This window comes from Staurois parvus, unplaced genomic scaffold, assembly GCF_062004578.1.
Source record: "Staurois parvus isolate SC_StPar_1 unplaced genomic scaffold, SC_StPar_1.0 ptg000249l, whole genome shotgun sequence".
NCBI classification, from domain to species: domain Eukaryota; kingdom Metazoa; phylum Chordata; class Amphibia; order Anura; family Ranidae; genus Staurois; species Staurois parvus.
This window is the reverse complement of record NW_028318045.1, coordinates 7,495,377-7,550,917: the sequence shown is the minus strand read 5'-3', so window position 1 is coordinate 7,550,917 and position 55,541 is coordinate 7,495,377. Positions and strand designations below refer to the sequence as shown.

Here is a 55,541-nt window from a genome sequence, read left to right as displayed (position 1 = left end):
CATTATGGGCAGAGGAGGAGTGCGGAGGGTACGATGACAAGCATTATGGGCAGAGGAGGAGTGCGGAGGGTACGATGACAAGCATTATGGGCAGAGGAGGAGTGCGGAGGGTACGATGACAAGCATTATGGGCAGAGGAGGAGTGCGGGGGGTACGATGACAAGCATTATGGGCAGAGGAGGAGTGCGGGGGGAACGATGACAAGCATTATGGGCAGAGGAGGAGTGCGGAGGGTACGATGACAAGCATTATGGGCAGAGGAGGAGTGCGGAGGGTACGATGACAAGCATTATGGGCAGAGGAGGAGTGCGGAGGGTACGATGACAAGCATTATGGGCAGAGGAGGAGTGCGGAGGGTACGATGACAAGCATTATGGGCAGAGGAGGAGTGCGGAGGGTACGATGACAAGCATTATGGGCAGAGGAGGAGTGCGGGGGGAACGATGAAAAGCATTATGGGCAGAGGAGTGCGGAGGGTACGATGACAAGCATTATGGGCAGAGGAGGAGTGCGGAGGGTACGATGACAAGCATTATGGGCAGAGGAGGAGTGCGGGGGGAACGATGACAAGCATTATGGGCAGTGAAGGAGTGCGGAGGGTACGATGACAAGCATTATGGGCAGAGGAGGAGTGCGGAGAGTACGATGACAAGCATTATGGGCAGAGGAGGAGTGCAGAGGGTACAATGACAAGCATTATGGGCAGTGGAGGAGTGCGGAGGGTACGATGACAAGCATTATGGGCAGAGCAGGAGTGCAGAGGGTATGATGGTGGGTCTACTGCCTGCAGAAGAGGAGTTTGGAAGGATGTATGTGCAGGAGAGAAGTGTGGATGGTATGATGGGGTGAAGCATGTGTGGCAATATTACAAGGGACAGAATGTGGAAGAGAGGGATGCAGAAAGTATGATGGTGGACAGTATGTGTAGGGAATGAGTATGGAGGGTGTGACAGTGGGAAGTATGTGCAGGAGAGAATGACAGTAGGTAGAATTTGTGGGAGAAGAGTGTAGAGGGTACGACAGTAGGATATACAGTATATACAGGAAAGGAGTGTGAAGGGTATGACAATGGGAAGTATTTGCAGGAAAGGAGTGTGGAGGGTATAACAGTGAAACGATTTTGTGGGAGAAGAGTGTGGAGAGTATAACTGTGAGAAATATGTGCAGGAAAGGAGTGTGCAAGGTATGACAGTGGGAAGTGTTTGCATGAGAGCAGTATGAAAGGTAAGACAGCAAGATGTATGTGTGGGAGAGGAGTGTGGGAGGTATGACAATGAGAAATATTTGTGGGAGAGGAGTGTTGAGGGTATGACAATGAGAAGTATTTGTGGGAGAGGAGTGTGGAGGGTATGACAGTGGGAAGTATGTGCGAGAGAGGAGAGCGGAGGGTATGACAATGAGAAGTATGTGTGGGAGAGGAGTGTGGAGGGTATGACAATGAGAAGTATTTGTGGGAGAGGAGTGTGGAGGGTATGACAGTGGGAAGTATGTGTGGGAGAGGAGAGCGGAGGGTATGACAATGAGAAGTATGTGTGGGAGAGGAGTGTGGAGGGTATGACAATGAGAAGTATGTGTGGGGGAGGAGAGCGGAGGGTATGACAATGAGAAGTATGTGTGGGAGAGGAGTGTGGAGGGTATGACAATGAGAAGTATTTGTGGGAGAGGAGAGCGGAGGGTATGACAATGAGAAGTATGTGTGGGAGAGGAGTGTGGAGGGTATGACAATGAGAAGTATTTGTGGGAGAGGAGTGTGGAGGGTATGACAATGAGAGGTAACTGCAGGAGAGGAGTATGAAGGGTTTGACAGTAAAAAGTATTTGTAGGAGAGAAATGTGGAGGGTATGACAATGGGAAGTAAGTGCGGAGGGTATGACAACGGGCACTATTTGCTGGAGAGGAATGTGGAGGGTATGACAGTGGGAAGTATGTGTGGGAGAGGAGAGCGGAGGGTATGACAATGAGAAGTATGTGTGGGAGAGGAGAGCGGAGGGTATGACAATGAGAAGTATACACGATTAAAAAATTGACCGATGTCATCTGACGACCGAGAGGCGTTCATTCGTTGGTCGAAATCATGGCCCACAATAACCAATCTAAAAAAATTGTTCGTTGGGCAATACGTAGTGTTGACGTCTTCCGTACAAGTGGAAGTGATGCAGTGTGCGTGTGACCTTGTAGCCACGCCCTTCCAGTCAGAACAAGCGATTGTATATATACACGACAATTAACAGCAATGAGCATAATATAGTTTATTACATTACCTATATACATAAATAGTGATACATAAAAATATAATTCTGGTTTCATTATCTCATTAGGCCAATCTACTTTTAACATTTGGATTTTTCGTTCGTGTTTACGAAGATTCCTTGGACATAAACATACGGGTCATCTTCTGTTTCCGCTCATGCATGATAGCGATTGATAGATTTTTTTCATACGACCGTCATACCACCGCATAGAAAATCGGTCGTTCGTATGCAAAACAACAACATTTTTCATTGTTGTTCAACCGGATTTTTTCATTCACAATATCGTTATTGATTAAAACATTCTGCTCATCAACGAAGAGAAAATCGTTCTATCAGAGGTTCTGCAAAATTTTTTGGATGATTTTCTTATCGTGTGTACGGGGCATTAGGGCTTTGTTAGATCTGATTGATAAACAAAAAACAGGTGATTCTGCCAAAAAATCAACTGAGCTTGTACCTTCCTGTGTGCTCTCTGTCTGTGGTGCGTGTTATCAGTTAGCATTGTCCTCAGCTCACTCTGTGGACTACAGAACACCTCCCCCTGTGTTATGAATTAAAACAGAGGGAAAGGTGTTCTGTCATCCTAATCCATTTGCTTTCCTAGAGTGACATCGCTCCTTTTCCATGGGTACAGTATAATGAGTTAGCATTGTCACCATAGGACAGAAGTGTATTACTGGCAGGATCACAGGTGAAAGTAAAGGGAAAAAACCAAATACAGATCCAGAGACTGGTAAGCAGCGATATCTTTCAGTTGTTTTCTTTAGTATAGATACACTGTTTATGTTGCTTCCATGTTTAGTATGGTGTGATGACCTTCTTGGCTGGTACATGGTACACAGAACGTGATCGCCACCTCTTGGCTAGAAGCTGTAAGTTCCTGCTGTCATTCCAAGTGATGACACCTGGTGAAACATCAAGCTGTAATGACAATGATACCTTAAAAAAAACAATATCAGCGCAAGCATATGATTCATGAAGATCCATGAAGAAATGGTAAACAATAATTACTAGATAACTTATTGTTCATGCCGAGATCATCATACAGACAGAAAAATGCATAATGTTATAGTCATTATTTACATGAATGCCACAGTGATAAATCTCATAAGTGACACAGTGGTATCTCCATGTGTTTCAAAGAAATGAAGCCAACTCAGCACAGCAGACACACAAAAGCTGTTTTTAAACCTTCTGTATGCCATTATGCACATGTCCAACTGCTGTGTGTAAATTTGTCAACTGTCAGCTCTCAGATGGTAGCGATTGAGTTGCTGTACAGTCACTTGATCGCTTCCACACACCCCAGCAACAGCCAGTCCCTACATGTGTGCCCCAACTATGCCCCTACTATGAAGTCTCATTAAAGAGAACTGGACATAAAAAAAATTGAACTTTTATGTCCCCTATGTGAAGTAAAGTGAAAATAACCAGTTTCTGACTTCTTGTTCTGGTGAGAAAAAAAATGAGGTGATGATCACATTATGTAGACCTGTGGTCTCCAAACTGTGGCCCAGGGACCAAATGTGGCCCTTTGCTTGTCTTTATCCGGCCCTTGGGGCACTATTCTATCCACTGACGCCAACAATGGGGCAGAATTTCTGTCACTGACACCAACAGTGGATCAGTATTTCTTACACTGATACCATTGAAAGGGCACAATTCCTCCCACTGACACCAACAATGAGGCACAATTCCTCCCACTGACACCAAAGAAAGCACACAATTCCTCCCACTGACACCAACAATGAGGCACTATTCCTCCCACTAACACCAAAGAAAGGGCACAATTCCTCCCACTGACACCAATGACAGGGCACTAATCCTCCCACTGACACCGATGATGGGGCACTATTCCTCCCACTGACACCAATGATAGGGCACTAGTCCTCCCACTGAGAACAATGATGGGGCACTATTCCTCCCACTGACACCAAAGAAAGGGCACAATTCCTCCCACTGAAACCAAGGACAGGGCACTATTCCTCCCACTGACACCAACGAGGAGGCACTATTCCTCCCACTGACACCAATGACCAGGGCACTATTCCTCCCACTGACACCAATGATGGGGCACTATTCCTCCCACTGACACCAATGATGGGGCACTATTCCTCCCACTGACACCAATGATGGGGCACTATTCCTCCCACTGACACCAATGATGGGGCACTATTCCTCCCACTGACACCAATGATGGGGCACTATTCCTCCCACTGACACCAATGATGGGGCACTAGTCCTCCCACTGAGAACTACTGTGGGGCACTAGTCCTCCCACTGAGAACAACTGTGGGGCACTAGTCCTCCCACTGACAAAGATATGGCATTGTTTACACCCACTGGATGCCAGGACATTTTCTATTCCCACTGACCCTAGTCTGGCCTCCCTAAATTCTCAAGGATAGTAAACTGGCCCTTTATTTAGAAAGACTGGAGACCCCTGATGTATATACAAGCCAAGAATACCATCACACTGTCAACACCATGTTTGCTGCTTACCAGTCCTTAGATGTGGTGACTCCTTTAAATTTCTTTATTCAGGCTCTTTTTTTTTTCATTTTACCAGGTGATCCTGCCAGTAACACACTTCCTGTCCTAGGGTGACACACTTCCATCCTGCGGGGATCGTCGGCTTTCTTTACAACTTACCTTTTCGTGGTGTGGGTCCGGTGTCACCCCGTGAGGTCGGTGTCACCCGGAGCAGAGCGCACCCCCCACACCTGCCTCGGGACGCAACTGATTGTGCTTAATATTGCTACTACAACTGTAACTTTTATCTAAAGCAATTGTCCTTCTAGTGCACTGACTGTGCTGACAGCTCCTCTGCTGCCTGTCATTGACTAATGCAGGCCATACATGGGTTGAATTCCAAACAAATTTTCTTTAGAAAATCTGAATTTTCGTGCATTTTGTAATCCAATGGTGCCACCATTGATTTTGAAATTCGACCAACCAAGCCTTTAATTTCACATGTTGCTACAGAAAAGAATTTTCATGGCCAAGAATTCTTTTCTTTCCAGGTCACAGCTCATGCTTGTTTCTTTTTCATTTATATTTCTCACACGATTCGCCCATCATTGATTCAAAATTCGTTCATTTTTCAAAACATTTCCAACATGCCCGTTCACTCAAATTCAATGGTTATGCAAAAATCAGCCATTGTTGTGGCCCACTAATGGTGCAAAATTCCAACAAACATTCTTAGAAATGATTTTCAAAAGAAAGAAATTCTTTCAGAATTTGACCCATGTATGGCCGGCTTTAGCTGGGGGCCCCCAGATTCATAGTTAGTGATTTATTTAGGTTTTGTGCTTCTCCAGGCAACTGTCAAGGTCCTACCTTTTCCCTGAGGTTATGTTACTCCATGTGCTGGCGTCCATCTTGGATTCTGCTGTGCATGATGGGAATCCTTTTATGCCTTCAGGTCTCTGTGGTCCATCCCCCAGAGGGGTGTGGCTGATGACATATAAGCCTGTGGCCCGCACATGCTCTTTGCACTTGTGTCTTGTGTCTTTGTGTCGCTATTACTCTGTTCTGACTCTCGTGGCTCGCCTGGTATCTGATTCGGCTTGTGACTTGACTATTCTTTGTAATCTCCTTTGATCTGACCCTCTGTTGCTGAACCCGGCTCGTGACCTGTGATTCTCGTCTGCTGTCCTGTACTGTTTTGTCCTGTTGTTGTTGACCCGGCTTGTCTGACTACTCTTTTGTCTCTTCCACCAGCTACACGCCATTGGCGGCGGCCATTACCGCAGCTGAGGTGTCTCGGGGGCCGCGACCTGGTTCCTGGCTGCGTCAAGTCCATCCCCACCATCAGGGGCCCTGGTGAAGGGCAGCCTGGGACTTAGACTCCGCACCCTGAGGGACTTCGGTCTGTGGGTAGTGGTTGTCGTCAGCCAGTGCGTTACATTGTTAGGCCTGCCTGTCCGTTCCTCGGCCCCTGCCCTGACATTACACAAGTGCCATGAACCCTGACGGTGCAGGCACGCCTTTGCTCCCAATGCTAGTCGCCAGACTCGATCAACAGGATCACCTGTTGGATCAATTCGCTCAGGCGTTGCAAACTCTGCTTGCACGCACTGCACACCTTGATCCTGGTGCTTTTAGGCCGGTAGTCACTCCGGTGGTCTCTCCCGCAGCTTCTCCGCCTATTGCGTCCACCACCTCGACGGCTGCATCAGTGGCGCCCAGAGGTATGACTGGTTCAGCCCCTCTTCCACAGCGCTTTGGGGGTGAGCCTAGTCAGTGTCGTGGGTTCCTCAACCAGGTGGGTATTTATTTTGAATTAATACCCCACGCCTTTCCGTCTGAGACGTCAAAGGTGGGGTTCCTAATTTCCCTACTCTCAGACAAGGCCTTGGCCTGGGCAAATCCCTTATGGGAGAGGAACGACCCGGTGATTCAAGATTTTTCCGGTTTTGTCGATGCCTTCCGTAGGGTATTCGACGTACCGGCTCGTTCCGCCCCGGCAGCCAAACTGCTCATGACCATGCATCAGGGTTCACGGACCGTGGCCGAGTACGCTATAGAGTTTCGTACCCTGGCGGCAGAGGTCGGTTGGAACAATGAGGCTCTGGTGGCTGCGTTTTCCCATGGTCTTTCTGACACATTGAAGGACGAGATTGCAGCTAAGGAACTGCCTGTGGTGTTGGAGGAGCTCATCTCTTTCCTGATCCTGATTGACACCAGGCTCAGGGAGAGGCCTTCACTCAGGGAACGCCTGCGGAGGCCTTCCAATTGACTGGCACCTGCGTTTTCTGTGCCACCCGTTCCTCCCTCTCCTCCCAAGCCTCCTGGGGATAGCTTGTCTGGTGGGGAACCCATGCAGCTGGGGTTTGCTCGCCTTTCCGAGGGGGAGCGGGCCGTTCGGCGTCGGGAGGGTCGCTGCCTGTACTGTGGCCTCGGTGGGCACTTTCGGCAGTCTTGTCCGGTCCGTCTGGGAAACGCTCGCACCTGAGATCATGTCGGGGACAGATCTTGGGTGGAGTTTCCTCGTCTCCGGCGTTCCGCAAGGATAAGCCACTGATCACCGTGGTCCTTTCTTGGACGGAGGGCTCGGTGACGGCCCAGGCGTTGGTAGACTCTGGGGCCGGTGGGTTTTTCTTGGACAGCTCGTTTGCTGCACAGCACTCCATTCCCCTGCAGGCTCGCGCTACCCCATTGGTTCTCGAAGCCATAGATGGCAGGCCCCTGCAGCCGCCGCAGGTTACCCACGAGACTCTGCCGATAGAGGTAGCCATTGGGGCTGTTCACAGGGAGTTGGCCTGTTTTCAGGTGATTTCTTCCCCACACTATTCGGTGGTTTTGGGGTATCCCTGGCTCCAGAGGCACAATCCAACCTTCAATTGGCAAACAGCCGAGATTCTCTCATGGTCTCCACAGTGTGGGGCCGGGTGCATCCGGGGGCCGGTTAAGGTATTGTGTGCCTCCTCAGACTCTGCGTTGCCCACCGCCTATGGGGAGTACCGGGACGTGTTTGATAAGGTACGCGCTGGTACCTTACCGCCGCATCGTCCTTACGACTGCGCCATATCCTTGCAACCCGGGGCCACTCCTCCGCGTGGCAGGGTGTACCCTCTCTCGGTTGCGGAGAATAAGGCCATGGAGGAGTACGTTGTGGATGCGCTTTCCCGGGGGCACATTCGTAAGTCTACTTCTCCAGCAGGAGCAGGTTTTTTTTTGTAAAGAAGAAAGGTGGGGAGTTGAGGCCCTGCATCGATTATAGGGGTCTCAATCTGATTACCATTAAAAATGCATATCCGATTCCTTTGATTTCTGAGTTGTTCGACCGCCTTAAGGGAGCAACAGTCTTTACCAAACTCGACCTTAGGGCGGCGTACAACCTCGTACGGATCAGACAGGGGGATGAGTGGAAGACCGCGTTTAACACCAGAACCGGGCACTACGAATACCTGGTGATGCCCTTCGGATTGTGTAATGCGCCCGCGGTTTTTCAGGAATTCATAAACGATGTCCTTTGTGATTTGTTGCAGCAGTGCGTAGTGGTTTACCTGGATGACATCTTGGTTTACTCTACCTCCATGGAGTCTCATGTCCAGGATGTCAAGCAGGTGCTGCAACGATTGCGTGAGAACGGACTCTTTTGTAAACTCGAGAAGTGCGAGTTCCATCGATCCCAAGTTGCCTTTTTGGGCTACATAATTTCCGCGGAGGGATTTTCCATGGACCCTCAGAAGGTTGCTGCGGTTCTGCAGTGGCCTCGTCCCAATGGTCTTTGGCCCATTCAGCGCTTTCTGGGTTTTGCCAACTACTATCGGAAGTTCATCAGGAACTTCTCCACATTGGCAAAGCCTCTCTCTGACCTAACCAGGAAGGGGAGTAACCCTCACGAGTGGCCATCCGAGGCCATCATAGCTTTCGAGGCTCTGAAAGCCGCCTTTGCTTCGGCTCCGATTCTTTCACATCCCAATCCTGGGTTGCCCTTCGTCCTCGAGGTTGATGCTTCCGAGACGGGAGTAGGGGCTCTCCTGTCTCCGCGTCGGTCGCCCAATGGACCCCTACTTCCCTGCGGGTTCTACTCCAGGAAGCTTTCCTCTGCAGAGTGCAACTACCAGATTGGAGATCGGGAGTTGTTGGTCATCATCCTGGCTCTCAAGGAGTGGAGGCACCTGCTCGAGGTTTCCGCGGTTCCGGTCCTCATTCTTACCGATCACAAGAACCTGACTTATCTTTCGGAGGCCAAGAGATTGACACCCCGCCAGGCCAGATGGGCTCTGTTCTTGTCACGCTTCAACTATGTGGTTTCATATTTGCCTGGTTCCAAGAATGTCAGGGCTGATGCGTTATCATGGCAATACTCTGAGTTGTCCAGGGAAGACTCTGAGCCAATCTCACTTATACCTCCAAATCAGATCCTGGCTGCCATTCGCACCAGTCTGACCTCTCCTCTTGGGGAGCAGATTTTGGCGGCTCAAACTGATGCTCCTCCCGGGAAGCCGGAGGGTAGATGTTTCATACCCGAGGGATTGCGCACCCTCCTGCTGCGTACCTACCATAACGCCAAAACTGCCGGGCATCCGGGGAAGAACCAGCTGTGTTGGGTCGTCTCTCGCTTATTCTGGTGGCCAACCCTCCGTGCCGACATTGCCTCTTATGTAGCGGCATGTTCGATCTGTGCCCAGAATAAGTCTCCACGGCATCTCCCTTTGGGTCTTCTGCAACCCATTCCCAATGGGGTGCGTCCTTGGTCACATCTAGGTATGGACTTTATTGTAGACCTCCCGGTGTCTCGGGGTCATACGGTCATCCTCATGATCGTCGATCGGTTTTCCAAGATGTGCCATTGCATTCCACTCAGGAAATTACCCACAGCGCAAGAACTGGCCACGGTCTTTTCCAGGGAGATTTTTCGTCTGCATGGGTTGCCTAAGGTGATTGTCTCGGACCGCGGGAGTCAGTTCGTGTCCAGATTCTGGCGCGCCTTCTGCTCCCAGTTGGGTATTAGTCTCTCCTTTTCTTCAGCCTACCACCCGCAGTCCAATGGGGCTGCGGAGCGTTCCAATCAGGCCTTAGAACAATTCCTTCGGTGTTATATTTCAGACCATCAGGACGATTGGGCCGATCTCCTGCCTTGGGCAGAGTTTGCCAGGAACTCGGCGGTCAACTCCTCCTCCGGGATGTCTCCTTTCATGGCCAACTATAGGTTCCAACCCGCGGTATTACCTGAGAGGTTCTCACCACAGGACATTCCGGCTGTGGAGAACCATCTTGCTGCCCTGCGTTCTTCATGGGGGCAGATCCAGAGGGCCTTGAGGGACTCAGCTCAGCGCCAGAAGTTCCAGGCTGATCGCAGACGGTTGCCCGCTCCTTCATACCAGGTCGGCGATCGTGTGTGGTTGTCTACTCGCAACCTCAATCTTCGGGTGCCCACACCCAAACTAGCTCCCCGTTTTGTCGGTCCTTTCCGCATTCTCCGCAAAGTGAATCCGGTGGCCTATGCCCTTGCCCTTCCGTCTGGGATGCGGATCTCCAATATCTTTCATGTTTCCCTGTTGAAACCTCTGATCTGCAATCGCTTCACTACCTCTCTGCCTCGGCCCCGTCCTGTCCGGGTTGACGGTCATGAGGAGTATGAGGTGAGCCGGATCCTGGACTCTCGATTGGTGCGAGGTCGATTACAGTTCCTGGTTCATTGGCGCGGTTATGGTCCCGAGGAGCGTTCCTGGGTTCCTTCCGCGGATGTCCATGCTCCTGCCCTCCTCCGCGCTTTTCATACCCGCTTTCCTCAGAAACCTTTTGTTGAGCCGCGGAGGGGCAGGGGTCCTTGAGGAGGAGGTACTGTCAAGGTCCTACCTTTTCCCTGAGGTTATGTTACTCCATGTGCTGGCGTCCATCTTGGATTCTGCTGTGCATGATGGGAATCCTTTTATGCCTTCAGGTCTCTGTGGTCCATCCCCCAGAGGGGTGTGGCTGATGACATATAAGCCTGTGGCCCGCACATGCTCTTTGCACTTGTGTCTTGTGTCTTTGTGTTGCTATTACTCTGTTCTGACTCTCGTGACTCTCCTGGTATCTGATTCGGCTTGTGACTTGACTATTCTTTGTATTCTCCCTTGATCTGACCCTCTGTTGCTGAACCTGGCTCGTGACCTGTGATTCTCGTCTGCTGTCCTGTACTGTTTTGTCCTGTTGTTGACCCGGCTTGTCTGACTACTCTTTTGTCTCTTCCACCAGCTACACGCCATTGGCGGCGGCCATTACCGCAGCTGAGGTGTCTCGGGGGCCGCGACCTGGTTCCTGGCTGCGTCAAGTCCATCCCCACCATAAGGGGCCCTGGTGAAGGGCAGCCTGGGACTTAGACTCCGCGCCCTGAGGGACTTCGGTCTGTGGGTAGTGGTTGTCGTCAGCCAGTGCGTTACATTGTTAGGCCTGCCTGTCTGTTCCTCGGCCCCTGCCCTGACAGCAACACAAAAATCGTCTGCTCCCATGGATACCGACCAACACTACCCCCTCCTTCCAACTTCCACGGAGAGAGCCTGACATTGACCCCTGCCCCCCACCTGGGAGATCCTTTGACTACCACCCCCCACCACTCATCTTCACAGCTCCAGACATCCCACGGAAAACAGAGTCGGGCTCTAAATACACCATCAAGCAGCCCACAGCCTTTCTCAGATCCCACCTGGTTCCCATGACGCACGTGTCCCTTCTTTTATCCCTTCTTCTGGCCCCCCCCCCGATAAATGCCGCCCTAGGCAAGTGCCTTGTTTGCCTTGTGGTACATACACCCCTGTTCGTACTTATGCATCTGGTTATACATACAAATTTGAATCATATCTAGGGGCAGGCGTTTTATAGTAGACAAATGATAGCTGGGAAAGCTAGTAATATTATTTAACATCACAGATCAGTGCACAAGAAGGACAGATCAACAGATAATTTCTGTACTTGCAGAAATGTACTATAAAAAAAGAAAACAAAAGCAGCCACTTCATCTAAACATAGGTAACCTACAATATGTATATAGTTTTTGTTTTTTGGGTTTGGGTACAGTCTACTTTAAGGTTTGTTGGCCCTTTAAATGGCGATGTTGCCTGGACAATAACTGGCATCAGTTCAGCGTGGGACAATGCTAGTGCCGGAGTTACTGCTTCTCATTATAATAATCACAGAAGTCTCTTTGTGCTCACCCCTCGTATAGGATGACAGTGTCAGCCTGTGAACTAAGCGCTGATATTCATTACAGCCAATGTCTAGCTAAAGAGGCATCTGGCCTGTCAGTTCGCATTCACAAACCTGTATGAACCAGAAGATTCAAATGGGACAGAAATCTGCATGAGCGGAAAAAGATTTTCATTAAAGTGGGTCTGTTACACATTGAAACAATGTATTAGTTGTTTTTTGTTTGTTTTTTTTAATCCATATTGCCATTGCCAAGAAACCAGGACTGAGAAGTCATCCCTTTTTTCCATTTATCTCCAGCTTTGAAAGTTGTATGGATTCAGGAACTCTAGAGACTGCGGACTGTTATTCTATGTGGCCTCTCCCAGAATGGGCAGTTCCCTGCTCAATCAAACTGCATTGTGTGTAATGGCTGGTTGGCGATCTGATCACACAGGAACAGTGCCACTTCTCAAACAGGCTTTGTTTTTTATAAACACCAAACTCTACTATCTTTTATATCTTCCCGACAACACCAGGACCAACTCAAAAAGGTAACTTTTCAGTTTGCGTATTTTGTGGTGAAGCCTGTGCCTTACCTGCTGTTTTCTGTTACAGCTGCCTCTCCAAGGCCTGACAACGACCACATTTATTACCTCTGTGGCAGTTACAACAAATGGGATTGCTATGACTGCCTGTTTGCCCCTGTGGAATTGCTCTACCTGTAGTCAAAGCAGCCAGATGTTGCTTCCATTGTCAAGGATCCAGGTTCAGCAGCGTTCAGGCCAGCGACATCCCACGTTGTCTGCCTACAGAAGGAGCGACTCCATAGGGGCAGACAGACATCTTTTTTTTAGTGCTAGCAATTTGTCTCTCGCCCTTCTGATTGCTGTAAATGTGCACATTTATTATTGTATTTACAAAACAATAAAAATAAACACAAAAGAGAACAATAATGGTAATATACTATACAATCTGATTGCACAATCTCCTTTAGTCCTCATGCACACTGGATGTTTTTACAGCTGCTGTTTTTGGCTTAAACCCCCCAGCATGTTATCCTATGTGTCCATGCACACAGACTAATCAAAGTTTTTTGGCAGGGATGTTTTTTGGCTGGAAAAAAAAACAGAACTAGTGGGTTTCTAGAGGAATTTTAGCTGTAAAAATGCTGAAAAACATGGAAAAATGCGGCGACCCAGTGTTTTTGGACTTTACTTGAGCAAAAAAAATTTTTGGTGGGTAAAAAAAAAAGCTAAAAACCACAAACGCAAAAAAAGCCACTAAACGCTAATTAAAAAACGCTGAAAAACATTTTTATTGTGACTTTACACAGCTAACGTTACCATCATTATTAAAATGTCCAGTGTGCATGGAGCCTTAAAGTCACCACACACATTACAATCTGTACAACCTTTTTTATCTCTACCAATGACTATGCAGTGCAAGGGCCTTCCCTTTTGGAAACAAACTGATTGGACAGTTTAGGTAGATCTTAATATTATGTGGTTCTGGTAGATCTAAGGTTGATTATACAGGGATTATATGGTCCAATTGTAACATGCATTGTGAGTCTTAGGCTGGCCATACATTAAGCAATTTTCTTCCAGTGGTTGAAGGAAAAATAATTGCTTGATTTTCCCATCAAGGCTGGTTGTCCTGAAGTTGATCGATAGAGCTGGCCAAACACTATACGATTGGGTTGTACAGTATCTATACAAGTTGCCTTGGATTTACCAAAACTCTGTAGTATGAGGACAAACCTAAACAATCAATTCAATCAAAATTTGTCTGGTTCAGTAGGAACAGGGCAAATTACCATCTATCTATGGGCGGGCTGGTTGTACTGAAGTTGATCGATAGAGCTGGCCAAACACTATACGACTGGGTTGTACAGTAGCTATAGATTTCCTTAGATTTACCAAATCTCTGAATATGAGGACAAACCTAAACAATCAATTCAATCAAAATTTGTCTGGTTCAGTAGGAACAGGGCAAATTACCGATCAACTATCGATCAACTTCAGTACAAACAGCCTGCCCATAGATGGATGGTAATTTGCCCTGTTCCTCCTAAACCAGCTGAATTTTGGTCCGTCTATGACCGGCTTTAGATCGACCAACAACTATGTCATACAAGGACCTGTTTAACTGAATACAGATTGAATTGATTGTTTAGGTTTGTCCTCATATTACAGAATTTTGGTAAATCTAAGGAAACTTGTATAAATACTGTACAACCCAGTTGTATAGTGTTTGGCCAGCTTTACAGAGAGATTTACACTCTGGGGGAGATTTACTAAAACTGGAGAGTGCAAAATCTGATGCAGCTGTGCACAGAGACCAATCAGCTTCCAAGTCTCACCCTAGGTTCACATCTGTGCGGGTGGTACCGCTGCGGATCTGCATGAAAATCAGTGCAGCTGCACCACCCGCACAGAGAAATGCGGACCTGCGGGCAGGTGCCATTAGTTCTAATAACACGCCACCCACACTGGAAAACACAACCGTACTGGGGACCGAGGTTCCCGTGCAGGCTGCGTTTTCCAAAGAAGTGCAGGGACTTCTTCCCTGTGTGTCACAGGCACGGGAGTCCATTTGATTAATGGGCTCTCGTGCCCACGCGGCCACATGTATGTGAACCGGGAGTCAGTCCTCATGCACACTTGACGTTTTTACAACTGCTGTTTTTGGCTTTTGACGTTTTTTTTCTACAGCCAGTAAACCCCCCAGCATGTTATCCTATGTGTCCATGCACACACAGAATGTAATCAACGTTTTGTGGCTGAAAAAAAAACCCAGGACTAGTGGGTTTCTAGAGGAGTTTTTTTAGCTGTAAAAACGCTCTAATGCTGAAAAACACAGCAAAACGCGGTAAAACGTCGCAAACAAGTGTTTTTGGACATTTTTTTTTTTGGGAAAAAAATTTTTAGGCCAAAGAGAAGCGGAAAAACGCGGCAAAACACCACTAAACACTAATGCAAAAACGCTAAAAAAAAGCTGAAAAACTCACATTTTTAACGTGTCTTTACACAGCTAACTTTACCAGCTTTATCAAAATGCCCCGTGTGCGTGGAGCCTCACTGTCAAAGGATAACTGAACAAGCTGAAGTTAGGAGCTGATTGGCTGCCATGCACAGCTGCACCAGATTCTGAGTTCACCAGTTTTAGTAAATCCCCCTATTTGTTTTAATACAACCAGGGACTGCATTTTTATATCCGATTCTTTTTTCTTTTACCTTTATGTTGTACACATTTTCCTAGTATTTTCAAAACAATGAAACTATTGAAAACAGTTAAAGTTAAACCCTCAAGGACAGTGAAAGGACTATTGGCAATAAAAGGAGCACTCATTTCCTTATTGCTGCCTTTGTCTTTGGACTACAAGTTCCAGAATGCATTGGTGGAGGAGGCGGAGAGGTGAGGCTGGCGTACCTGTTCATCCAGGTGACATCCAGTCCTAGGAAGGTGTGTGACAGGTGAGCAGGTCCCTGCAGGCAAGGCGAAAGGGGAGACATCAGATAAGGCTGGGAGGACTCTAGGAAAAGTTTTCAGTTGTTGGATCGCCTGATACACCTATTGTCCATTCATTGTAGAGGTAAGGATCGTATGGCCTTCTATTACTTGTAGAACTACCAATCCCAGCAGGCTAGCTGGTAAAGCATAACCTGTAATTCTTTGTTCTTATTGACTGAGTGTTCCTATAACGTCTCTTTTCACGTCTGTGGTTATTTTTCTGGTAGAGAATGTCATTTTCTCAATTTGTTTTTATTCACTCCATTTTGTTGTACCAGCTATAATGAAAATCCTTTTCAAAAGTTATGGTTCTACAGCTACTCATTGCATAAAGCACTGACCCTTTATTCAGAACCACGTCAGTCTCCCAATGGAGCTTACAATCGAATGTCCTTAAATTGTATATGTCAAAATATTTTTCTTTTTGGTTTTGTAGTAATTTCTGTTACTTATTCTTTTTACTATCTGTAATCTTCTAAGGAGATTTCCTGACAGATTTCCCAACAGTTTGACATCTCTGCAAAGCTAGGGAAATCCTCTACAACAAGTGTATCACTGAAAGATTTCCCCTCTATTTTTTTGTTCCAGTGACAACTTCAAATTTTGATTTGTCCCTGAATTTTCCTAGAGGGGACACAGGTAGCAAAATAAATTAATGAATACATAAAATAAAAGCTGATAGGGCTTCTAACTCCTCCCTACCTTATTTAAAACACTTTAGATACATTTTATTATATACAGTTGAATATATAAGCATAGACAGCCATGCCAATTTTCTAAGCATCTAATAAAGTATAGACGTTTATTTGGATTGCAGAAGGTAACCCACACACAGACACGGAAATGTATGAACTCCAGGTGTTCAACCTGACTAGCAGGCTGTTATATGTGTCCTCCTTGCTATTTTATATCCGTATTCATTAACAGCTTCAGAAGATTGTTTTGGTAGAAGGATTTGTCAAGCAAGATACAGCATAGACTGATTCCCACTTAGCAAGGGATTTGCAAATGTTTTATGTACATTTGAAAGCCCCACATCTGTGGTTTTAAACAATCCACTATGACAGTTTTGCAAAAATCTGCAACAGTATATCATGTTATTTCTTTTTTTGTTCAAGCCCAGGGTGTGCAAACACATAACAGCAAATGTGAACTAAAAAAGTGTTCGTGAACACGCTCAAAAAAGTGCGCTTAGGGTATGTCATATGGTCCCCTCCTGAAGAGGAAGAACTATTACCTGATACCCCCAGGCACAAGACTCCTAATGGGGGCAAGGCATACTCAGGTTCACCTAGTCAAAAGATCCAGGGGACCCCTCTCCTCATGATCAGCCAAAGCCAACCAATGAGTACTAGGTGAGGGACTCTACTGAAGAGAGCCCCCTTCCAAGGCAAGGGGAGGAAGGAACCTTAGGGAGCCACACATCCTCCACCTAGACTTCAGGGCAGGCCCGAAGACCCATTCCCTTGTGACAGACCCAACTGGGACAGGGGCTTTTGGAGGGGACTGTAGGCTAGCCTCTTTTTGAACTCCTCTTTCATGGTGGCTGGTATCTGTTCCTCCTCCACTTCTACTGGATATCCCAGACTTCAGGAAGCAACCCGCTGCTGCCAACCAAAGGCGACGGCCTGCCTGGCATCAAGCTTGAGTGCCTCCATCACAGAACTGCTTCCTCACCTGGGCATTGCACCCAAGGACTAGACAACACTACCTTAGGTGCAACTGTTTACTGAACAGAAATAAAGGTTTTTATACACTTCAGAAACTGGGGCAGTCCTCACATGAACAATATAAACAAATATTACACATTGGGATAAACATACCACACTGATTAGATAACAAGTTGAAGCTGACACAAGACTAATCCCATCATGTAGGAACCTCCAGGAGGACTAGCCAACAGACAGAAACAATAGGTGGCTCAATTAACTCAATTAACAATAGGACAAATACACAATGGTAAACACATAAAACCTTAATAAACAAATTACAGCAAGAGACCTCAGCATCAGGTTGTTTTGAGCTGTTTATATTAACATCTGTTTGGAGTCTCTGAGTCTAGGATGGGGGGGGGGAGCTCTCAATGCTGGTTTGGGCACACAGACCCCAATTCAGTATCCTGGTTCTTCAGTTCTCAGAGTCTGTGTGTTTCAGGGACACATGGACTTGAATCTGAAGTAAAAGGTGCACCCAGGCACACACCACCCAAAGAATAGAGCCCCGTCAGATGCCAGGTCCCATGGTCAGTAGGCAAGAGGCTAGCCTGCAGCCTCCAAAAGCCCCTGTGCCAATTGGGTCTGTCACAACCCTACAATCCAGTGAGTGATAAAAACACTCATATAAAGTGCAGTTGACACACATGGAGCGATAAATAAAAAAGGTGCCAGTGCATATTCAATGGTTAGGCTTGGGGCCTGTTGCCAGTTTGGCCCAAAAAGGTCTAATCCATGAGACAAGGTGCAGAAAAAAGCAAGAGGTGATGTGGCCTAGTGCTATTTTACATAGTGGGGTCCCAAACCTGTAGTGTTACTCTGGCATCCTTGGTTCACCACTCCCAGGGGTGCTTGACACCATGGGCTCTCTGCCTTCCCAGCCCTCAGACAAGGTAGCACAGTTTGAACCAGAATGCACTGGGCCTCTCAGAATCCTTTACACCAGAGAAGTATTCCTGACTCCCACCTTGCCCAGTGGACACTTTATTCACTTTCTGTTCTGATCTTTCATCATATCAGCATGGGTACAATACAACCTGCCATCCCAGCAAGAGGGCTAGAATGATGAAGTAACTCCCCTACTGCACACTTATAAGAAGAGATCCTCAACTTGACCTTAGCCAAAAGGCAGAGAAGTGATCATGTTATTTTTTTCATTTTTCTACCTAAAATATATTTGTAGCCAAAACATTTTTTCAAGTTTTGGATGGAGTGTGGAAGGGTTAGAACCCTGTCCATGTGCCTCATGGAACGATTCACCACTGTCACTGGGACAGGAAGCGATGGGAAATCCAAAATGTTACAGTTGTCACCAGAAGAATAAAGTGGAAATCTTTCAATGGGGGCCACTTGTTCCAATTACAACTGTTTGGTGTTTTCGTCTCACTTTGTAAAGATGTAATCTCAGTTCTTGTTATCTCCTGGTCAGGAAATGAAGAGAACTTTCCCTATCAGGACACTGAAACGTGACAGGGGTATTTAACCTCATTTGCACATATTAACCGAGGCCTTAGCTTACATTGACACCTGAGCAGAACGTATTCCTAGTCAATTGGAAGCTTTTTTTTGAGGGGGAGGGGTGGTATTAGGCAAGGATCACAGTAGCCCGCACTGTACGTTCTGGGGTGCAGGAATTGCAAGACACACGTGGCTGCCATTCATTCTGAGTGGCACCCCTAGGCATCTCAGCCCGCAGCGTGATCATAGGTGCGGGAACCACATGGTCAAAAAGACCATGTGGTTTCCTTGTGGCCGTGTTTTTAAGAATGTGCATGCAGCTTTTTTCTGCTGTTCACACAGCACAGTAGTCCATTCAAATGAATGAGCTCCCATGCCAGAGCAAACGCACACCGCACTTCCTGCACGAGTGTGAACTGAGCCTCACAAGCTTTATACAAGTGTTTTGCACATGTATCACGCACACCTTGGGTGTTTGTTTCCTTGGCAAGGGGCAGAGAGCAGTTCTGGAGGACGTGATTAGCTTTTCAGATGCAAAGACATGCACAAACACATTTTTATAGGCGGTCTATGGAGGCATTAAAAAAAAAAAAAAAAGCTTAAATACTTTTTTTGAGCATATAGTGTAGGTAGGGTGACTGACCTTATAAGTGTCAACTGTGAAAATTTGAAGGAATGGGATTCTGCATGCTGAGCATATTTGGGTGCAGGGGAGCAAGCTGAAAAATGCTCAGGTGTGTATGGGGGCTAAATCGAATTGCGTTTCCAAAAGTGCTTCAATGTTTAACAATGTTCCTATTATATTCAGTGCTTTCCCATGCACACCTGAGCATGGCGTCGTCTGAAGCTTGAAAAAGTACGAGCATTTTTTTTAGGGGAGGGGGAAGAGTCACTTGTTTTTTGCCCCTATAGACTTCAGTGGGAGCACCTGAAAGCCGAAATGTCTCGCCTTGTCTAGTAACTAGCTTTCCATTGGCTAAAAAAAACACTAATGCCTAATTGTCTGAAAATGTCTGAAACACTCATGCAACAAACACACAAAAAAAAGCTCCAAATCATCTGCAGGACGCCCATGCTCAAGCGTTAATGGGGATGTGATTTGAAGCATGATCTGAAGCTTCACCAGAAGCCCTTCAGTGCACCACACTAGGATTTCTATTATATTCAGTGGTGCCTGTTCACACCAGAGCATGGCATTGCTTGAAGCTTGTAGTTCGAAAAAGTAGCTTCTTTTGAAGGAAAATTGTGCATTTTTACCCCAACAGACTTTAAGGCAGCTCGTGAAAAAACTGTGCATTGGATGTTTTCACAACTAGTAGCTAGCTTTCCATTGGGTAAAACAAAAACACTCATGCCTAAATGCCTGAAACACTCACGCACAAACACACAAAAAAAGGTCCAAATCACTTTCAGGATGCTTATACCCACATGGAAGAAAAATATATTTGAAATATATTTAAAAAATATTCTTCCCAAATATATTGACATACATTTGAAATGCTACAATTTTGGCCATATTCAATATATTTAAAAATATATTGTAAAATATAAATAAATAAATTATATACACACTTATACACTGTATGTTGAAATGTTTTTTTTTATATATTACAAAATATATGAAACATATTTTTAAAAATATATTTTCAAATATACTGTATGTCTTTAAAAATACATTTAATCTACATGTTTGGAATGCATTTACAAATATATGTAAAAACATGTTAAAATTACTTTTTTATATGTTAAAAAACATCTGAAGAATATATTTAAAAAATATATATTTTTAAAAATATTTTTTATATATTATGTAATATACAAAAAAAGCATTTCAACATACAGTGTATGTGTGTATGTATGTATGTGTGTGTGTGTGTATATGTATATGTGTGTGTGTGTGTGTATGTGTGTGTGTGTGTGTATATATATATATATATATATAATTTTTTTTTAAATATATTTTGAAATATATTGAATATGGCCAAAATTGTAGTATTTCAAATATATGTCAATATATTTGGGAAGAATATTTTTAAAATATATTTAATGTATATTTCTTCCATGTAGGTGGTCAAGTGTGAAAGATGTTTTCAGAAATAGTAACTAGATTTCCAAAAAAAAATCACTCAAAACTGAAATGCTCACAGAAATGCCAGTACAAAGGTTAAAAAAAAAACACAAGAAAACAGCAGACACTCAGCTAAAATGAGTAAACAGGGCCTCAACCATTCCCTATTCTATCTAAAAACGAAGACAAAAAAATTACTTTAGTTGTACTTTTAGGGCTGGTTCACACCAGAATGCGATGAAAAAGGCACAGATAAAGCCATCGCATGCACATCTCAAGGGGTTGGGATGAACCAGTAGCACAGTTAGTCCTCATGCACACGGGACGTTTTTACAGCGGCTGTTTTTGGCTTTTGACTTTTTTTTCTACAGCCAGTAAACCCCCCAGCATGTTATCCTATGTGTCCATGCACACATAGACTGTAATCAACGGTTTTTGGCTGGGACATTTTTTGGCTGGAAAAAAACCCAGGACTAGTGGATTTGTAGAGGAGTTTTTTAGCTGTAAAAATGCTCTAACACTGGAAAACGCTTTGGACTTTGTTTGACCCAAAAAAACGCTAAAAAATGCAAACACTGGTAAGTTCTGTAAAATGCTGCTGCAACTGTTGGAGCACTTGTCTGTGTCACCATTTGTCTCGACCACTGTCACTGAGGATCAACAAAGCAATGACAGCAGGTGCCCTAAACGTTGCTATGAGATAATATACATTAATGTATGGGAAATTCCGCTGCTGCAGAGATTTAGTACCTGTCAGGGGCATTTACAACTGGGCATCCTCTAAATACCTGGCGAGCACTTTATATAGGTCTGATATATTGTATATTATCTTCTGCCTGTCGAAGGTTATGTTGTCCTGATGGGGACGTGAAATCAAAGTCCATGCTGGCTCTTGAAGTGTTGAGTTTGGCAATCTTCAAATGTGTGGGCTGGGGGCTTGGATTGGGTTGTCATTGGAAAAGGTCTCAATGGGCAGCCTAGACTAAAATGGCAAGGGCTTGCTTTAAATCATCGGAATTGTCGGGTGGGTGGATATGGGCCACAGGCCCAGTGTACATTTTCGAACAAACGTTTCGAAGAAATGAAGCATAACTCTGTTATCCGAGTCCGTTACCATGGAATAGAGATAACTTGTATACACCAGTTCTGTTAGGCCTCATTTGGACAGTCAGCATTTGGTAGAGCTGCAGCTTCCAGGTGTACAGGAGTTGATCCTGTGGCATCCTTAATGCCTGTACTTTTTTCTTTTTTCTTGCTTTTTTTGCTGCCTGTCAAACTTGACCAGCCAAGTTAATCTTTTCTACAGCTGCAAAATATCACGTCCACAGCATGTGTAAGGCCCCATTCACACCTGAGCATTTTTCTGATCATTTTCCTACACCTGACCTCTCATTCTTTTTACTTGTTCCTGTTCACACTTGTACTTTCAGTTGCTGTACGCTATAACGGCATTTGTGGCCCCATAGACTTCAATGGGATTATATATATATTTACGCCTAAAGGATTCCTCTCCTCCTTTACAACTGATGTCCTCTCCTTACCCAGCCCAGAGAACAGACCCTTCGCCTGGGTTCACATATATGCGGTGCGATATATCACATGTGATTCGCACAGGAACCACACAACATTCCTGTGCAAATCACATGCAATTTGTGTGCAGTGCGATAGGAGCCATACATTTTGTATGGCTCTATTCGCACCGCACCTGCACCAAAAAGGTGCAGGACCCTTTTTTTAGTCCGCACTAGAATCGGAGCACATGGGTGTTCACACCTATGTGATGCAATTCTGCACATTGCACCGTGTTTTGCGGACCGCTTTTGGGGTGTTGTTAACTTAACATACACAACCACAGTGATTCGCATGAATGGGGTGCAATTCTGATGCGGTGCGAAATTCGCACACAAAACGCTGCAAATTCCGCACTGCATCAGTGTGAACCAGGGCTTAAGCTTAATACATGTGCAGAAATGCTTGTTATAGGGCTGTAACATACCTGGAAAAAAAAAAGTTTACAAATTTCCAGGATTGCTGCTCAGGTGTAAATTCATACTAGGACCCAGGGGCGGACAGACCATTTGGGTTCTCGGGCACTGCCCGAGGGCTCGGGGTCAGTAGGGGGCCCCATGAGATGCCCCTGGAACCTTTCCTAGGCTTTTTGGGTGTGGTTGCCCGGAGGCCCCATGAGTTGTCAGTCCGCCCCTGCTTGGACCCCCTCTGGATGTATCTCATTAGGGTGAGCAGTCCAAAGGAGTGGTAAAACAAGACCTTATTGACTACTATGACATAGGGGGATGGATTTACTAAACCTGGAGCACTCAGCATCTGGTGCAACTGTGCATGGTAGCCAATCAGCTTCTAACTTCAGCTTGTTCAATTAAACTTTGACAATTAAACCAGAAATCTGATTGGCTTCTATGCAGAGCTGCACCAGATTTTGCACTCTTCAGTTTTAGTAAAGAACCCCAGAGTATTGTCCAGAGATCCTAAATCCTGCCTTCTGACCTAAGAGCCATGAGCAGTGGTATATTTTGTTTTGTGCTGCCCCAGGCAACACAAAAATCGGGTGCCCCCCCCCTCAAAAAAACAAAAAAAAGAGAGAGAAAAGGCAGCTGTCCATCCCCGGAGCCACAGACAGAGAGACGTGTTCTTCCAGCATTCACCTGCACCATTCTGGAATGAAAGCAGCCAGCCATCCCCAGTGTTGCCCATGTGCAGGAACGAAGGTCTACCTCTACCTACACCCTCTAGAAGCCCACAGCCTCTCTTCCATGGCGGAGTTCAGGCAATGCCTCACCTGGTCCCTGTCTTCTTTCACCTGCCACATGAGTCCCTTCTTCTGGGGGGCGGCGCCGCTCACCTGAAGAATGTCGCCCAAGGCAAATGCCTTGTTTTCTTCATGGTAAATATGCCCCTGGCCATGAGGGTCCATTTACATATATGCATTTATCTCAAGGTGCACTTCCTGTACTTTTAGACAGGTGTGTTGTCATGTGTCACCATTAGTTTCCATTTGTGTTTTGACATGAGTTATTGACATGATTTTCCAACACGGTTTTGAATGTATGATTTGCAGTGATTGACCAAGGCTTGTTAATATCTGTTCACAACATGTCAAAACACAAAATACATGTTAGATGCATTGAAATTGACTTCTTTAGATCTCTCAAAGCATAGAGATGCAGAAAAAAGACATGTACTTTTTACAAACCATGCCACCCTGTATTGCAGTGCAGAGATGGGTACCGGCACTATTTCTATTTTGGGGATGGAAACCTAAACACATGCGTGTTATTGTGATGTAATGTGTGTATTAAAATGAAAATGGGCCCTTAAAGTGGAACTAAACCCATCGATTTAATGGTTTCCCAAAACAGTTACATTCAAAGAATGCTATAAATAATAACTGTCACATTAGCTTATGTTGTCAACCAAATTGTCAAACCACCGAATGTCTGGTGTCATAACTGATCACATGTGCAGCACCATCATGGCAAATGCAGATCAAACCGAGGCTAAGATGGCAGCTTCCTTGGCTGCAAAGGAGAGGAGGGTTTAGTTCCATTTTAAGGACTGCAGGGGAGTCAAACTCCTTCTTCCTCCATCTGAATGAAGAACATTGTTTGGGGCAGTGTTCCCTTATAAACCACCAATGCTACTGAGTTTCCACTGTTTACTATATCACTTGTATCAGAAACACAGGGGTCTACTCTGCATAAGCATGACAGCAACTGTTCACTCCATGGCCGGATTTACTTCTCTGTGTTGCGGTGATGAGGTAACATGCAGGGCTTTCATGCAGTGCGATGCATTTCGAATGGTACCCCAGGGTATTGGGAAACACACCTGCTCTGTCGTGCACTGCAATGCACAGTAGTGCTTTGCCATGCAATGTGTTACAAAAAAGGTTAATGCGTGAATTTCAGGGTGTGTTTATAGTTCATAGTTAGGTTGAAAAAAGTCATCTAGTTCAAAGTCCATCTAGTTCAACCAACTGAAAAAAATAAATTCTCCATATACACAATCCTATACCCACAGTTGATTCAGAAGAAGGCAAAATAAAAACAATAAAGCATGGTTCAGGTTGCTCCAGTAGGGGGAATAAATTCCTTCCTGATCCCCCAAAAGGTAATCCGATATTGATCAGCAACTCTGCTGTTAATAACTATAAATGTTAATATCCAGTTATATTTTGTGCATTTAAGAATGCATGCGGCTCATTTTAAACAATCCACTGAGCTGGCCAAAACTAGTTATTTAGGGAGTCTATTCCACATTTTTACAGCTCGTACTGTGGAGAAGCCTTTCTGTATGCGGAGGTTAAATCTCTTCTCCTCTAGACTTAAACGGTGATCATATTCCCCCTTATTCTCAAGAGGGAATAAATTCAGTTCAGTTCAATTGAACCCTTCTATCCTTTTCAGCCAAGGAAGCTGCCACCTTAGTCTATGTTTGATCTGCAATTGCTATGGTGCTGTACATGTGATCAGTTATGACACTAGTCATTTGATGGTTTGGCAGTTTGGTTGACAGCACCTGCAAATGTGACGGTTAGCTTTCCTGACATGACAGGAATGTAACTGTTTTTTTAACTGGTAAATCAATGGGTTTAGTTCTGCTTTTATCCTTCACCATAGCTAAGCTTTAGTCAGAAAAACACAAAAAGTCCTGCTAGAACACTTCAGGATGACCTGTTTTGCATGTATAGCTATGTAAAACATTAAAATCGCTATATAAGTCGCTATACTGCTTAAAATCCAGTAATACACTGTCTCACCCTGCTCTACACATGCTAACTAAATCCCAGTTGCATTTAAAAAAAAAAGGTGTGTAAAGTCATACAGTTTATTTTCTAGAAAGATACCATAGCCAGAGTACAAAAGTCTGTCACCTGCCAGCATGCTGCAGAATGGAATTCTTACTCTCTGTGTGGCAGCAATGGTTTCTCTGTATACCGGGGGTCTACAAACCTTTCAAACAAAGGGCCAGTTTACTGTCCTTCAGACTTTAGGAGGGTCGAGTTGTGGCCAGTGAAGGGTAAAAATGTCATGGGCCCAGCATCAGTGAAAATAAACATGGCCTCGGGGTTGATGGTCAGTAGGAGGAAGAGTAGTGCCCCATTATTGGTATCAGTGAGAGGAATAGTGCCCATCGTTTGTATCAGTGGGATGAATAGTCCTCCATCGTTTGTATCAGTGGGATGAATAGTCCTCCATCGTTGGTATCAGTGGGAGGAATAGTGCTCAATCATTGGTATCAGTGGGAGGAATAGTGCTCCATCGTTGGTATCAGTGGGAGGAATAGTGCTCCATCGTTGGTATCAGTGGGAGAATTAGTGCTCCATCGTTGGTATCAGTGGGAGGAATAGTGCTCCATCGTTGGTATCAGTGGGAGGAATAGTGCTCAATCATTGGTATCAGTGGGAGGAATAGTGCTCCATCGTTGGTATCAGTGGGAGAATTAGTGCTCCATCATTGTTATCAGTGGGATGAATAGTCCTCCATCGTTGGTATCAGTGGGATGATTAGTGCTCCATCGTTGGTATCAGTGAGAGGATTAGTGCTCCATCGTTGGTATCAGTTGGAGGAATAGTGTCCCATTGTTGGTATTAGTGGGAGGAATAGTGCCCCATCGTTGTTATCAGCGGGAGGAATAGTCCCCATCATTGGTATCAGTTGGAGGAATAGTGCCCCATTGTTGGTATCAGTGGGAGGAATAGTGCCCCATCATTGGTATCAGCGGGAGGAATAGTCCCCATCATTGGTATCAGTTGGAGGAATAGTGCCCCATTGTCGGTATCAGTGGGAGGAATAGTGCCCCATTGTTGGTGTCAGAGGGAGGAATAGTGCTCCAAGGGCCGAATAAAGGCTAGCAAAGGGCCGCAGTTGGAGATCCCTGCTGTAGAGGAATGACATGCTCCCCTGCTGGGTCAGACCTCTAGCTCTGCAATTCCTACTGGTTGTCAGATCCCTGCAGAGAGACCACTGCCTCCACACAGAGAGCAAGGGTCTTGCTCTTCAGCACACTGGCTGAGGACAAGCTTTTTGACTTAGGCTGTGATGTTAGGATGTTTTCATCTTTTGACACCCACATAATGCATATGTGTGGCAGTAGAGAGGGTGGGCTTTAATGTCCACACACTTTACACATGCATCCATGGTTGACAGAGCTTTCTGTGCTGAGAACATGCTCACTGCATGCTCCCAGCATTGTGACCATGCTTTCAAAGACAGCTCCCGGCCTCTGCTAATGATTGCTCCTGATCATGTGACCACTGTGGCAGCCAATCAAAGTTATCACGTGATCAGCTGATCCTTTCCGCCATCTGGTGTAAGGATCCTGTTAACCACCTCAAATCTGGACACTTTCACCCCTTTCCAGTCCAGGCCAATTTTCACCTTTCAATACTGTCACACTTTGAATGGCAATTACTTAGGCATGCAACACTGTACCCAAATGAAACTCTTATAATTTTTTGAGACAGCTAGAGCTTTCTATTGGTGGTATTTAATCACCACTGTTTTTTAATTTTTTGCTATATAAACAAAAAAATACAGAAAAATTTGGGAAAAAAACTCACATTTTTCTTAGTTTTTCTTATAAAAGTTTGCAAATAATCTTTCTTCATTGATATAGGCTTAAATGAATTCTGCTACATTTTTTGGTAAAAACAATAACCAAAAACAGTGTATATTATTTAGTCTGTGTATAGCAGCCCTCAAAATTTCCACTTGCCCGTTCGCATTGGGCAAGTGGAAATAAGGTCGGGGCAAGCAGCGCCAGGAGAAGTGTGTGGGAGGGGCAGCGAAGGACCTATCTCCTGTATGACTTTCAATGAAGCAGCTGAAAGCCGGTGCTTCATTGAAAGACATACAGGAGATTACTGCTTGCCACTGCCCTCACCACTGCACCGATCATCCACAATCGTTCCATTTCTTTCCTGGCCCCCCTGCTGTGTGCACCTCAGTGCCCAGCCCCTCCCTGCATCCTTCTCACCAATAAGAGAAGAGGGGACAGAGGCTGGATCTGTGCTTCCTCCCCTTGTGCTGTCCACACTCCAGTCACCAGTTTGTGTAGCTTCCCAGAAGAGGATGTGTGGGCGGGATATTGTTCACAGAGCAGCTAACAGGTCTGATACTCTTGACTGAGCATGCGAGTCCAACCTCCCTTCCTTTCACCCACCCCTCCCTTCCTTTCTTCCATCCACCCCTCCCTTCCTTCTTTCCACCCACCCCTCCCTTCCACCCTTCCCTTCCTTTCTTCCTTCCACCCCTCCCTTCCTTCCTTCCACCCCTCCCATCCTTCCAGCCCTCCCTTCCTTTCTTCCTTCCACCCCTCCCTTCCTTCCTTCCACCCCCCCTCACATCCTTCCCACCCCAACTTCCACCATCCCTTCCACCCCTCCCTTCCTTCCTTCCACCCCTCCCTCCCATTCTCCCTTCCTTCCTTTCACTCCTCCCTCCCATTCTCCCTTCCTTCCTTCCACCCCTCCCTCCCATTCTCCCTTCCTTCCACCCCTCCTTCCCTTTCTCCCTTCCTTCCATCCACTTTCTTCCTTCCTTCCGTTCACTTCCTTCATTCTGCATATAACATTTAACAGTGCCATCTCATGAGATAATTTACAAGGGCATGTTAAGAGGCAGAATTAAGGGCGGCTAGTAGCTCAGGACTTGACATTTTGAGTCCTGGTGTATAGCATCTACAAAGCATCAAGTCAATTAAACAGCTGGGATATTGATCTGGTCAGTTAAGTAGCCGAGGGAGTTGTTAATTGGTTTCAGCTGCTTTGGTGTTAATGAAATTTACAACACGTGCACTAGATGGGCAACAATGATATGAACCCCAAAACAGGAATGGTCTTAGAGGTGGCGGCCACTGACATTTTTTTCCCTACTCATCTTTTCTGACTGTTTTTCACTAGTTTTGCATTTGGCTAGGGTCAGTGTCACTACTGGTGCAGTTGGTCCTGGGTTCCTGGTGCATGACAATGCCCAGCCTCTTGTGGCAAGAGTATGCAGGTAGTTCCTGGAGGATGAAGGAATTGATACCATTGAATGCCCTCCCCCATTCACCTGAGCTAAATCCAATAGAACACCTCTGGGATATCATGTTTCGGTCCATCCGACTCTACCAGGTTGCACCTCAGACTGTCCAGGAGCTCAGTGATGCCCTGGTCCAGATGTGGTAGGAAATACCCCAGGACACCATCCGTCGTCTCATTAGGAGCATGCCCCAACATTGTCAGGCATGCATACAAGTACGTGGGGGGCCATACAAAGTACTGAGTACCATTTTGAAATTTCAGCAAAATGGACTAGCCTGCTACATACATTTGTCACTTTGATTTTCGGGGTGTCTTTGAATTCAGTACTCTGTAGGTTGATCATTTTCATTTCCATCAAAAATGGAATATCCTTACATTCCTAACACATTTCCCAGTCCATATCAGTATAGATATCCAGCATGGAAGTTTTCCCATTGAGATCTGATGTGTTTTCAAAGTTACCAATTTTTTTGAGCAGTGTATAATTAAAAATTGATCAGGATGCTGGTTTGGGGTATGGTGGTGATCAGGACACTGCTATGGCATATGGCAGTTATCAGGATGCTGGTATGGGGTATGGCGGTGATCAGGTTGCTGGTATGGCATATGGTTGTGATTAGGACACTGGTATGGGGTATGGCGGTGATCAGGTTGCTGGTATGGCATATGGTTGCGATTAGGACACTGGTATGGCATATGGTTGTGATTAGGGCACTGGTATGGGGTATGGCGGTGATCAGATTGCTGGTATGGAATATGGTTGTGATTAGGGCACTGGTATGGGGTATGGCGGTGATCAGGTTGCTGGTATGGAATATGGTTGTGATTACGGCACTGGTATGGGCTATGATAGTGATCAGGACACTGGGGCAGGCTGGCACTGCAGTCTGTGGGTGTACATGCACTGTGACAGGCTGCTGTACACTCACAGGCTGCAGCAACCAATCTGTCTGCTCTCACAATGAGGGAAGAGAGAACTGATACTCTCAATTTCCATTGTTTACTATGTAATTGCTGTGATTGGACACAGCAATCACATGATAGAAGATCATGTGATCACCTGAACTCAGCAGAAATGTGATCCGGACAACACACTGATTACAGGGCTCTATGAGCCACGCTGGAGCCTCCAGTGCACTGCTTCCTATCCACCTTTTATAGGCAGTGGGTGGACAAGAAGTTGTTTAAGGGATTGCTGGGCAGGGAGGAGTTAAGAACAAAAACTGTATGGCTTTCACCTGGAATGTATTTAGCTGATTTAAATTGAAAGTTTAATTGGGATTTAAGCCATGTTTCTTGCTTGGCATGCATTTTCTTCCAAATAAAAGAGACCTTGAAAACACAAGACTCCCATTCTCTTTTGTGTGATTGGTCTCATCTTAATGCCATCTTGTTAGGCTGCTTTCACATTGCTGTGTAGCAATGTGAACGCAGGTAAACGTGGTAAAAACACATATGTGTTGTTGATGCATTTCTGTTGCATTTTCTGGTTCCCTGTACCTGTGAAAAATAGACATGGGATTGAAAAATGACACAAAAAATGCAAATGGTACGTTGTATTTTTGATACATTTTCCATTTATTTAATTGGGAAGCTGTATTTTAGGTGACGTTCTGAAAACCACATTAAAGATGTACCATGAAGGATTTTTCAAAACACACCACACCTGCAGTGGTGTGAACAGTCCTATTAGATTTAAAGGGGATTTGTTTTAATGCACTTTTATTGCACTGAAAAGGTGTGTTTTAGCGCTGCAAAAGCACATCAGTGTGAAAGCAGTCTTTACGGTCTCTGTGAAGTGATTTCACTTTGTTTTAGACTGAGTTTCAATCTTGTCACTTAATACAACCGGTTGACTGGAACTTGAAGCCAGGTGTGCCTGGGGGACGAATAAAGGTCATTAATATTTCACAGAACTGGTTTCTCTGTCAGTCATCTGAGATTAAAGCCATCTCAGCCCATTCGGCATCCATGTTACACTTTATTCCTGGATAGAGTTTGATGATCAGTCACCCAGCTTTTGTATCTGAGTCTTTTCATCTCTCACAGCAACAAAGGATGGTATGCGCATCATTCAGTGTCAGTTTATTCCGGCTGGGTAAACAAGTTTTGTTCTCTTTTTGAAGGTCTAGCAATAAGAGGTTGATCACCCACTGATTGTTTATGGTTTTGTGTGACCCCAGAATGGATATCTCATCCCTTTTCTGGTCCTGATGTGACAGCTGGGCTCTAACGTATATGCAATGCCTAACGATTAACTTATCTTAAAATGGTTGTGAACATCTGAAATTAAAAAATTAACAAAGCATATACACCTCTACAGTGTGTACTTGCCTCACTCCAAAGCACTTAATGTGTTTCCTCTCTGATCTCTCCTCCCTCTTCTATCTGCATGAATCACTTCTGACAGTCTAACGTGACCCCAAGCAATCCTGGGAGAGGGCCCTGTCCCTCACCCAGCACAACAAGCAATTGACAGCCTTGGCTGTGCATTTTTTAGAGAGAGAGAGAGAGAGAGTCAATTTTCTCCACTCAGGTCTCAGATTACACTCAGCTCTCCTTTAATGCAGTGCGCGATGTCAGATCCCTGTCTTCTGGAGTTAAGGAAAAGCTTTTGATCTGTGTGTTTTAGAAAGCTAAAGATAAACAGGTGCAACTTACTTAGGAGGATTTGTTTAATCCAGAGGCCAGTCACTTCACTGGGTATATGGAAGGGTTTACAACCACTTTAATTGTTTAATTTTGTACTTTTAAATATACCATTTGAAAGTGTTTTGTTACATTGTTGGTTAAGTGTAAAAATTACTTGTTGATTCTGCCTGAAATCCAGTGCTGTCCTGTGCACTCTGCAGTGATAGCCAAAACAATATTAATAGTAGGTTTGTTAGGACTACAAAACACCTTCCCACTAAGTCAAGGAGATGAAGAAGGGGGGGTGTTCTATATTCCTGCCCTAGAATGACAAAACTTCTCCCTGTTACATACAGTACAGCAAGTGAATGTTGTCACCCCAAGACTGTAAGTCTTTTACTGGCAGGACCACCAAGTAAAAAACAAAACAAAAAGCTTGAAAAAAAGATAACTAATGCAGTCATCCCATCTATGGACTGGTAAACTGCAATATGTTACATTTTTGATCTTGGGTTTATATACTTTTAAGCATATCTAAACCAAGAAAACAAAACATCGCCCACCTCCTAAACGACATTTCAGACTGGATGTCGCTCCATTTCCTCAAACTTAACCTATCCAAAACCGAGCTCCTGGTCTTCCCCCCACCCCGCGCCCCCCCCATCCTCTCCATCACTACCAACAACGCCACCATCTCTCCCACCCCACACGCCAAAGTCCTGGGTGTCACCCTGGACTCCCACCTCTCCTTCCTACCCCACATCCAACTGCTATCTAGATCTTGCAGGCTCCACCTCCGCAACATCTCCGAGATACGCACATTCCTCACCCCAGACACCACCAAACAACTCATACACTCCCTCATCATCTCACGCCTGGACTATTGCAATTCCCTTCTCACTGGCCTACCCAAACGAACGCTATCCCCACTCCAGTCTATCCTGAACTCAGCGGCTAGACTCATCCACCTCACCAACCGCTCCACATCTGCCACCCCCCTCTGCCAATCCCTTCACTGGCTCCCGGTTGCCCAACGCATCAAATTCAAACTGCTTACTCTCACCTACAAAGCCATTCACAACGCCGCCCCAAACTACATAACTGACCTGATACCCAAATACTACCCTACCTGTGCCCTCCACTCCTCACAGGACCTCCTACTCTCTAGCTCCCTGGTCTCCTCCTCCCACACCCGATTGCAGGACTTCTCTAGGACTTCCCCCATCCTCTGGAACTCCCTACCCCAATCCATCAGACTGTCACCTACCCTCCTCACCTTCAGGCGCACCCTGAAAACCCTCCTCTTCAGGGAAGCCTACCCCAACCTCACCTAACACCTGACCTCCCCCTACAACTAACCTCCTCCACTCCTCCCACCACTCCATCCCCCACAGCCATCTCCTCCTGTACCAATTTCCCCTCCCTCCTAGATTGTAAGCTCGAAAGAGCAGGGCCCTCGAACCCCTCGTGTATTGTATTGTTGCTGTCTTGTCTCATGTTCTGTCCCCCTTGCTACTCTACAGCGCTGAGCAAACCCTTTGGCGCTATATAAATACTGTATAATAATAATAATATATTGCAGCTCACCAGATGTAGCAGCTACATTAGTTTTCACTTTTCATTCTTTTTTCCCTTTATTTTAAATGGTGATCCTCCCAGGAATACACTTCCTACCCTAGGGTGACTCCACTGTATGTTATCCTAGGACTCAAGTCTCTGATTTGGACTACAAACATGTCCTCCTTTTTTAATTTCCATATATATATCTACGCAAACTCCACCAGGTGGCCACTGGCACCATGAATAAAGATGTTTCCTTTTTTATAGGTTAAAGCTCACAATTCCAGCCCAAATCTTTTACAGTAATCTTAGGTGTAATTACAGTAATTATACTTTTTTTCAGAAATATAATGAAACTAACAATATAAGCTAAAACTCACTCTACTACAAACTGTCACAAATGGGAGGACAGACACTTTTTTAAGTGCTGTTTTTTTTTCAGAAGGCGATTTAACCACTTATTGATTATGCAGCTTCTTATGTTCCATGTTAAGCTGGTATCATGACCATGCTCCAGGCTTCCAGTTTCAGGGTGGCTCCTTTCTCTTGCACTGTTCTATGTAGCCACACTTGCATGCAAGGAGTAGAGCTATCTCTCCCTATGCTGTGTGCATCAAGAGAAACACACATCCCTGTAGCCCTGGATGGCAAAGCACACCCCCGTCCCTCCCTCTTTCTTTCCCCACCCTTCTTCAAACTAACAGACTGACTCCGGATTTCACTATCTACTGTTAACTCATTATTGTGAGTACTGGAAGTTCAGGGAAGCAGCACTGAGAGATCAGGAGCCAGCAGTATTAAAGTGGTTCTAAAGACTGAAGTTTTTTTTAACCTTCTGGGTGCAGCTCCACCCACAGTCTCCCCCCCCATCCCCAGATACTGCATCACAACTGCCGCCCAAGCATTGGGCTCATGGTCACAGCATGGTCTCATTGACTTCACTGGCAGTGCTGCCGGTAAAGCTTGACCAGCCAAGTTAAAGTGGTTTGAAAAGATCAAGGTTTTTTAGCTTCATGATTCTATGAAGGCAGGAGGGGGTGATGAGCCACGCTCTGTGTGTACCGTAGGCACACAGAGGCAGCTTGGGAGCGAGCACACACAAGTGCCCCCAGAGCAAGCAGCTTGCTATGGGGACATTCAGCAAAGGGGAGGGGCTAGAAGCACCGGGTGGGGATCTGAGAAGTGGAGGCTCGGGGCTGCTCTGTGCACAGAGCAGGTAAGTATGATGTGTTTATTATTTTAACTCCTTTGTGCCGATAGCATGCATATATGCGGCCTCTCAGCGGGTGGGTCTTGACGTCAAGAGGCTGCCATGCCAAATCGTAAACAAATCTGTGCCAAGAGTGCACACTGGTCACCGAAGTCACATGATCAGAAAGCCCGTCCCGCCTCCTGGCTTCAGAAACCCCTTAAAGGGCCAGGAGACAGCGGCGTTGAGGTTAAAGAAAAAAAAGCCTTTAGAACCACTTTACGTTTTTACCAAAGCACTTGCCGTTCACGAATTAAACAAACCATTTACCAGAGAACGTTTATTTTATTGGGCTCAATAAGTGAAGATAAAAAACACAGAGGATGTAATATTACTTTCAAGCTTCCCAAATATAGATAGCCATGTGAATACTGGTACTCTGGAGAAAGACACTTTTTTTTTACGATTGTCTCTTTCTGTCTAGGGATCCACATAATGTCCCACCTTTCCTGACCTGGATAGAAGCTCCTGTGGATCCGGGGCCCTCAGCATTACAAACTATGGCTGGAATTGGCTCACCAGAGGATGACCCCTTTGATTTCCTCTTCAAAATAATTCTGATTGGTGACTCAAATGTGGGAAAGACGTGCGTAGTGCAACGCTTCCAGTCAGGCGCCTTCAGTGACAAACACCAAAACACGATTGGGGTAGACTTCTCAGTTCGCTCCCTAAACATTGATGGCAAAAAGGTCAAGGTAAAAAAAAAAATGTAATTGTAGTACTATACTGTATTTAGAAAACAAGATAATATAGGTTGGAATTTTCCCATTCTTGGGGTCACTGTCCTCATCAGGGAGATTTTTCTCTTCCTGCTCAATGGCAACATTGGTTAATAAGACAGGAAGTGCAAGGAAATCTCACTAATGGGGATAAAGTTGGCAAGATAAACCTGTCAGAGGTTCAATTGCTTCCACTCTATTCAAAACTATAAAATAAAGTTGACTGTATGGTGTTTGACCTTAAGTTGTTTTATGGCAGGTTCAAGTCTGGGACACAGCTGGCCAGGAGAGATTCCGTACAATCACCCAGAGTTATTATCGAAGTGCTCATGGGGCCATCATTGCCTATGACCTCACTCGGCGCCAGACCTTTGAATCTGTTCCTCACTGGATTCATGAAGTGGAGAGATATGGAGCCGCCAATCTGATGGTGATGCTTATTGGTAGGTTGACTTTATTTGGTCATTCTGTAGGGTGGACATCGCTGACTGCTTCATCAGAACCATTGAGTATAGAGGGCAAAGAGACAAAAAATAGCATGAGGCTTAAAAAAAGCATTTTGTTCCTTCCCTTTCTTCCTATTCCCTTCCCTTTCTCTTTTCCTTGCCTCCTGTTCCTTGCCTCCTTTTCTTTCACTCCCTTCCTCTCCCTTCACTTCCTTCCTCTCCCGTACCTACTTCCTTTATTTCCATTCCTCTCTTTTTCTTTTCCTTTACATTTCTTTTTTCTTCCCTTACTGCCAACCTGCCTGCCTTCCATTCTTCCATCCTTCTTCTCCACCTTATTTTCCCTTCAATTTCCTTCCTCCCTTCCTTCACTTATGTTTTATTCTTTTCAAATTGTGCAAGATTTCCTTCCTGTACCTTCCCTCCTTTCCCTTCCTTCCTCTTTTCCCTTACATGTCTTCTTTCTTCCTTCACTACTAACCTTCTTCCTGCCTTCCATTCTTCCATCTATCTTCTCCACCTTACTTTCTCCTCAGTTTCCATCTTCCCTTCCTTCTCTTAGTGTTTACTATTTTCAAATTCTACTTTTAAAATGCTATTTTGGGTTCATCCATTATCTCGTTATAGGTAATAAGTCAGATCTGGCAGAGAATCGACAAATCTTGTTTGAAGAAGCCTGCACGTTGGCAGAGAAGTTTGGCCTACTTGCTGTCTTGGAGACTTCAGCTAAAGAATCTCGGAATATTGATGAGGTCTTCCTCCTTATGGCAAAAGAACTGATTGCCCGGAACACCCTGCACTTCCACAAGGACGGACCGCGGAACAGTTTTGTGCTGGACTCACGGCCTATTGTGACAGCCAATGAACCAGAGAAAAACTGTCTTTGTGGGTAATTGTGGCATGCCATAACAATGGAACCAGAAGAAGAATTGTCTTTTTGCACCAGTATCAAACTTGGTCCATAGCTTGGAGTCCACATCCAAATTTTCAGGAAATATTGACCTGGTTTAGATATCCTTCTGTCTGTGAACAATGACCCTGAACCATGCCTATAGTGGAAGGCTGGCAGCTGGTGGGATTATAGGAAACATGCAGAGGTGGCAGCCACTTTACCTCTGCAGCTTTATCCTGCTGAAGGACAGTTGTGTTTATAACTGCGTCCTTTCCTCTTTATCTGTGAAATTATTATTGATGTATTTTTAACCAGCGATATCCAGTGGATTGACCATAGATTATTTTATCAGTCACTGACAGAAGCACTGTCATCCTCTTGGTGCTCTGTTTGGAAAATCAAAGGTGGTCACAGCCACGATGGGCATTATCATTTCACAGTATGTACAGCATGAAAGCTGCTTATTAAAAATTGCATTTGCTGAGACACAATTCCTATATTTTTAGTACTATGGAGTATGTTAGCCAATGGTCTTATGTCCTCTGGATTCAAACCATACATCCCAACACCTCCTCTTTTAGAAAGCCTGAAACTTTTCTTGGACTCTGAATAAGGATGGACTTCTCAAACTGTGTTTTGTTTACAAGAATGGAATACATGTACTGTCAGGATTTTTTTGCAGTACACCTCAAGAATTTTCCCCTCACTCCCTAGGGTCATGTTTGACCTTCACCTTTGGATAAACAGCAGTGAACTGAAAGAGAAGACTAAATGGGCCACTGAGAGGAGTCACAAGACACTTTGAAGCTCAGGTATCCTGTGGCATTTTGTTCTGCCAGCTCTGGATAGATTGACTGTATAGCTCTATATACAGTAGATGGCAGGCAGCATGTTGTGTTGTCTTCAATATTCAATAGTTCTTTCTGATTTAAGTTCAAGCAGTAGTAATTGGGCAGTATGGTTGTTGGCAAAAGGGTTGGAGCCTTACAAAAGGCTGTCATGATCTATGTTTCTATATGGCAGTGTGATCTCTACAACAGCTGTAAATAAAAGTAATTTTTCAGTCCTACACTATGGAATCATCATGTGTACTTAAATACCAGAGAGCTTGTTTATTAATAGTAAGTGGGCCAGTACCCGTCCAGCACATGCACGACAAACAGGCCTTTTAGCATTAAGAGCATTCCATAAGCTCGAAAAACAGCTTCAGCGTTCTTTACAACTAGACCTGCTGCTTAAGGACAATGCCTCACCCTTAAACTGTACAATGAGCATAATACATGACACCTCCCTCATATATGATACAGGGCACACACAGCTTGCATTTAGTAACCACCCTTTATACTGTAAACAAAAACGAATTTGCCCTTTTTCAGTCAGAAATCATATCTAGTAACATTGTCACAAAGGATCTAGTTTACTTTAACAGGATCTAGAAATAAATTTTATTGCCAAAAGTATTGGGACACCCCTCCAAATCATTGGATTCAGCTGTTCCAATCACCTCCATGGCCACAGGTGTATAAAATCAAGCACCTAGGCATGCAGACTGCAAAATAATGGGTTGCTCTCAGAATCTCAGTGAATTCAAGCGTGGTACTGTGATAGGTTGCCACCTGTGCAATAAGTCCATCCGTGAAATTTCCTTGCTACTAAATATTCCATAGTCAATTGTTAGTGGTATTATAACAAAGTGCAAGCAACTGGGAAAAACAGAAACTCAGCCATGAACTGGCAGGCCATGTAAAATGACAGAGCGGGGTCAGCGCATGCTGAAGCGCACAGTGCGTAGAAGTCACTAACTGTCTGCAGAGTCAATAGCTAAGGAAGTCCAAACTTCATGTGGCCTTCAGATTAGCACAACAGTGCGTAGAAAGCGTCATGGAATGGGTTTCCATGGCCGAGCAGCTGCATCCAAGCCTTACATCACAAAGTACAATGCAAAGCGTCAGATGCAGAGATGTAAAGCACACCGCTACTGGACTATAGAGGAGTGGAGACGTGCTCTCTGGAGTGACGAATGATTCTTCTCTGTCTGGCAATCTGATGGATGTGTCTGGGTTTGGCGCTTGCCAGGAGAACGGTACTTGCCTGACTGCATTGTGCCAAGTGTAAAGTTTGGTGGAGGGGGGGTTATGATGTGTGGTTGTTTTTAGTTCCATTGAAGGGAACTCTTAAGGCGTCAGCATACCAAGACATTTTGGACAATTTCATGTTCCCAACTTTGTGGGAACAGTTTGGGGATGGCCGCTTCCTGTTCCAACATGACTGCGCACCTGTGCACAAAGCAAGGTCTATAAAGATATGGATGAGCGAGTTTGGGGTGGAGGAACTTGGCTGGTCTGCATAGAGTCCTGACCTCAATCCGATAGAACACCTTTGAGATGAATTAGAGCGGAGACTGCAAGCCAGGCCTTCTCGTCCGACATCAGTGCCTGACCTGACAGCTGTGCATCCCCCGTGCCGGGAAAACGTGGACCTGCACGGGGCACGCAGTCAAATACCTAATGTCAATAGATCCCAACAGATCCCAAACCTGACACGGTGTATAATCTGTCCCTACTCTATCCAAAACTAAAAAAACTTGTGATTATACTAAAGCTGGCCATACATGGGGCAAATGTTGTCCACTTCCTGATAAACCAGCTGAAATTTGCTCAGAGAGTGGCCCTGTAAGTTGCCTCCCGCCCAACATCTCTCGATTAAAAAATCAAAGGAGCCTGCTGGAAAATTATTGACAGAATCCAGTCAGATACAGTCACTGATCAGGTATCTTGACAGCCAGCAGGACCATGTGTCAAAATTCTATAGCTACAGTTATTCAACTACACTGTATAGTGTAAAATGGAGGAATTGATTTGTTTTCTTTTAATTCAGCCTCTGGACTGCAAATATCTCTTAACGGTGCATGTTAAGGAGATATTTACAGTACCTACAGGTAAGCTTTATTAAAGGCTTACCTGTAGGTAAAAGGTGCAAAATAGAGTTTACTTCCACTTTAAAATCATCCCCCCACTAGAAGAAGATATAATCCATTTTGGTGATCACAAAGCCAAATGAACCTCCTAGGCAGAAAAGTGGATGCACTTCTGAGGCTGCATGTAGCATCCATTAGGTATTTTTGTGCATTGCGGAATATTGTCATTCTTAACTTCACCCCAGTGTACATGCACAGTGCTCTAAACCTTACCCACAAATATAAATGGTTGGCCTGTTTTCAAGGGTGTATTACTATGGGGATCACCAGCAGGAGGAAGGAGGTCTTATCTACCTTACACTGGGAAACGTGTCACTAGAGGTGTCACCATCAGGAGAAAAGGAGGTTCTGATTGCCTTACACTGATCTCTAGTTATCACTAGAGGTGTCACCAGCAGTAGGAAGGTGGTCCTGATTTCAATATATCGAACTTTAGTTATCACTAGAGGGATCACCATCAGGAAGAAGTAGGTCCTGATTCCTTTATACAGCTCTTTAGGTGTCAGTAGAGGGATCACCAGCAGGAGAAAGGAGGTCCTGATTCCTCTGTACAGATCTTTAGTTATCAGTAGAGGGATCACCATTGAGAAGTACAGTATTTGGCACACATTTTTTGGGAGGGGGGTACGGGTACCTGTTTTTGATCACCCAAGTGATCTGAGTGGAAGTTCTCCCCCCCAACCCCTCTTTCCTAAACACAGCAAACTCTGTACTCCTGTGCTTCGGAATGGACTCTGCTAGGGTTATGGTACCATCACAGATATCCTGGAATATGCACTCCTTGTTGCCCTCAACGGGCCAGGGCAGTCCAATGTCACTGGATACAAAGAGAAACAAACAGGCCTAGTGCATTATCATAAAAAATGTATTGGAAGGATAAAAAGTAAGTATCAAACTCACAATAGGCAAACAGGTCAAAGGCACATCACGCTAAACAGCGGTGTCTAGTCCACATAGCATATAAGTCCAAAAAAAAGGAACCCTGGACTTCCAACAGGTTAACGCGTTTCGAGGTCTCAACCTCTTCCTCAGAGCCACCAGGTGTTTTTTCTTTGTATCCAACCCCTCTTTCCTGCCTGCATCCTTTTGGGACACGTCACAGGTCCCGGAAGGTTGCGGGACCATTCACAAAGCGCAGTGGGCAGTCGGCTGCCTACAGTTAACATGCCAACACCGGGGACCGAAGACCGGTGAAGAAACTGGCTCGAGTGAGGACAGTGCTGGATCCCTAGACAGGTGAGTATCTGTTTATTATAAGTCAGCTTTTTGTAGCTGCTGATGTTTAAATTTTGCACAACAGACTGAAGAACCTCTATAATGCTTACCTGTTATGACATGGACAAGCCCTTATGGGTTGAAAAGGCCAACAAAGACTAGAACAAGATACTCTCCTAGATTCCCAACAAGCTTTTCCTTCTTCCAGCAAGCTTTATTCATAAAAATATCTGAGAAAAGGGACCTCTTGATTGCCCATAGCAGCCACAGCTACTTATTCCAGGTTGCCAGTACAGTATGAGAGAATGAATGGAGAATCCTGATGCTAAAGGCAGCAGACCTCACTGTGGTTATAAGAAACATCCAGGGTGATGCCGCATGGTTTCTATAAATTAATCTCTTTCTCACTTGCAACTACATTGAAGTGCTGAATAAAAAGGCATTTCTTCATAAAAAAAAGCACAAAAAATGTATAAATTCAGTAATGCATAGCAATAATTGAAAGTCATCTTCGTCTTTGTGCCTTTGGTGCTAATGGACCTTGTCTTGGTTCTGAATAGTCGAACCATAACTAATAAATGACCCTTCACCCAGCACACATCAGCTATTTCCAGCCAACAGTGTAAAAAGGCTCTGAACAGCCTCCAATCTCTCTCTTATCATGCTGAAGCCAGGAAGAGATAAGACTTTGAGTAAATAGACAGGTGTGTATTATACAGCCAATGAATATGATTTATATCTGTCTCATGAAATGCAGCATCCTTGATCAGGTTACATATGTAGCAGCAGTGTTCTTACTGTAAAGCAGGGGTGTCAAACTGGCAGCCCTCCAGCTGTTGCCAAACTTCAAGTCCCATGAGGCATTGCAAGATTGACCGTTACAAGCATGACTCCAAAAGGCAGAGGAATGATGGGACTTGTAGTTTTGCAACAGCTGGAGGGCCACCAGTTTGACACCCCTGCTCTAAAGTGTTAAGGGCCCAATCAGATCTGTGCAATTTGTAACGTGCAGAAAAACACATATCCTAATGCCTTTTTATTGCAATGCACAAAACCGCACAATTCCATCTGGTATGCATGGTGGTGCCCTTCATTTTGAAATGTACATACCAACAAATAGATGTGATGCTACTTTGAAATAAAAGGTGAAGTTGTGGTAAAATCGGCGTGGCAGTTTGTCGACCACCCTTGCAAAGTTAAAGCTGAACTCCAGCCTTCTCTTCAGTCTTGCACAGTTGTACAGGCTCCTCTCCTCTACTGAAATTGCTTACTGCACACTGTAAGCTTCTCACATCGTACATTAGAAGTCCAACAGAGCTGGCTGGAGGACATCTGCATTCCACTGTTTTACTCTTGCACAATGTTGAGCTGCAAGAAAGAGCAGACTACGCATGCATGTGTAGGGAACAAAATTATATGAGCAAAAAGTAAGCATCTATTTAAAATACGGAGCACAACATGTTAATGTATTAGTGCAAAAATTATGAGTGCAGCGCTAATTAGTATCTAATAGAACCGTAATACAATATATACTCAATCCCCAAAATAAATCCAAGATACTCAATACATATACAGTGTCATGCATGTATTCCCTCAAGGGGAATATCTCGTGCAAAAACGTGAAAATAAAGTAATATATACTATAATAACATATATACTAATAATAAACAGTGCCACACAAAAAGTGCACAAAGGAATAAACGATAGTTCAAATACAAGAAAAGTCCAAAGTAAATAATAATAATACTGATGATGCTGTGCTTAATGATGAACTTCACACTCCACTCTTCATGCAAAATTATGTGCAGTGTACGTGATTCACACGTGACAATCCTTAACAGCCAAAATGCCCCCTCACCTCCTTCCTTAGACCCCAAGGGGCCAGCACGCTTTCAGGATCACACGATCCTATCAGTATGGATCACTCTCTAGAAAATATCTTCCTCCTCCAGCGTCCACCAGTTTAGCAGCCAGCTCCTCCCAGGGTCATAGTAAGACACAAGCAGAGACCCTCCATAGTGCAACCAGTAATTTTATTGGTAATAGGTATAAAAAGTAGATTTCCACTCACAAAACAATGAATCTTCCAGCCTCCTACCACATGCTATGGGTGTACTGCATGGGTAATACACAGGGTGTTCCAATATGGCCCCCATGCCGGAAATGACGTCACCACGATTACAGGAAGCTCCTCCCCACGTACCGGCTAGTTGCGTCACGCCCACTTCGTGACTTCATCACGAAGTCACAAAGTGGGCGTGACGCAACTAGTCGGTACGTGGGGAGGAGCTTCCTGTAATCGTGGTGACATCATTTCCGGCGTGGGGGCCATATTGGAAAACCCTGTGTATTACCCATGCAGTACACCCATAGCATGTGGTAGGAGGCTGGAAGATTCATTGTTTTGTGAGTGGAAATCTACTTTTTATACCTATTACCAATAAAATTACTGGTTGCACTATGGAGGGTCTCTGCTTGTGTCTTACTATGACCCTGGGAGGAGCTGGCTGCTAAACTGGTGGACGCTGGAGGAGGAAGATATTTTCTAGAGAGTGATCCATACTGATAGGATCGTGTGATCCTGAAAGCGTGCTGGCCCCTTGGGGTCTAAGGAAGGAGGTGAGGGGGAATTTTGGCTGTTAAGGATTGTCACGTGTGAATCACGTACACTGCACATAATTTTGCATGAAGAGTGGAGTGTGAAGTTCATCATTAAGCACAGCATCATCAGTATTATTATTATTTACTTTGGACTTTTCTTGTATTTGAACTATCGTTTATTCCTTTGTGCACTTTTTGTGTGGCACTGTTTATTATTAGTATATATGTTATTATAGTATATATTACTTTATTTTCACATTTTTGCACGAGATATTCCCCTTGAGGGAATACATGCATGACACTGTATATGTATTGAGTATCTTGGATTTATTTTGGGGATTGAGTATATATTGTATTACGGTTCTATTAGATACTAATTAGCGCTGCACTCATAATTTTTGCACTGTTTATTCACTTATTTTGGGTATAAGTTTAGTGTCAGCAGCTTATGGTTATAGGGTAGGAGTCCTTGTGAGCGCAGGAGGTTTTTTTGTAATTATGTTAATGTATTAAGGATACTTTAATGAATAGGGAAGTTTTTGGCAAAAGTAAGTAAAAAAAAGTGAACATACCCTTTCATAATAATTTTGTAAAATGCATACAGTATGAATCTGGCCTAAAGAAAATATTTCTTACCATGAAAATACTTGAGGCCTTGCTATTTCTGAATTCTGAGCTTTCTCAGTCACCTAGCAGGAACAAACATTCAGAAAATCCCCGCTCTTGATCTGCACGCTTATTCCGGCCATAAACTCAACATACTGAAAACACAGATAGCCAAGGAATTTCTGACATATGTCAGAATAATTGTTAAAATGTTTTTGATCTCATCAATTCCCTGATAAAAGGATTATTAAATAGATATTAATCCCTTAATAGAAGTAGCAATTTTATAAAAAAAACTAATTATTAAAAAGAATTGCACAGGCTGCAAACCACATAGTCAAATCTGGTTTACAAAATAACATACACTAGGCAAAAGTGAACACATAAGGTGATGGATTTGTTTTGACATATGTAATGTTGCTGGAACTTATTGTCCATCAGGACACACTGGGACTTGCAGTTCTCCTTGCCCTCCTTTCACTGGAGCATGCTGGGACTTGCAGTTCCCTCCTCTACCCCAAGAGACATGCTGGGAATTGTAGTTATATGTGCTCCTAAGGAGCAGGCATGCTTGGACATGTAGTTCTTCCTATCCCTAAGAGGCAGGCATGTTTGGACTTATAGTTCCTTTTAACCTTAAGAGGTAAGCATAGTGGGATTCATAGTTCTTCTTGCGTGTAATAGGCAGGCATGCTTGAACATATAGTTCTTCCTGTCCCTAAGAGGTAGGCATGTAGGGACTTATAGTTCTTCTTGACTTTAAGAAGCAGGCATGGTAGAACTTGTAGTTCTTCCTGTTCCTAAGAGGCAGACACGCTGGGACTACTATCTCTTTCTTTTGAATAAATTTTATTAGGTTTTTAAGCAGGTTTCATTACACTGTACAAACATGACCACATACTAGTGCAAATGTTCAATGTTACAGAGGTAAATAATTGATAACAGTGGTCGTATAAGAGTAACGCAAAGCGTAAACTTGAAAAAGTAACATCATAAACAGCAAAGCAAATAGCCAGAAGTGTCAGGTAGCTGATACATGAGTGGTACTATGTACGTATGTGAAATTCAACATCTGATGTTTGCAAAAAGTGATACTATGAAGGATACGCTAAATCGCTTTCCAAACGGAAGGTGTATAACACACGTCATGATCTGTGCGGCATTCCTGTGGAAGAGTCAGAAAGAGGAAAAAGAAAAAAAAAGAAAAAGGGGGTGAGAGAGGGAGGTCTGAAAAGAAATAAGCAACAGAGGGAAAATGCGGAGTATGAGATGGACACCTGAAACATCTAGGTTCAAGTTGTAAAAGTTAAGACAGCTATAGTGTGGTGAAATTGGCCACTGAAATCTTGGGGTGGGCATATTGGATCCATGGAGTCCAAATTTAAAGGAATCTTTCATGGGTGTCTAAAAGGATACTAGACAGTTTCTCGTTGGTCAGGAAGAAATCGAGGCTACGGTGGACTTCTGTATAAGACATGAATTGCTGTTTCCATGCTTTCGCTATGGTTTGTTTAGCTGCCAGTAAAACATAGGTGTCAAGTTTGAATTGATGTCTAGACAGGCCTGGGGGTTTTAGGTGTAGGAGAACATACCATGGATCCCTTGGAAAGGGGCTCATGAGTACTGTTTGGAGAAGATTGACCAAAATCGGGAAAGCATTGGGCATGTCCACCATATGTGTAGAACATCTCCCGGTGCATTGCACCCTCGGAAGCAGGTATTAGGGGCTGATGGATGTAAGAATGCTAAGTGGTATGGGACAAGGTACCACCATGTGACCGTTTTAAATGCCGATTCCACGGTGAGGAAATTAATTGAGCTTGAGGTCAGGGGTGACCAAATCTGCAACCAGCATGTGTAATCTTTGGTGCTAAGATCCTGTTCCCATCTAGAGATGTAAGCGTGGTTTTTAGGAGTTAGGGTTGACCAACTCTGCAACCAGCATGTGTAATCTTTGGTGCTATTAAGATCCTGTTCCCATCTAGAGATGTAAGCATGATTTTTAGGAGTCTGTAGGTTGGTTAATTGCAGGTACAGGCCTGAGATAAGTTTAGGAGAAGGAGGCGTCTGGTGGCAGATGTGTTCGAATAGAGATAATTGTGTGGTCGGGTTTTTGTCAGTAAGGATTGAGGTTACCCGATCTTTTATCTGAAAGTATTGAAACAGTTCAGAAGAAGGGACACAATGTTTTTCCCGTAATTCCGCCCAAGAGTAAACTGAGCGACCTTTAAGAAATGAATGGATGCAGTGGAAATTATGGGAGATCCACCACAGAAATGCAATGGGGATTTGAGACAAGGAGGGAACATGGGAATACCCACAAAGGGGAGGAGTGGTAAGTGAAGGGAAATTAAGCCACTGGTGTGTTTTGTGGAGTCCCATATGCATAATGAGTGGGCCATGAGAGAGCTGATAGTCTTGGGTCTGGATTTCGGGGTAAGCCATAAAAGCAAAGTAAGGGAGATCGGGTGGCAAGAGAGTGCTTCTAAGGTGACCCACATGCGGGATAAGCGTGCTGTGTACAATGAGGTTAAGGGTGCGATTTTAGCCGCCATATAGTACTTAGAAAAGTTAGGAACTCCTAGGCCTCCCTGTTTTCGATGCGTAAGCATAGTGAATTTGGTAACCCGGGATCTTTTGCTAGCCCATATGAAACGTGAAACATGAGTTTGAAAGGCTTTCAAAACATAAGAAGAGACTATTAAACCCTATATGTTCAAGAATTTAGTTAAGATAGAAAAGAGTGTGGGTAGGGAGGTGTGTGGATGAGTCAGCATCAAAATTAGTCTGCAAATGAGCTGACTTTAAATGATTTTTGGGCTAATGTGACTCCTTTCACATCTGGGCTGGTTCAGATGAGGCAAAGCACGGGCTCCAGAGTTAAGACAAAAAGTATTGGAGAGAGAGGATAGGAAAGGGGATGGATTGTCTGGAGAGGTAGCAGACTGTGGCGGAGGGTCCATGATAGAGAGCCTGTACCCAAGATATGAAGGTAGGTGGGAAGCCCCACTTTCCTAACACATAATACATATATTCCCAGGAAAGGGAGTCAAATGCTTTGTGTATGTCCTGACTCAAAATCATGCCAGGCAATTTGTGTTGTTGCAGCAGATGGATTAGGTAGATAACTTTGCGAGTGTTATCCGATGCCTGCTGGAGGGGGACAAAGCCCCCTTGATCTTTGTGGATGAGCTGATGAAAGAAGGAGTTAATGCGAGTGGCAAGTATTTTCGCTAGAATTTTGATATCAACATTTAATAACGAAATTGGTCTAAAATTATGGGGGTCATGAGGGTCCTTTCCAGGTTTCGGGAGCACTACTATTTGGGCTGCAGTGGACGAAGGATGGAGGTCTGAATGGGAGCGTAGATGGTTAAAAAAGGAAGTTAAGTGGGGAGCTCGGGAAACGGCAAACTTTTTATAGTAGAGCGCCAAGAAACCATCAAGTCCATGAGTTTTTTGTGTCTTGAGCATCTTGATTGCGGCAAAGACTTCTAAGACGGTGATGTCAGCTTTCAACACATCTGCCATAGGGGTGGATAATTTGGGAAGGTGGACATCTTGAAATAGGTCCTCCACCAACTCTCTGCAAAGAGGCTATGGGGTCTGGTATAGCTTGGACAGGATTGTGGCGAAAGTGTCTACGATTCTGGTGGGGTTAGCTGTGGTGGTCTTGTTAGGAAGGTGTAGTCTAATTGGGTTGGTAATACGAGTGCGAGCCTTGAGGAGGTTGGCCAGCATTGGCCCCGATTTATTAGCACAAGTATAATATTTATGTCTAGACCATCTGAGTTGCTTTTCAGCCTGATCATCAAGAAGAAGATTAAGTTCGATCTTGGTGACTTCTAGTTGTTTACGCAGGGAGAGTGCAGGATTGTTTAAATTAAGTTTATAATTGCGCCACTCGAGGCAAGAGAAGTGATACCCTGGATAACCTTTCTTTCTTTCTATGGGAAGCGATTTGTATTAGTTTCCCTCTGAGCATGGCTTTATGGGCTTCCCATAGAATTGTAGGAGTTGAAGCTGAAGTAAGATTATCCTTAAAGTAGTTAGAGATGGAGTCTCATAAGGTCCCCAACACCTCGTCAAATGACAGCATAGAGTCATCGAGACGCCAAGAGTATTGTTGGGGGGTGGAGGCTAGTGTTCTACAAGTAAGTAAGAGGGGTGAGTGATCTGACCACGGAGTAGACAAAATCTTAACATTAAGAACATCAGGGAGAAAGGTCTGTGGAATGAGGAAATGGTCTATGCGTGTATGACAATTGTGGGGTGCCAAATAATAGGTAAAGTCCCATACACGTGGATTGAATTCCCTCCAAGCATCCACTAAAATATGTTCAGATAGGAGGTCCACGAATTTCTTCGATTGCTTGATAGCTTCAGTAGAATCCTGGTTGGGGTGGGTTGGAGTGGAGAGGTTAAACTGTCTGTCTAGCACCATATTACTGTCACCCATCATGATCAGGATGCCCCTTCTCTGGGAGGAAACTACCCTCAGCAAATGGGAGAAGAGCAGGATTGATAAGCGTTAGGAGCATAATAATTGACTATAGTCATTTCAACGTTGAAGAGTAGCACCTGCAATATTTAATATTGACCTGTAAGGTCTGCAATTTGAAGTGAGCATGTGAAGGGGGTGTTTCTATGAAATGCCAAGAGGATGCCTCTCCGTTTCTCCTCAAATGCTGCCTGATACACTTGAGGGTAATTTTTGTGGAAATATTTTGGGTAGGAGGAGGTGGAAAATCTAGTTTCCTGAATCTCTATGATGTGGGCTTGAAGGAGCGTAATTGGTGAAAGCACACATACGTTTCCGAGGGGAATTGAAGCCTTGCACGTTATGTGAAACTACGGTAAAGCCCGAGGAAGCCATCATAAGGGGAGGGAGGGGAGAAAGCTAGAAAACCCAGCTAGAAGCTATCTTGTGTCAAGTACAGTGTGGTTAGATGTTTTGGTGTCCTGGGGAAAAAAAAGGAAAAGAAAAGTTAAGAGAGAAGTAATAGCAGGATAAGGCATAGGAGGCTCAACCACAGTCATGCCAAACAGAGGACTGTCTAAACAATTGAAGGCAGCGGTTACACAAACTGCCATGGTTGAGGGTCTGTCAGGAATGGACTCAGCACTGGTGGTGGGACTCACCTGCCGTGTGGGCTACAGTACCAGGGCTGACCAGCGGGTGTTCTCAGCAGCCAGAAGCTCACTCCTGCAGTCAGCCAACACCTGGGGCTGATTGCAGGAGGTGTATTTAAGGAATGACCAGGCCTGTGATCAGGGCCTTGGTGTATGTTTCCCATGAGCCCCTGTACCTGGTATCCTGTGTTCCTGCCTAGTGGCTGACCCTGCTTTGATCCTGACCTCTGCTGACCGTCTCCTGTTGAACCCCTGGCTTGCCTGACCATCCTTCTGCCTGATCCTCTGTACCGTGCTGCCCGTGAGTTACTGAACCCAGCTTGTGACCCTGACTATTCTCTGCCTGCTCCTCCGGTACCTCACTGCCCGCACATTGCTGACCTGGCCTGCCTGACTACGCCTGACGCTACCCAGACGATCCATCCCGCACAGATCCAGTCACCACTGTCCAAACCTGCCAGCCCCTTCACATCAGGCTTTCCCCCGGTACATACCCTCGGCGGACCCCTCTACCACAGTTGGGTGCACTCAGGGGCCGCGACCTGGTCTCAGTCCTGCGCCAAGTCCATCCCCACCATCAGGGGCTCTGGTGAAAAGGCAGACTGGGGCTTAGACTCCGTGCCCTGGGGAATCTTGTTCTGTGGGTCACTAGAGATCCCGCCGGGCGGTGCCTGACAGTACCTTACGGCCTGCCTGACCATTCCACCTCTCCAGCCTGACTACGCCTGTGTTCCTGAAGCCTGCTACTTCCTTGTGTCAGTCCACACATTTCTGGTCATACCCGGATCCATGACAGGGTCATTGGGGACCCTCCAGGCACACATTGAAATATATAATCAGAGAAATTTTGCCCCCCACAGTGAACAGGAACATACGGGTAAATACCAATACTATAAAGAAAAGTGGGGGGTCGCCCACCACGTGGACTAGACCAGGGGGAGCCATGGTCAACGGGGGAGTTCAAAGATCTTCAGGCCGTACAGGCTTCATCCAGGTCCGGATCGTGGCGATGAGCCCCCATTCCTATCGAAAGGGGAGAGGGAACAAGAGGTCCTAGGAGACAATCAGAAAAGTCAGTAGGTTCGACTTCAGAGGTTCAGTTAGAGACATTCTGACCATAGATGTTTTGGTTCTCAGTTCAACGAGAGCGCTCAAGCTTGAAATGTTCCTGGGAGGGAGCATCTTCCGACATCAGTCCTCTTCCAGAATCTCTGGTCTGAGAGTCTGCTTGGACTGCCTAGGTGATGGTCGTTTTCTGCAAGGAAGCTGCTCCCACAGAGGAGTAAGATGAGGAAACTTACGAGGCGAGGTCTGCAAAGCCTGTGAACCAGCAGCAGTGGGGAGCATAAGCTGTAGAATGGTGAGGATATCCTGGGCTTCATCTGGCAAGAAAAAAGCGTATGGACGGCCTTGAAAAGAGAAAGTTAATTTGAATGGGAAGCTCCATCTGTATTTAATGCGTTGATTTTGTAGGACTTGAACAAAGGGCCTCATTTCTCTGCGCTTCTGAAGCGTTTGTGGGGGCAAGGTTGGAGTAAATTTTATATTTGTGGGATTCAAAAGTCAAGTCTCTCTTAGACCAGGCAATTTGCATTACAGCCTCCTTGTTTTTGTAGAAGGTGGGTTTGATAATATCATGGCGAGGACCCTCAGGTTTTTTGGGGCCCAGGGCTCTGTGGATCCTATCAAATTCCAATTGTTCAATTGGCGTACCAGGAATAAGTTCCTGCAGCAGTGCCGTAACTGTTGAGTTTAAGTTCTCAATGGATTCCGGTAGGCCTCTGATTCCAAAATTGCCTCTTCTGTTGCGATTTTCCAGATCTTCAAGTTTTAGCAAACTGGAAGAGAGGTCTAGTTTTATCATATCAAGATCTTGTTCATGGTTTTCGATTACTAGTCATCATTTTGTGTTCAGGATCATCAATTCAGGAGCCTATGTCCCTGATTTCACATGTTATTTTGGTGGTAAGTTGTTCCGTGGCTGTGCTCAGTTCCTTTTAAAGCAGGAGTTTGAACTTTCATTCTGTACCATCGAGCGGCCGTCATTAGACGAATTGTCTAGTAAAGAACTGGTCTCTTGGGAAAGAGGCGGGTATTCAGGCGAGGGTTGCAGCAAGGCTGTTTTAGAATGAGATCTCTTGGTAGGATTAGCCTTGGTAGAGGTAGCTGTAGGTTTATTCAGTTTAGCCGGGGTAGCTAGGGAGTTCTTCCCCATGATGGGGTTACCTCCCGGTGACCTACTAGGGATGATATACAAAACTATGTGGCATTGCCTCCCCAAGGTCCCAGGGCCTCTGGATCAAAAGGGGGGCGTCTGTGGGCACAAGATGGCAGATCTCCTGATATACAGAGTATATGTAGGTACTGGAGATGAAGGATATACTGCCCCCTAATGGCTGTGTTTCTTGGATCTGGAGAGCGCTCTGGGACACCACAGTGGTGCAGTAATAGGGTCAAGGCCAAATGGGGGTTCAGGAAGGACCGTGTACCCCTACCACTGCCCCCATCTGCGGCTGGATTCAGCTGTAGGGTGTGGTTTTCTCCGCCAGGCCTGAGTTGATGTGCGGCCTACCAGGCCCATGAAAGCCAGGAGGTCTGGAACTAGAGCAGGGCACCCATCCAACAGGAAAAGCAGGGGCCGTTGGCGGAGATCCGGCCGATCTCGGTGGGTGATAGCTAGGGCTTGAGGTTGGAGAGGCCAGATGTTGGAGTCTGTGTATCCAGCCGAGCTCCAGATTGAGGGGGCAGGCGCCATCTGCTGGAAAATGGCGGGTGCCGTTTCTCTATGAGGCTGGAACGGCAGGGCTCCCTCAGGGATTGAGGCAGAAGGTTTCTAGAAGGGGTAGGGAGGAGGACCTCGATGACAGGGCTTATCTCTGGCTGAGATAAAGGCTGAAATATGCCTGGAGGGTGAAGAACTGGGCTAAGGAGTGGCCATCGCACTCAGCTGCTCAACAGTGCGTTCGGGACTACTAGCTTTTTCTACCTCTAATAGGCATACCAGGACCTTTAAACCCCTCACCTCTTCAAAGGTATTGCCACTAACTCTGCTCCACCTTTATCTAAATATCCCATTTAGGTTTAAGGACCTTTACATTTTTTAGGGTGGTGGTGGGGAAAAGGGGATGACATGTTCGCAGTATTGCTCAGAATCCTATATGGCCTCAAACACCCTTGTTTCCTATTATAGAGCAATTAGCAGTCAGGTATTTATGCTAAAGGCATGCCTGAATGAACACATTGGATTTCAGTGGGTAGACTGGTTAAACCGGAAAGGTGTAGACACAAGAACTTCGTTCTGACAATTCAAAAATATATTTTTAAACTGAATAGTAATAATCTGATTGCCAATCCCATTTAGATTACCTGTATTAGAATAAACTACCACCGTTACATCACTGACACTTTCTTTTTAAATGCCTTTATACATAGAGGGACGTCCTAGATTAAAAATAACGAAAAAAATACCTGAGCATCTACTAAAATTTTGTTTTTAAATCCCTCACATACCTAAAATCCAGCAATCTTCTGCACAGTCATATAAAGTCCTTCCTCTTCTCTGGCATGGGGAATTGGGCGATCCTTACTCTTCAGGAGAACTGTGAGCACCGGCCTACCCGATAACGTTCTCCCAGAGGGTGGATCCATGACAGCCTCAGACACACAGGAAGTAGATTGAAGGACAATGGACACAATTAAACCTGAATGAGGAATTTTACTGGATTGCACAGGATTGAGTCTGTTGGGGACAGCACCAGAGCGGAGGTGAGTATTGCAGCAAACCTGCATTTTTTTAAAATTCTTTAATGGCCCACTCAGACCATTGTGTTGTTTTAGTGCTTACTCATTATGCCATGCATTAACATACATTGTGTTAAAGCAGCCTATTCTTTGAATGGAAGCATAACACATCAAAATCCCTCCCAAAAAGGTGCATGTAGCATTTTTGGTAGTAAACCATAATGCACCTTTGTATATTGCCACAAGTTGCCGTGCATGATGGTTGGCAAGTAGCATTCGGGTACCAATGTGCATACTAATACTTGATGACACAATGCTCCGTGTGTGTGAGTAATTGCTGCTCCTTACTCATTGTGTAGTTCACATCACTGGGAGCTATGTGCGCTATCTGTGTAGAGATCATTCATTGCTGTTAGTGGTTAATTGCTGGTGATTTCAATTATATGTAAACCTTAACAATGAACGTCTCCTATTTGCTCTCTTTTGATCTGTTAAAGTCCAACTCTGGGCAAGAAAAAAAAAGTATTCCTTGCAGTGGAGCTGCACTCTTATTAGTTACGGTACATTGATCTCAGCTCCAATGCTATAGAGAAGAGGAATGGAGAAAGTGTTTGTAGTCCCACTCTAGTGTGACAACGCTGCTTCTTCATAGGTCCAGTACTGTGAGTAAGCCTCATCACCCTAGGATAGGAAATGTGTTACTAGTAGGATCACCAGATGAAAAGAAATGGAAAAGAGCCTGGGGAAAAAAAGAAATCTAATGCAGGCACCACACCTAAGAATTGGTAAGCTGCATGTAAGCAGGTTGCCTTACTGAAAGTCAGTATGGCTGCCCCAGCCAGGGGGGAAGGGGTTAATGTATTTTGCCACCATTCCCAGTCTTAGTTTGTGGGCTTTTTGGATCCGACCCCTGGTCCCAGAGAGAGTGAGGGTGTGTGTGAGAGCCTGCTCGGAGTCGAGGCCTTGTAGCTGTGAGTTCCTGTCTGGAGGTTCCACTGCTGAACACTGCAACTACCACATGTAGGGAGACTGCTGGGACTTGCAGTTCCCCTGGAAGACACCATTGCTATGGATACCAGCATACTGGACTTACCAATAATGGGCTCTTCCTGTGCAGGTATGCTGGGGCAGCCACCCTTTGCCTAGTAATTTGTTGCACTGGAGATTTTACAGTAAGGTTGTGAAATGTTCTTCTGCCTGGTCTGAAGTTTTTCATGACAATCTACACTTAGTCTATAGCTTGGGTCAGTTAAAGCACATTGGGGTATGAAGACAGCTCTGCAAGAGTTAACATGGTGCAGAGTAAAGTAAAGTAGTTGCCAAGGGTAATGGAAGTCTAGTAACCAGTACAAGCAGCCTGGCCTGAAGCGTGGTACCTGTGCAAGATGAGGCATACTCCAGTAGAGAGGGAGTTGCCTCTGGGACTCCCTCCCTTAGCGGTCCATCTCCCTTACTAACAGGAGCAGATCAGCGTCATGGAGGCTCTCAGCCTAGCCACCAAGTACGGGAGAGTAAGAAGACAAAGTATACACATGAGGTCCATGCTAGGTGCTCGGTGGGACCCATTGTGACACTGGGAGTGGGGTGACAGAGGTATGCTGGATGGGTGGAGAGGGTATAGGCTCAATATGTCTCTCCTAACAGTTACGACGGTCAAGGTGTGCATTGACACAGGACCAGATAGTTATATTGTTACTAAACCCAGGACCCTGCATTCACCATATCTGGTCTCCCACAGTACACACAAGTTAGAAGTGCAGTTATTTTTGTAAATATAAACTGCTAAATACCTTTTCTCATCAGCAGTATATAGGAGTCTTGTGACTTCTATCAGTGGAGAGCCGAGCACATGTTAAAGCTTGAAGGAGGAGTTTTTATTCTCTAGGAGGATGCAGGACCCCTGACCTCTGTCTGGACAGTGCTGATTGGCCCTGTGTCAATATGTCTTATCAGGAGATAAGAGAGGGACACTGGAAGAAGGGGAGGATCAGAGAAGTCAGGATCAAACAGTATTTTTAATACAATGCAAAGGATTAACCCCTTAGGTTCCACAGTGAGTATAACAAGCATGCTTTACTGCATATACAGACTGATTTTACTGTTGTTGGTTTAGTAACACTTTAACTGGTTAGTCCAGTTTATTCATTCCATGTACATGGTGTATGGCCCATCTCTAAGTTGGAGGGCAACCTTAAGGTTGATTTTCCCTGACAGTGGTCCCCGCCTCGTCTCAGGGCATTGATGGGCATGACACAGCAAAGGTACCCCTATGCAGGGTGAGTGACCCTGCCCACACTGCCTAGCATAGCACAGAAGAACCCAACAACCCCCTCCTCCCCCACATGCAATAGATTTCAATTTCTATAATGTTTAAGTAGGTGATGAGCTACTGATAATCCCCCTTTGCTCCTGTATGATTTCTCTTAGCACAGTTTTCCTTCCTGAGAATGATACACAGACTGACCTTATACACACAACCTTTGGCACAAGAAGCCTGTATGTCAGACACACCTCTTTCATAAATCCATTGTTTGTTGTACCTGAAATAAGGAAGTTTCTAGATTCACAATTGGGCTGTTTGATAACATAAAGTAAGGCCTCGTTCACATGGAGTGATTACATGCGTGCCCCTTTCAGGGCCGCGTGCTGCTGGCAAGGAGATGCACAGGCGTTCCATGTAGCCCCATACTGGTAGACCCATTGGTTTCTATTGAGATGCAGCAGTTGTACGGACAGGGCTGCTGTGTCCAATATGACATCCGTGTGGGTGCGTTTCTGCCCTGCTGCATAGTGAACACATAGGGTCACTTGTTTAGAACAGGTACTATTCACAGAATGACTTGCATTTTTCGCAATGAATGCCAGACATTATTTGATTTGATGAGTTGAGGAAGTCAGTGATGTCACGATCTCCACCTAGTCCAATCACAGAATACCTTGCATTCGTTCAGAAAAACACAAGGTGTTCTATGAATTATGCCTGGGCTGAGCAAATGGCTCCCTGTGTTCAGCGGGGAAGCCACGTGGCACGGGACCCAGAAGATAATGTAGTAGTGGTCTCACAGATATGATATATACGTACTTCCATTAAAGCTGG

At 45.1% G+C, this 55,541-nt stretch overlaps 1 protein-coding gene across 2 annotated transcripts; it reads left to right on the top strand.

The window, feature by feature from the left end:
• The first annotated feature begins 11,973 nt into the window (after window positions 1-11,973).
• On the top strand, window positions 11,974-37,240 carry RAB19 (RAB19, member RAS oncogene family). Of its 2 annotated transcripts, none has more exons than XM_089680721.1 (4): window positions 11,974-12,430; window positions 34,539-34,809; window positions 35,093-35,276; window positions 35,907-37,240. In XM_089680721.1, the coding sequence occupies exons 1-4, from the start codon at window positions 12,267-12,269 to the stop codon at window positions 36,170-36,172; spliced, it is 885 nt and encodes a 294-aa protein (XP_089536847.1). In that variant the 5' UTR covers window positions 11,974-12,266; the 3' UTR covers window positions 36,173-37,240. The 2 variants fall into 2 exon arrangements, with proteins under 2 accessions (XP_089536847.1, XP_089536848.1); XM_089680722.1 differs by lacking the exon at window positions 11,974-12,430 and adding an exon at window positions 15,336-15,474.
• The last annotated feature ends 18,301 nt before the right edge of the window (window positions 37,241-55,541 follow it).

Coding starts and splice junctions, on each gene's coding strand:
- RAB19 (XM_089680721.1), top strand. CDS start 12,267: ATGGGCAGTTCCCTGCTCAATCAAACTGCATTGTGTGTAATGGCTGGT. Junction 34,810..35,092: donor TTGATGGCAAAAAGGTCAAG/GTAAAAAAAAAA, acceptor GTTTTATGGCAG/GTTCAAGTCTGGGACACAGC. Junction 35,277..35,906: donor TCTGATGGTGATGCTTATTG/GTAGGTTGACTT, acceptor ATCTCGTTATAG/GTAATAAGTCAGATCTGGCA.